Below are 69874 nucleotides of genomic sequence, written 5' to 3'. Positions count from 1 at the left end.
GTGGCTACTTTTGCTATATATCGGAGTATTGTTTAATGACCCTCAAAGTTAGCGATACAAGTCGTAGAGAAGGAAATCTTTTTTGCAACAGCATCGGGTTGTATTAACGAAATATGTAAAATTATACTATACAATACGTTCTAAAAACATTATAGAATTTTTCTATATACATATAATTGAAATTCTAAAGCCTGAAGTGGCTACTTTTGCTATATATCGGAGTATTGTTTCATGACCCTCAAAGTTAGCGACACACGTCGTAGAGAAGGAAATCTTTTTGCAACAGCATCGGGTTATATTAACGAAATATGTAAAACTATACTATACAATGCGTTCTAAAAACATTATAGAATTTTTCTATATACATATATATGAAATTCTAAAGCCTGAAGTGGCTACTTTTGCTATATATCAGGTATTGTTTAATGACCCTCAAAGTTAGCGACACAAGTTTTTTTGCAACAGCATCGGGTTATATTAACGAAATACGTAAAACTATACTATACAATACGTTCTAAAACATTATAGAATTTTTCATGACCTCAAAATATTGTTAGACCCTCAAAGTTACGACACGTCGTAGAGAAGGAAATCTTTTTGCAACAGCATCGGGTTATATTAACGAAATACGTAAAATTATACTATACAATACGTTCTAAAAACATTATAGAATTTTTCTATATACATATATATGAAATTCTAAAGCCTGAAGTGGCTACTTTTGCTATATATCGGAATATTGTTTCATGACCCTCAAAGTTAGCAACACACGTCGTAGAGAAGGAAATCTTTTTGCAACAGCATCGGGTTATATTAACGAAATACATAAAATTATACTATACAATACGTTCTAAAAACATTATAGAATTTTTCTATATACGTATATATGAAATTCTAAAGCCTGAAGTGGCTACTTTTGCTATATATCGGAATATTGTTTCATGACCCTCAAAGTTAGCGACACACGTCGTAGAGAAGGAAATCTTTTGCAACAGCATCGGGTTATATTAACGAAATACGTAAAATTATACTATACAATACGTTCTAAAAACGTTATAGAATTTTTCTATATACGTATATATGAAATTCTAAAGCCTGAAGTGGCTACTTTTGCTATATATCGGAATATTGTTTCATGACCCTCAAAGTTAGCGACACACGTCGTAGAAGGAAATCTTTTTGCAACAGCATCAGGTTATATTAACGAAATACATAAAATTATACTATACAATACGTTCTAAAAACATTATAGAATTTTTCTATATACATATATATGAAATTCTAAAGCCTGAAGTGGCTACTTTTGCTATATATCGGAGTATTGTTTAATGACCCTCAAAGTTAGCGACACAAGTCGTAGAGAAGGAAATCTTTTTGCAACAGCATCGGGTTATATAAACGAAATACGTAAAACTATACTATACAATACGTTCTAAAAACATTATAGAATTTTTCTATATACATATATATATGAAATTATAAAGCCTGAAGTGGCTACTTTTGCTATATATCGGAATATTGTTTCATGACCCTCAAAGTTAGCAACACAAGTCGTAGAGAAGGAAATCTTTTGCAACAGCACCGGGTTATATTAACGAAATACGTAAAACTATACTATACAATACGTTCTAAAAACATTATAGAATTTTTCTATATACGTATATATGAAATTCTAAAGCCTGAAGTGGCTACTTTTGCTATATATCGGAATATTGTTTCATGACCCTCAAAGTTAGCGACACACGTCGTAGAGAAGGAAATCTTTTTGCAACAGCATCGGGTTATATTAACGAAATACATAAAATTATACTATACAATACGTTCTAAAAACATCATAGAATTTTTCTATATACAAATATATGAAATTCTAAAGCATGAAGTGGCTACTTCCGCTACGTATCGGAGTACTGGCAACACTGTCCTGCGGCGGCCCAGCTGAGAAGGACGGCGACGACCAGACAACAACCGGCTGAAGTCAACAACAACAATGCTCTCCCGGCTAGCTCAGAGATCTTGTGAGTATCTTTCCGCCTCAGAAAATCGACCAATAACCCCGAGAACGTTTTAGGGACGGTGCCGCGGCCGAAATGCCCCCGGAAGTGGGCGAAAATTGGGGGGAGAACGTCCCGTTGCCGAGCCAGCAGACGACCACCTCAATGGCGAAGGTTGCCGATTGCGATGGCCGGTCTTTAGTTGTGACTTCGGCTTCAGATTTAGTCTTCTTATCGTTGAGTTCGACATCAGTTATTAAAATTAATAACTATCAAATGTTGTGTCGGGGAAGTTGTTAGAATAGCTAAAGGCCTGTTAGTCGGCTGACCTGTGTTGCTAAGCTTTTACGAATGTCGGTTAGTTTTTGATAATTTATTTTTATTACGGCAATTTCATTAAAATGAATAGATTTTTAATCAAATTGTATCGATGAGTTGTTTAAATAGCCCAGGTAAGGCCTATCCTATTACCATACCCTAGGCCTATGTTCGTTTTGCCGAGATGGCCTGAGATAGGCCTAGGTAAAATTGCTGTCGTATTTGGTTCCTTTTATGAAAGTGCAACGAATATTTGTTCGATGAAATACTCTAAGGCCATTTTAAAGCCCTTTAAATAACCTTGGAGTGTTTGAAAGCTTTTTAAGTAACCTAGGCCAAGGCCTATTGATAAAATTTTATTTCAAAGCTATTATAATAACCTAGGCCTATTGGTAAAAATTTATTTCAAAGCCTTTGAAATAACCTAGGCCTATTGGCAAAATTTTATTTCAAAGTCTTTGAAATAACCTAGGCCTATTGGCAAAATTTTATTTGAAAGCTTTTAAAATAACCTAGGCCTATTGGCAAAATTTTATTTCAAAGCCTTTGAAATAACCTAGGCCTATTGGTAGAATTTTATTTGAAAGCTTTTAAAATAACCTAGGCCTATTGGTAAAATTTTATTTGAAAGCTTTTAAAATAACCTAGGCCTATTGGCAAAATTTTATTTCAAAGCCTTTCAAATAACCTAGGCCTATTGGCAAAATTTTATTTGAAAGCCTTTAAAATAACCTAGGCCTATTGGCAAAATTTTATTTGAAAGCCTTTGAAATAACCTAGGCCTATTGGCAAAATTTTATTTGAAAGCCTTTGAAATAACCTAGGCCTATTGGTAGAATTTTATTTGAAAGCTTTTAAAATAACCTAGGCCTATTGCCTTTGAAATAACCTATTTGGTAAAATTGTATTTGAAAGCTTTTGAAATAACCTAGGCCTATAACCTGGTAGAATTTTATTTGAAAGCTTTTAAAATAACCTAAAATAACCTAGGCCTATTGGTAAAATTTTATTTGAAAGCCTTTGAAATAACCTAGGCCTATTGGCAAAATTGTATTTGAAAGCCCTTGAAATAACCTAGGCCTATTGGCAAAATTGTATTTGAAAGCTTTTAAAATAACCTAGGCCTATTGGCAAAATTTTATTTCAGAGCCTTTGAAATAACCTAGGCCTATGCTGGTATTGTCTTACCTTATAAGTCGCAATTTGATTAATTTTTTATTTATATTTGCGCTTAGCGTCTATGGGGTTCAAAATAACGAGAAGGAAAAATTCTTTTCAAAAACGTAGGTTACAACTTCATAACGTGTACTATAGGAAACTCATAAAATAATACCGGCCTATTGTTCCAGCCGACCCTAAGCCTAGTCCTGCGTCGCTAAGCTTTTGCTGTGATGGGATAGCATAGGCCTAGGCAATATTAGTGTCATTTGGTTAGTGTCTGGTTTATCTTGATGTAGGCAACCTTATTTACTAAAAAAATTTTTTTTTAGTCTCTCTGGAATGTCGTCGTAACCTACTGGAACCTACAGGTCGTTTTGATTTAGTGCAGCTTATAAGCCTAGGCTACCTGTAGGCCTGGTGATATTTTGAGGCAGTAATCGACTTGGGTTAGTTTACAGCTAACTTTGATGTGGAAAGCCCTATTTATGGAAGATTTAGGCTCTTTAGACTGTACAGGTCTTCATGACTTTGAGTGGCATAGGCCTGTAGGCCTAGTCATATTTTGGGTAAATGTAAAGGAGGAGGCTGCAGTAGGATGTTATTTAATAGTATAAATTATTTGGCTGTGAAATATAGAGAATGGTATTATATAATGCAGTGCAAGACATAATATAAGGGAGGAAGCTGTATGGTACAAAGATATCCTTTATATACATATATAACGTTAAGTATACCTTAGTTTAACCAGACCACTGAGCCGATTAACAGCTCTCCTAGGGCTGGCCCGAAGGATTAGACTTATTTTACGTGGCCAAGAACCAATTGGTTACTTAGCAACGGGACCTACAGCTTATTGTGGAGTCCGAACCACATTATAGCGAGAAATGAATTTCTGTCACCAGAAATAAATTCCTCTAATTCTTCAATGGGTGGCCGGAGACTCGAACTCGGGAACTCTACCGACTCGCCCAACGAGGAACTATATCTAGTTTTTTGGCTCGACGATATGGAAAAGGGTATGTATAATGCAGTCAGGTGAGATAATTTGAGAAAATTCCAGGGATAATAAGTCTGCCGTCTTATGCTTATCTTTTTACGTTAATCCCCGAGTGGCTGGTACTAAAAACGTACGGAAATGTCACAGGACGCGATTTTTAGTACCAGTCCCACTGGGATGAAAGTAAAAATATAAAAAAAAAATATGGTGAGTTTTTACACTTGTTTGGCTAAAAAATTGTATGAAAAATGATATATTCGTTTTGCATTTACCATATTTTGACTAAGTAGCCCAGTCACCTTTTGATTAGCTTTACATAGGGCTAGTTTGGGTAAAGTGGAAGGTAGGTAGTTTTGAGGGCTTGATCAGGCTCTTACACTACCCCCAAGCGGGAGCTTAGCCCATGTTTCTTAATTTCCGTGTTACTTCTGTTTAGGGGAGGGGGGCTGTTGCATAATTCTGAAACAGTCTAGCACATATTGATTATTTGTTTCCAAAATATGGGTGCCGCAGGTACACTTGCATTTTAGCTATGAAGTCCAATGCTGTCGTTCCTTATATATGTATCAGGTCTCCCCTTTGTGACTGTGATTGACTTATAACCATAGAAAAATAGACCAGAACTCCAAGTGACAATCTTGTTTCAGGCTTTGAGGTTGTAATTATTGTTTTTTGGCATTAAGAAGTTAATTATGTGATTATTTGACCTTATTTTATGGTTTTAACGGTACTGACAAAGAGTTTCTCATTTTCAGTGCAGGAGGCAAAGCCTGTGATTGTTGCAGTCAGGCCAACGAGTACAACTGCCGTGAACAAGAGCGCGGAACGCGACGAGGTCAACTTCCCGCGACGCGTTCGACCCATTGAGCCAGGCAAAGTCCGTCTGGGTTTCGTTCCTGAAGAATGGTTCAAGTTCTTCTATCCCAAGACTGGCGTGACTGGTAAGTTGCCTTTAAAGCTTTTCAAGTCTGTTTTTATAGGTATTGCCATACACTCGATGTTTTTATAGGTACAATAAACCCCCCCATATTTGCGGGTTAAAGTCCCAATTTTGATAGTTTAAACAAAAAAAAAAGTTATAAAAATGCTTATACCAGAGTATTTTAATAGTTTTATCATAAAAAGTGCATTTAGTCATGAAAATATGAAAATACAGTAATTAGTGAATATTTCTCGGTGAAAAATACTGCAAATGGGCGAATTTTCTGCGAATAATGGGTAGATACGTTCCACAGAGAAATCACGAATGGGGGAGTCCGCAAATAGTGAGATCGCGAATACGAGGGGTTTACTTTATTGCCAGACGCTCAGAGCGCTCATTGATACCTTTAATGTCAGTTTTCTGTGCATAATTTTTGTAACTGTGGAAGTGCTTTACCTCACTGATCCTTGTAGGGGTGGCAGTGCCATCAGTGCACGTCCCACAGTGCACTGTAGGCACTGCTGAAGGTTCTATGCAGTGTCCCTGTGGCCCCTAGCTGCAACCCCTTTCATTCCTTTTACCGTACCTCTGCACATATTCTCTCTCTCTTCCATCTTTGTACCTTCTAACAGTTTCGTAGTGCAACTGCGAAGTTTTCTTCCATTTACACATTTCAGACCTTTTTACTCTCAATATCCCTTTCAATGCTGAATGACCTCATAGGTCCCAGAGCCTTACCTTTGGGTTAGATTTCATATGCCATTCCCATTTATTAAATGAAACGAACAAAACAAAAGTTAATTAAGATATTAGATTTTGCCCAAAATACTCGAAGTAAATCATATTCCTAAATACAGAAATACCAGCATGATTTAGTATATTTAATTTTTCAGTTGTATCAAAAATTTAAAGTCATGTACTCTAGTTAGTCTTTTGACTGTATGCCGCGAACAATCTCCTATATATGAAGCTGTAGGTTCGTATATTAGAAAAAATACAAATTTTAATTTTTAATTTGTTATATGTTGAATATAAAAGGCACAATTCAGCAACTGCCTACTGCTGGAAAAAAAAGTAATTGGGTAGTTTTCTTTATTCTGAAATTATTAACTTTTAGCAGATAGCATCCTGGAAAGCTTTTACTTGTTGATTACCTGTCACAAGGTAAAAGTTTGAGATTACAGTATCTGTCAAAGAATAATGCTTTGTACAGAGAATACAGGACTGCCTTTGAGAGAGGTGACGTGCAAGTGTTTGGATAAGATTTGAATGATTTTTTTTTTATAGGTCCATACATGTTTGGAGTGGGATTAGGTACATTCCTCCTTTCCAAGGAGATTTACATCATGGAGCATGAGTTCTACACTGGCCTGTCTATCTTGCTGATGACAGTATATGCTGTCAAGAAGTTCGGCCCAGGCCTTGCTGCATATTTGGACAAGGAAATTGAGGTAAGGATTGTGTTCTTGTCCTTTCATGATAGGGTCCTTTGTTGAGTATTATACGTTAAGTATACCTTAGTTTAACCAGACCACTGAGCTGATTTACAGCTCTCCTAGTGCTGGCCCGAAGGACTAGATTTACTTTACATGGCTAAGAACCAACTGGTTACCTAGCAACAGGACCTACAGCGTATTGTAGAATCGGAACCACATTGTAGCCAGAAATGAATTTCTGTCACCAGAAATAAATTCCTCTAATTCTTCATTGGCCGGTCGGAGAATCAAACGCGGGCCCAGCAGAGTGCTAGCTGAGAACGATACCAACCCGTCCAATGAGGAACTACTTTGTTGAATATTATAGAAATCTGACGTGTGTACAGTATGAGTGCCCCAAATGGGGGCAGTGCCATCAGTGCACCTCATGCTGTGCACTGTAGACATTACTTAAGGTTCTTTTCAGCATCCTTTTGGCCCGTAGCTGCAACCCCTTTCATTCCTTTTACTGTAACTCCATTCATAATTTCATTCTTGCATCTTACTTTCCACTCTCTCCTAACGGTTGTTTCATGGTGCAACTGCAAGGTTTTCCTCCTCTTGTTAACTTTCAAACCTTTTTACTCTCAATTTCCCTTTTCAGCACTGAATAACCTTTGGCCAAAATGTTATATTTCGTTATTAAGCATGATTGTTATACATCTGGAGGGTGTAAAGCTCTGCTGATAACATCTTATACTTTTTGTAGGAGGTGGAAGGCAGCTGGGTAAATTACCGGACAAACAGCATAAAGAGCATCAAAGATGCCATTGAGGCAGAGAAGAAAGCCCAGTGGGAGGCAGAAGGACAGACTGTGCTCTTCGATGCCAAGCGCGAGAACGTGGCCCTTCAGTTGGAGGCTGCATACAGAGAAAGACTGGCCACTGTCCATGCTGAGGTAAGCTTAGAGTTTGTGTATAATATTAGTCATTGGCATTTTCTTGTTTATTTTTTCTTTTTGTGGAGAACAGGCCACTGTCCATGCTGAGGTAAGCTTAAATTTTATGCATATTAGTCATTGGCGTTTTCTTGTTTATGTTTTCTTTTTGTGGAGAACATTTTCATGCACTACTGTTCCTAAGCTGAAGATTTTAAAATTAATTTGGCATAGCTTCGTAGAATATTGAGAAAGAAGACGTATCATGACCAGAAATTTGTGGTAGAAATTAGTCTGAGTAGAGCAGTCTTAGTCAGAATGTTTATTGTGCAGAATTTACGGGGCTGTACATTAATTTGTAAGTTCTATGGCAAGAGATGAAGAATTGGCCCCCGAGCATTCATTATTTACCTTGCTAATTGGGTAGTACTTAGCATCCAGATGTTGTCCTCTGCTGCAAACTGCATTCATTACTTCAATAGAAGAAAGTTGGCTCTTATGGTACAACTTCCATGGTCATTTGATGCAGTTTCACTCCTTTGAGTATTTAATTATTTACCTTTCAGTTCTCGTTGCATTTTGATGAGCATTAATATCTGTTGTGAACAGTTTCTTTGTAGACATTCATTTTCTGTATGTGGTGCAAGTTTATGGAGGGAAATGGATGGTTTTAACATGAATATTACATTCTGTAGTCAAAATTAATTTCAGTGGGTGCCATGTCATTGATATATATATTTTTAAAATTTATTGGTGTACTCTATATTTAGGAAGAATAGGTTATTAGTCATTTTGCCTGAACAAGGGTTTTTATAGTTTTATTTAGTACTTAATTTGGGGATGAATATGAATATTTAACATAGGTGTTGGTAGAATATGATAAAGGAGGTTTTAATAATTCCTCAACAAGTCCACCCTTTAAAACTTTTTCTTGTACTTTGTTTAATTTTTTGTAGGAGTAGTTTTTCAGTGTTTGTGTAAGCATGTTTTGTGTTGTCATGTAAGAAAATCTGATTACTTGTAAAAGCACTGGTAGTCTTGTATATCTGCACGATATTTAAGTATTAAAGATTTGTTAGTCTCAGTTGTAAATTTCCTGAGAAGGGCCGGCACCTTGAAGATCGTATTAGTCGTTAATGACAAAAAAGATATTTTTTGCTTCGCAAGAAAAGGTGTCATTGCTGTCAGCTGTTGAATCCTCACAAGTCTGGCGTATTTCAGTGAAAGAGATCCTTTTGTCTCAAAAGTATGAAGCATGGTGAGGTGCCATGGTCTAGTCTTCAAACATATACTTATAAGAGCACAAGCTTTTAAGAAGCATTCAGAAGGAAGAGTATAACGTTCTTGAGCGAGAGATATCGCTCATGTCACTGAAATCAATCTTGTGGGAATTGCAGGTGAAGAAGAGGTTGGACTACCAGCTGGAGACCGCCAATGTCAAAACGCGCATTGAACAGAAGCACATGGTGGACTGGATTGTCAGCAGCGTGAAATCTTCCATCACCCCAGCCCAGGAAGCTGCCGCCCTCAAGCAGTGCTTCGCTGACCTCAAAGCTTTGGCACCCAAGGCTGCATAGAGGAAGGACCTTGTTGCAATAATGTTAAGCTGAGAGTTGAAGATTATTTTTATTCGGTTAATATTTCCCTGTAGGTGACTCAGATCTAGAAGTTTCAGGGATAAATTTTTGCTATCCCTTGTATAAAGGAACTTACGACCGGTGTCATTCCGTACCTATTACCGTAAGAGTTTCGTGTTGGGAAATATTGGTTTTCTAATGTGAAGTGGCTGTGTAGAGGTCATATGTAAATAAAAGATTTTCCAACTGAATTATTTTGGATTCGGATATCCTTTTTGATTTATGAATACAGATGATTTTTGAATGCATGACATTGCCAATTGTACTAAAAGGTGTTGGAATAGCATGAGAATTTTCATTTGCTAATGCAGGAGTATTGAACTCTTGTAGAGGGACATTTCAAGCTTAACACATTTCAAAACCCTTGTTGTTTTTCCTCTGTTGTTAAAAGGAAAATTTAACAGACTGTGCAACTAGAAAATTGCTTGGGTGAGGTAAAGAAACAGTACTTCAATGAAATGTGCTTGTCTTCACATGAGAGAGACCATAGCACCATGGGAACAGCAGAAGAAGGCAATAATGAAACTACTGGCTTGAAAGATGTCAAATGCCTAAACTTTGCACATTGCAGGAGCTCAGAATGTTTAGTGATGCACTGTGCATGTTACTTGGAATGCTGGTTTGGGACAGTCGAGCCCAGTAATGGTAAGCTTGGAAAATGACACTTCCATGTGAAATTGTAATGTAAAAAGCCATTAGGATTTTAATTTTGATGAAGTCAAGACAGCAAATTGCAACCCTAGATCAGGCCAAGGTACCTTTGTTCTGCATATTTTTTATGGTCAGTATTGACAGAAGTCAGGCCTGGACTTTTCTTATAAATTGGCAACCCTGCTGGCTGATTAACCTTTAGAAGCCTCTTGGGTTTATAGTCTGTTGACTCTGTCCATAAGGGTTTGCAGCTGAAGATTTAAAGAAAGAAGACTGTTGAGTCCTCATTCAACTAGCAACCTTTAGGCCAGTCATATGAAATTAGAAAAGTGGTACAAAGTAAAGTTTTAACTACTGTCTATTTCCAAAAATCTGTACTCTAGTTTGTTCAGTGAATTGAGTGTTTACTGTAGTGGATTCTGGATATTTAGCTCATGATTTTTAGTTCATTATGGTATTGTGGTTTTATTCACTAACATTTTTTAACATTTACAAATATTAGAGTACAAATATTTTTGTTTTGTAACTAGTAGTCCTTGGTAAAATTAGGGCACCCCAGGTAATTATAGGGTGACTCTCAGAAACACCGTACAATAATGTTCTTTTGGCTGGTATATTTGAAATATTGTTTTGATGGCTGTGTTTACACTTTTCAGTAGTTATAGCCAAAAAATGCTGATATACCTTCAGTTGTGCCTCGCTGTCGAACTTCTGTTTCAGAGGTCTCCTATTCCTCACGCTTGAACTGTGGAACAGTCTCCCTTAGGATGTCGTGCAGTTAGAACCTCTTAAAGTTCAAGCAAAGATGCAATGCAGTTCTAAAACAATTCTTGTACTTTTAATAATTTATTTACAATTTTATCTAAACATTAATCTTTGAGTTCTAATAACTGATCTGTTTTTGTTTTTCCTGGTACCTTCAGTAATTTCTTTCAGCGAACTCCATATTCTTTGGAGGCTTGAATTTCAAGCCAATGGCCTCTGCAGACCTGTTCTGTATGTGAGTAGGGTTCATTTCCCGGATAATAATTACTAATAATAGAAAGTGTGCTGGGCACAGTTCCTGATCACAGGACAACATCTGCTATTCATAGAAACTTCAGTACCAAAGCAGAGACTAGCTTGTATCTTGTGTTACCGAACAGCCTGTCTGGTCAGCTGTTAAAAGATGGAACATTCTTGTTAGTTCCACCTGTTTAAGGAGACCATATCATATTTTAGATGTTTGTCGCAGTTTAGGGCAAATTTGGTGAGGTGGTTTGCACCAGTGTGTCACGTGGTAACCAGTAAGATTTCAGTGTGCTTGTTGATTGTTTGGGATCTTAGGATGTAGTGGTCGGTGTGGGTTGGAGAACATGGCCCCCTACCGTTCCTCTCCTCCCCGGTTATTCTCCTAGTTATCCAGACCCCATAGGGAGGTAGTGTGCCGTCAGTGCACCTCATGCAGTGCACTGTAGGCATTACTTAGGTTCTTTGCAGCATCCCTTCAGCCCCTAGTTACAACTCCTTTCATTCCTTCTATTGTACCTCTATTCATATTCTCTTCCTCCCCTCTTGTTTTCCACCTTCTTATAACAAATTTTTCAAAGTGCAACTGCAAGGTGTTCCTGCTATTAAGTCTTAAAGGCCTTTTCACTGTCATTTTCCATTTCAGCAATGAACGACCTTGTAGACCCCAGTGCTTGGCCTTTGGCCCAAATTCTATATTTGAATCTATTCTAGTTATCTAGGCCTCAGCTAGTCCAGTGCCTGTACTGTGAGATACTCCATATATGAAATGCTGCAGTTTGCATACCAAGGAAAAATTCGAATCACTTCAGAAATTTTAATTATTTCCTTCATAATCTTGCTTGACAGTTCAGTGGCTTCTTAAGGCTTGTTCCAGGGCACAGTAGCCATTACTTGAGGTTCTTTGCACTGTCCTTTAGCCCCTAGCTGCAACTTCTCCTAACAGCTGTTTCGTAGTGCAGCTTTGAGGTTTTCCTCTTGTTACACCTTTAAAGCCCTTCTACTTTCAGTCTCCCCTTTCAGCGCTGAATGGCCTCATTGGTCCCAGAACTTGGTTTTTGCCCTAAATTTTATATTCCACTTGAATACTGTTTAATTTTGAGCAGTAACAGAGGGGCGCTGGCATGTTTACTGTACAAGGTATTTACTTATTTAGTTTTGCAAATGATAATTTTATTTTTTTAATAATTGAAAGTGTATTTACTTTTCTTGATGTAGTAGGTCAGTTTTAGCCATGACCCTAAAGTAGCACAGTAGTGTAATTGTAGGTCTGTTTAACCACTTTTAGTTTTTGTCAACAGAAGAATCGTACTTGTGAGTTGATCTAATTTTTGTATGTTTTTAATGTAATGGAGCACCCAGAAACATGACTACATTACTCTGAAATTAAATTTCTTGGAAGAACAACTTGCCTTGCATTAAAATGACAGGACCCTTGAGGAGTTTTTATGAGAATGCAACTGCTGAACTGCGATCTCTTTTGTTGTGTGTGGAGTCTGTTGTATTGAACTACTGAATTTTTGTATTGGTTTGATAGAAAAGTCAGCAAGAGGAATGAGTTAAAGCTTTATAGTTTCACCATGAAAGAAAATTGACCAGGAAAATGTTCTCCCTTTAAGCATACCGAGAGAGAGAGAGAGAGAGGGTTACTGATTTTGTTACACTTGTTGTACAAGTCGTGTGGTGTTTCGTCTCGTAGGAAAGTGGACGTAACATTACGTAAAAACAGTGAAGGAAGATCAATCTTTTAGTGAGGATGCCCTCTGAAATCATTGTTCCCCTTGTAGCAGGTAGTGCCGTCAGTGTACCTCACGTGGAGTATTGTAGGCATTGCTTTAGGTTCTTTGAAGCATCCCTTGGGCCTGTAGCTGCAACCTCTTTTATTCCTTTTTCTGTACCTCTGTCCATATTCTCTTTCTGCCATCTGACTTTCTACCTTCTCTAACAATTGTTTCACAGTGCAACTGTGAGGTTTTCATCCTGTTACACCTTTCAAACCTCCTTACTGTCAATATCGCTTTCAGCAGTGAGTGACCTCACAGGTCCCAGTGCTTGGCCTTTGGACTAAATTCCGTATTCCAATTCAAATTCCTCTTGGATTATTTTGTTACTTAAACATAAACAGTGAACACCCCGTATTCGCGGGGGAATGTGTACCGCACGCCCCCACGAATAGCTAAAATGCGCGAATACTTAAAACCCCTCTAAAAACACTTAGAACTGCCCATTTTGATAGTTTAAACACAAGAAAAACCATGTAAAAATGCTTATACCTGAGTAATTTAATAGTGTTATCACAAAAAGTGCATTTATTCATGAAAATTATATGAAAGTACAGTAATTAGTGAATATTTCTCGGTGAAAAATACCGCGAATGGGCAAATAAGTTCGAGAGCAGGGAACAAATATACAAAATAAGCTTTACTTCTTCCTACACGAATAGAAACCTTCGGTCTTTACATAGGACTTAGCTTGCAGAAGCGAGCTGGAACGGCAGTTAACTTTCAGAAAAGCTTTAGATTTCAGGCTTCTCTTTAAAAATTGTATTTTAAGCTTGCAGGCATTATTTAAGGGTCTTTGCAGCATCCCTTCGGCCCCCAGTTGCAACCCCTTTCGTTCCTTTTGCTGTACCTCCATTCATATTCTTTCTTCCGTCTCACTTTCCACCGTCGTCTAACAATTGTCTCATAGTGAAACTGCGAGGTTTTCCTCCTATCACACCTTTAAAACCATTTACTGTCAATTTTCCCTTCAGCGCTGAACAACCTCACAGGTCCCAGTGCTTGGCCTTTGGCCTAAATTGTATATTCAATTTAAATTTGCAGTTGACTGGGAAGGAAAGATCACCACAGATGCAAAGTCAGGGTTAATGTGGGTGAAGAGAATGCAAGTCATTAGTAACAAACGCATTTCGTGTGAATGTAGAATCTTAGGCTAGCAGTTAGGGGAAAAATTTTTCTGTCTATCCAGTTGTTAAATTGTTAACAATCTGCAATATATTAAAAGAATGTAATGTAAAAAATAATGCCTTGGGTCAGCCCTGTGAGAATTGAGAATCCTAACTCAGCATAATGTTAATAATAATAAATAATAATAACAGTACCTCATGCAAAAGTATATCTTAGTCTAACCAGACCACTGAGCTGATTAACAGCTCTCCTAGGGCTGGCCCGAAGGATTAGGTTTACTTCACGTGGCCAAGAACCAATTGGTTACCTAGCAACGGGACCTACAGCTTATTGTGGAATCCGAACCACATTATAGCAAGAAATGAATTTCTATCACCAGAAATAAATTCCTCTTATTCTTCACTGGCCGGTCGGAGATTCGAACACGGGGCCAGCAGAGTGCTAGCTGAGAACGGAACAGCGTTGAATGACCCCTTAGGTCCCAGTGCTTGGCCTTGGGCCTAGATTTTGTATTCCAGTGCCAGTAATAACAACAACAACAATAGTAATGGAACTGATAAATGAATGGTATGATAGTGGGAAGATATCTTGGACTGGGATTTATATATGTAGGGGTAGTGCTATCGGTGCACCTCGTGCGGTGCGCTGTAGGCATTACTTGAGGTTCTTTTCAGCGTCCCTTTGGCGCCTAGCTGCAACCCTGTTCATTCCTTTGTTGTACCTCTGTTCATATTCTCTTCCTTCCATCTTACTTTCCACCCTTTCATAACAATTGATTCGTGGTGCAACTGCGAGGTTTTCCTCCTGTTACACCTGCCAAACCTTTTACTCTCCGTTTTCCGTTCAGCGCCGAATGACCGTAGGTCCTTGTGCTTGGCTTCTGGCCTAAATTCTATATTCTGTTGTATATTCTACGGAATCTTCCGCATTATTTTCTTGTACCAAAAACCAGAATAAAAACGACCAACTCAAAGGCAAAAATTTCTGCAAGATTTTATGTATCATCAACTTTTATTGTGATTCTTAGTTTTCTGTAAAAGAAAACTCTTGAGATGGCTATTTGTCTGTCCATCAGCACTTTGTCTGTCCGCCCTCAGATCTTAAAAACTACTGAGGCTAGAGGGCTGCAAATTGGTATGTTGGTCATCCACCCTCCACTCATCAAACGTACCAAATTGCAACCCTCTAGCCTCAGTAGCATTTTTATTTACCGGGCTGTGGCTGAAAGTTTTGTGGGCAGCAGCTGAGGGTTTTATACAGCATTATACACTGTACAGAAAACTTGATTGCGCCGAAGAAACTACAGCGCATTTTGTACTTATTTATATTTGGCTTCTGTATTTCCTGATGTTGAATTTGAATTTGCTTTTATTGGGTCAGTGGAAGAACAACGTATGATATTGGACTAGTGTATTTAATGGAACAGAAATTAATAATAACATGGACATTGTAAAAGCAACTGAATTTTATAAAACATCTACAGTATTTGAATGCTCAACATATTACTAGCCCCATTCAACATTCAACTTAAGAAGTGTAGTAACTCAGTTTCACTAAACTATTGGTATGCAGTATGTAAATATCTGCGTGGTAACTGAATACTGTAAATATTGGTAACTGAATACTGTAAACCCCCCATATTGGTATGGTAACTAATGAATACTGTTCAACATTCAACTTAAGTAAACCCCCATATTTGCTGAATACTGTAAACATTGGTATGGTAACACTGAATACTGTAGTAAACGCCCCATATTCGCTTTCCCACGATTCCCGGACTCGCCAATTTGCAGATTGTTATATAGAACATATACACACATTATTCGTGGAAAATTCGCTTATTCGCGGTATCTTTCGCTGAGAAATGTTTACTGATCACTGTATTTTCATATCGTTTTCATGACTAAATGCACTTTTTGTGATAAAACTATTAAAACACTCGGGTGTAAGCATTTTTAGAGGGTTTTTTTGTGTTTGAACTATCGAAATAGGGACTTCTAAGTGTTTTTAGAAGGGTCTTAAGTATTCGCAGGTTTGGGCTATTTGCGCGGGGAGGGGGGATGTGTGACACGCATCCCCCGCGAACACGGGGGGGGTTTACTGTACAGTATTCTGTAGGGCGACAGAGTAGTCGCCTTATACGTGTTACTTACTCTTCCCTAAAGTGCAGCAAATGTGATAAATTTTGACTTGGAAACTCAAGTAGATGATAATGCAGCAGTTAAGTGGTAAAGGTACCTGTTCTTGGGAAGCTTGAGTTTCAAGTCAGTGGCCCTGAGAGCCTGTTCCATGTGAATTATTATCCGCTTGTGAATAATAATAATAATAATATAGTAATAATAATGATTGGTGTGGGCAGATGAAAATGGAGTTACTGAATTTCTATATTTTAAATGATTATCCTCTATATTTGAAATGGTTATCCTCTATATTTGAAATGGTTATCCTCTGTATTTTAAATGGTTATTCTCTATAGTTTGAATGGGTATCCTCTTTATTGTAAATTGTTATCCTCTTTATTGTAAATTGTTATCCTCTATATTTTAAATGGTTATCCTCTATTTTAAATGGCTATCCTCTATTTCAAATGGTTATCCTCTATTTTAAATGGCTATCTCTATATCTTCAATGGTTATCCTTGATATGGTACATGGTTATCTTTCATTGTGAATGGTTATTCCCTATATTTTAAATGGTTATCCTCTATATTTCTGAATGGTTATCCTCTGTTTCATATGGTTATACTTTATGTTTTAAATGGTTCTCAATTTTAATTATCCTTTATATTTTAAAAGGTTATTCTCGATTTTGACTGGTTATCCTCTGTTTTACTTGGTTATCCATTATATTTTAAATGGTTATCCTGAATTTAAATTGGTTATCTCTATATCTTCAATGATTATCCTTCATATTGTACACATGGTTATCCTCGACTGTAAATGGTTATCCTCTGTATTTTGAATGCTTATCCTTTATATTTTAAATTATCATCTGTTTTGAATGGTTATCCCCCTATATTTTGATTGCTTATCGTTTATATTTTAAATGATTATCTTCTATTTAAAGTGGTTATCCTCTGGTGTCAAACAGAAATCTGCAATGCATCCACATACACTCTTCCCAGCTAGCCAAATGTGCAAGCTTTGTGTACATGGTATTTTATGGTTGGTATTGCAACAAAGTCCTTTGCAACTATGCAGTGGGGTTCTGAGAAGACTGAAGGTACTGTCTGTGGTTGCCAGTGTAGTTCCTGTTAATTATACCTCCTCATACCACTTCTGGGTGCAGAGTAAGGATCACTTGCCCTAGAGTTGTCACCTGAGAAGCCTGGCCTAGTGGAACGCGTGTCGTCCCTCTCAGCCTCTGACCTGGAATAGTTCAAGTTGCTTCTTGGAATTGGGGAGACTTGAGGACGCCTGGACGTTGAGGGTCTGGTATAGAGATCTTCCACTGGTCTCGTTTCTGGACGTCTGTAGGGATCTCTGTCCGGAGGCGCGGGCCTACCAAAATTCTGCATGGGATAGACGTCGTCTCTGGGTCTGGCTGGTTCGTCGTCCATGTAACCCGGGTTGTTGTGATCGCGAAGGAATCCGTCGATGGGTACGCTTGCTTCGGATACCTGCAGATAAGGATACATGTCTTGAGTGTGCTTTTCTTTGTGAAGGCAATTTGGTTTTTGAAGTTTCTGGTTTTGAGATTAGCATGATGCGTTAGGTTAGAAAATGAAACAAAATTATTATTATTATTATTTAGAAGATGAACTCTATTCATATGGAACATACCCAAAGGGGCCATTGACTTGAAATTCAAGCTTTCCAGAAAATATGATGTTCATTTGAAAGAAGTAACAGAAGTTCAAAGGTGCGACAGAAAGAAGAGATGAGTTATTAAAAGAAAAAAGAAATAAACAAGCTGGTAGTGAAGACAGGATGTTTCATTGGAGTGCCAAGGAAAACTGTTCAATTGAAACTTCAAAACATAAGCAAAGATGCAATGCATTACTACCCTAAAGCAATTCTCTTTGTATTTTACAGTTTACTTACATTTTTATTTGTTGGTTTATTAATTTGACAGTTTATCTTATCTTTCTTAATAATTGAATTATTCTCTGTATTTCCTATTACCTTCTGTTATTCCTTCGCATGAACGTCATATTCTGTGGAAGCTTGGATTTCAAGTCAATGGCCCCTTTTGTTATAGGGTTCATTTTCTGAATGGGGATGATAATGATATTTTGAGTCCAAAAAGTACTTACAGACATAAAAATTGTAAAAATTTGGAGTCACAATGAGAAACTGGACATACACAGGAAAATTATTAAAAGTGGGAACAAGTTGAACAAGGAAATCATTCTGGGAGAGACTTTGAGGTTTTCCTCCTGTTACACTTTTCAAACCTTTTAACTCTCAATTCCCCTTTCAGCACTGAATGACCTCATAAGTCCCAGCACTTTGCCTTAGACCTGAATTTTATATCCCTATTCTTGAATCAGTGTTTTGTGTTTATTTTTGGACAATAATCAGATATTTATTCTCCATCATATGAGCAGCCACTATGAAAAATTATAAGGAATTTTAAAGTGTCATCAAATTTACAGGTAAAACTTTTGATGGAGGCTTTGCAAGCGCTTGAGAGAAGGTCTTGAAATCTTGCATTCTTTCCAGTCATGGGAAATTGGCCTAAATATCTCATGATTTTCTGGAATATGTTCCAAGTTACGACTGGTATTCTGAGAGCTACCAGTGTTCAAGTGGTTTAATTCTTGAAATGGAAGAGGAATTGGGATTGTCTGCATTTGATCAGGAACTAAAGACAAAATGGAACCTTAACTTATAATTTATATATTTGACTCTTAAACAGTTAGCAGTAAAAACTTGGTGCAATTATACATGCAATTGCAATATAAGGACAGCCTTGAGGTATTGGTTATAAATCGCACAGTTTCGGAAAATTACCCAAATATTATATACGAATATGCATTGTGGGGAGGAACATACCTGTAGCAACATTTTAATGGCTTTAAAAAATTGGAATCATACCTTGTTGTATTCCTTGTTCTTCTCCTTCTTGGTTTTGCTGCTTTTGATGGCCCTAAAGGCTATGCCAACGATGAGGACAAGGAGGATTAGCCCTCCCAGTGTGCCGAAAACTGCGGTGAATAGGACCCCATCATTGAGAGCCTTGATTTCATTCTGGACTGCATTTTGGGCGTTGTCTGCGTGCTGGAAAGAAAATGAAACATTAACTTCCTTGTTTTGAAGAGGGACTCATAACTATAGTTTCTTGGTTTCCTTAGTTCTGGAACGAAATTAAAGCATTAACTTCCTTGGATTTGGAGAGGGACCTGTAACTACAGTTTCTTGGTTTCCTTAGTTCTGGAACGAAATTGAAATATTAAACTCTCTGGTTTGGAAGAAATGTTTGAAGGAACAGGAGAACAGGATAAAGTAAAGTGAACGTGAGGTCAAAAGAAGCAAGTCCAAACTGAAGGCGGTCAGGTAGGAAGCCAAGGGCTGAGTGCAGTAGAGTTGTGTTGATTGTGTCAGGTGTGTCACAGAAACTGCTCCTCAAGTTTGATGTATTTCCTTGGGCTATGGTGTCCCAGCATTGAAAAGAAAGAGGAAGATGTCCGTGTGGTGGAAGGGTTGGCCTTAAGAGGAGGTACTTTACTATATTGTATGTCTGTTGCCTAAGGGACTGACTGAATTAGAAGGTAGTATTAAGATGGCTATAGAACAGAGGGGTTGCGACAGCCTATGGGATTTGGAAAGAAGGGCTGTTGGACAATTATTGGATAAGAGTATCGAATTGATAAACTGGCCCAAAAGCTATGACTGAGTATACCAGGTCTGGACTTCTCAGTGCAGCAGATGCAAAGGCACTTTGAAGAAAATTGAGGGGATTTGGAAGGATTACGATTGTAACACCCTAAAGTTTCTTGTTTGAGTGTCCTGAGAAGGTCATATTAAAAAGGGAGAGAGCTGCTGAGATGTAGGCTAGTGTTTAGAGGCTTAAGATCTCAAAGAGGAGATGGTTTGGACATGTGGTGAGGAGGGGAGAGCAGCAGCTATTCAAGGAGCAGTCGACGTACTAAGGTTCTCTGCAGTGTCCCTCAGCATTATGCTGTATTTATTGTGTGTGTGAAGTGATCATTTACGTACAAATTATGGAACATTTTGCATCAGTGTGAAGTTCTCTGTCAGTAGGGTAACCCAGTGATTAGCTGTCATTGTAATCAAAAGGACTGGCAGTTTCAGCCGTTATTGTTCATGGGTTAATATCTTGCACAACTCAGATAAGGCTCTCATTACTGATTACACGTGATACGTGTTAAGCTGAGCGAATCAGGACATTTGCGCAAATGAACACCATGCTTAGGTAAGTGTGTGGTGTTCAGGACTACTTAAAGCTCTGGCTACTTGATCTAACATGGTAAGGAAAGTTGGGGGAAGGAATGGATCTTGATATATTGCAGAGAGCTGCTGATACTCCTCCGTTAAAACTCTGCTGTAGATAAACCATATCATGTAATGATAAGACCTTAGAGATATGAGGCGGATGCTTCAGGGCTCCTAGTAGGAATTTCCACCACTAGAATGGCTCACGTTTAAGGCACTAAAAAGAGAGGAAGTGAAAACAGAGCAGAGAGAGAAGATGCTAAATAAAGATAAGGGAAGAAACGTCTTTGGGCCCATTTACTGGAAAAAATACCCTTGCAGACTTAAGCCACGAATTGTGTTTCTAGTGGTTAGCTGTCTGGGGTCATGTGCCACAGCCATGATAGGGAAGGGCACAGGGCTGGCAACCTCATCCCAAAACGGTGGAAGATTATATGCAAGGGAAAACAGAAGCAGGTAGAAAGCCAGTCTAAGAATTATGCCAGTCGGTTGGGCAAAGACCAGAAGTCCTTGCCACTCGCAACGGGCTCCCACCTTTGGGCAATGGCCTGTGTTGGCATAAGGCCAGCTTTATATAAACCAATCACCCCCACCTATATTTCAAAGAGGAGCGAAGAAGGCCAACATATTCTCGAAGAAAGGAATTTGTGACATTTAAACCAAATAATCTTTCCAGGACAAGCATGAAGTAGCTGAACACTCAGAATGTTGATAGAGGTGAGAGATTTAATTACGCACACACTCACATATGCATAAGCACAGTTTAGATTAATTTAGGTTAATCCAGCCCAATGTTTGTGTATCTTTGATCTACGAAACCTAGCAATCCATATAGCTAAATGTCAAGTACAATGTAACCTTGTGTGTGGGAGAGGTTGCAGGTAAGACGAAGCAGCAGATATCCGCTGACCGTGGCAGGTTAGGTTAGGATAGGAATACGAGGAAAGGACTCCAAAATAAAATGAACTGGTTTCTCTTGGAATGGAAAAAGGAGCGCTCACACACACACACACATACAGGCGGGATTTGCTTCAATGGACAAACTTGTACCAGCTGAAGTTAACCTCGTGGAAAATTAGGAGAGCGAGCACATTTGGTATAAAGAGTTGAATAAATGCAAGCAGTTCATAATTATGCATGTCAGTTTTAATGCACAACAAAGCGAGTTAAGACAGCTTACCGTGCTTATTTCATGCAGTTTGCTTCTTGTAACGGTTATGTTAAGGCTTTCTTTTATGAACTTCGGGTCAGTAGCGTAGCTCATTTGACCATTGAGGTTTGAGCTGAGCGACGTCAAGCTTTCCAAATCATCCTGACCCCAGTTGTCGACATTCTGGCTCAGAGACGTGAGTTGTGTGTCGATATCATTGAGCGTCTTCTCCAGAGCTCTGCAACTGTCATCGGCGCCTTCTGAGCAGATACTCTCCCCATCTGATATGCTCTTGAAGTGTATGAGATCGATGAGGGGTCGCGCAAGGTCCTTTCCTTGGGACCCGCTGTGTTCAGTCGTCGTCGTAGGCACTGCTGTTGTTGTAGTGGCTTCGGCTTCTGTCAGAGCATCTTGGAATATTTGGAGGTTACTGGTAATGTTTTGAAGGATAACATCCGTCTCCTCCAGGACCTCTTTCTCTGTCGGGAAAGATTTGGGTGATGTCACATTCTGACTAAGTTGAGGGGAAAACAAAGTATTTGTTGGGGCAAATGGTCTGAGTTCCTGTGCAAAGAGAGTTGAGGCAGTTGGTTATGGTTTCCCAGTGTGCATTGTCAAGATGTCGAGAGAGAGAGAGAGTCAAAATTAATGACGTACATAGGCTTCTTTTAATTTGACAGAGAGAGAGAGAGAGAGAGAGAGAGAGAGAGAGAGAGAGAGAGAGAGAGAGAGAGAGAGAGATCTTCGAACAATTTGGAAGACATCTTAGCAGATACATTACTGAACTGTGACATTCAGTTAAGCAAACCCAGGTGGCTTAAATTCTCTCTCTCTCTCTCTCTCTCTCTCTCTCTCTCTCTGTGTGTTTGAATATGATTTTAGTCATCGCTTCTTTTGTTTTTCCGATAAGCCAAATAACCATAAAACACATATATAAATATATATATATATACATATATATACATATGTATATATACAGTGTATATTATATATATTTATATATGTATATATATATATATATATATATATATATATATATATATATATATATATATATATATATATATATATATATATATATATATATATATATATATATATATATATATATATATATATATATATATATATATATATATATATATATATATATATATATATATATATATATATATATATATATATATATATATATATATATATATAATATATATATATATATATATATATATATATATATATATATATATATATATATATATATATAATATATAATGTAGGCAGCAGTTTGTTTATTGTGCAGGTTTCTTTGAACGCTAGGTGACTGCGAACTTTAAGTGTTTTGATATCGGTTCTTTCCAGTGTTCTGTAGTCACTCCTCACTTCACCCCTCACTTCACTACTCGAAGTTCGTAGAGTTATAAAAGGGAGCCACTTCTCAATAATTCCTTTTATTTTTTTGTCTCTATAGCGAGCTTCCGGACTGTACTTCGTCCATAATCATGCTAGACTAAAATATTTAAATCGTTTCATGACGAGAAATAATAATTACAAATAAGTAAACAATTGGTTAAAATATTACAATTTTCATGGAATTATTGTTAACATGTAACAAGTCAAAGAATGGGTAACTGTAAGTGGTTAAAACAAAAGAACACCTGTACAAAGAATTAGGCGTTTAACAAAGGTAATTAACAAAGGTAAATGAACATATATATATATATATATATATATATATATATATATATATATATATATATATATATATATATATATATAATAAATATATATATACATATAAAGAAAGGAAAGGAAAGAGAAACAATGGAGCACTGCAAGGCCTTGCGACTTCTAGTCCTTTACTGTGCTAAGGACCAGAAGTCGAAAGGCCTTGCAGCAATCCAATGTTTCTCTTCCGTCGTGGATTTTGTCTTTATTTCTATATTCATCACGTTCCATATTTTCGTGATTCAGTCATACATACATTATTATATATATATATATATATATATATATATATATATATATATATATATATATATATATATATATATATATATATATATACTAGGGCTGGCCCGAAGCATTAGATTTATTTTACGCGGCAAAGAACCAATTGGTTACCTAGCAACGGGACGTACAGTTTATTGTGGAATCCGAACCACATTACAACGAGAAATGAATTCCTATCACCAGGAATAAATTCCTCTAATTCTTCATTGGCTGGTCGGAGAATCGAACGCGGGCCCAGCAGAGTGCTAGCCGAGAACGATACCATCCCGTCCAATGAGGAACTAACTCCCCCTAAAGCTGGTCTGTTGCGAATGAGTAGGTTTTGGAGTTTCTTATTTTTATAGTGAATCCTGAGACAGACATTATCGCCTTCAGAAGTTGGTTCGTTGTTTTTCCTCGCCAGTTATTAACGACTCATCAAGGATGACTTTATCCAAAACCTCTTGTACAGATTCATCTATTACTTCCATGGGAAAGTTATTGTTTGTTAACATCTGTCTTATTCTGGTAGTTTCGTTGAGGAAGGAACCCCAGTGGCTGCAAACCCTATACCCTCTGTGTAACAATGTGGTGATTACTCCTATTTTGCATTTTTCGGGACAAACACCATTGAAATTAACGCAGTCTCCCAGGTTAGTTGACTTTACAGACGCCGAAGTTTTTACAGTGCTGTTGGATAAAGTGAGCAAAGCATCCAAAAACGGCAAAGAAATATGTTTCCAGTTCAAAAGTAAACTTAAGAACAGACTCCTCCTCAAGTTTAGACTTCAGCCTCAATAAGAAATTTACATTGTCGACAACAATAAAACCATCATCAACATATCGTTATGTTCCAACACCCTGTTCTCTAAATTGCACATAGAAAGTTCTGCAAAAGTAGGACCCAGAGCACTCCCCATACTAACTCCTTCAATGAAACCTGCATAATAAACTGCTGCTTACATATATATATATCACTCTCACTTTTAACCTTACACTTGAGATGGTCAAGGTCATCCTTTGTAAACACAGTCACAACAAATTAGTTCTGCGAAATGAATTAACATTTCCTCAGTGAACACTGGCCAGGTTCCATGCCTAAGCCAAGACAGTTCGTCAGGAAAAGTTCCCAAGTGGGTATATGTAATTCTACTCTCCTGAGTCAGAAAGGTCACTGGACTATGTGATCTGTAAAGGGGAAAACGTCTGTGGTTGTGATTGATTTCTTTTAATAAAGGTATTACTTTGATCATCACCTGCAGTGTTTACATTGAAAAGGTATTTATGGCGTTTCTTGAAACGTTTTTGTAAGGGGTAGTCTCGCCTTAGGTATGTTTGTCAGTAATGGGGTAAACAGAGATGAAACAATACTGAAAACTCACTTGTTTTTGGTATTGGTGTGGTGTTTGATGAAGTTGTGGTGTCTGAACTGGCTGAAGATGTGGTGTCCGAACTGGCTGAAGATGTGGTTTCTGAACTGGCTGAAGATGTGGTGTCCGAACTGGCTGAAGATGTGGTTTTTGAACTGGCTGAAGTTGTGGTGTCCGAACTGGCTGAAGATGTGGTTTTTGAACTGGCTGAAGTTGTGGTGTCTGAACTGGCTGAAGATGTGGTTTTTGAACTGGCTGAAGATGTGGTGTCCGAACCGGTTGAAGATGTGGTTTTGAACTGGCTGAAGTTGTGGTGTCTGAACTGGCTGAAGATGTGGTGTCCGAACTGGTCGAAGTTGTGGTGTCCGAACTGGTCGAAGTTGTGGTGTCTGAACTGGTTGAAGTTGTGGTGTCCGAACTGGCTGAAGGTGTGGTGTCCGAACTGGCTGAAGATGTGGTGTTCGAACTGGCTGAAGATGTGTCTGAACTGGCTGAAGATGTGGTGTCTGAACTGCCTGAAGGTATGGTGACCGAAGATGTGGTGTCCGAACTGGCTGAAGTTGTATTGTCTGTAGTGTCTGAACTGGCTAAAGATGTGGTGCTCGAATTGGTCGAATCTGTGGTGTCCGAATTGCTAAAAAATATGGTGTCAGAACTGGCTGAAGATGTGGCATGAGTTATGGCCGAAGCCCAAATGAGGACGAGCAAGAAGGCCAGTCTCAGGGAATAGGTGGCCTTCATTCTGTAATTGTCAAAAAAGGAAAATTGAAGGCTTTTGGTGACGTGGTTTGAGTGAAATGCCTAAAGTTGGTACATGTGTAGGAGATATGGATAATGTTATTGAGTGAGTACGTTCATGTTTGTATGTGTGTGTGTGTGTGTGGGCTTGCTTGTGTGTATGTTGGCATATGTCTAGGATGATATATTGCAACCTAATTCATATCCACATTCATGTGTGTGATGAATAGGATATTTACATTTGCGTGAGTCCAAAGGAGAAGAAGAGGGTAGGGAAGGGATAGGGCGGTAGCTTTGAGGGTTGGAACTATGAACGAAGGGACAATGACTGAAAACGGAAGAGTGATGGCGGATCTGATGGAGAGAAGGATAAGTATTTTGTGTGTGCAGGAGACTAGATAGAGGAGAGATAAAGCAAGAGAGCTGGGATGTGGACATAAATTGCCTTATAGTGGAACAAATAAGGAAGACAGAAATTTAGTGGGAATAATTCTATCAAGAAGCCTAAAAGACAGCATAATAAGCATGAAGAGGGCAAGTGACAGAGCAGTGGTTGTGGACTGCTCAGTGTCAATTGATTGGGCTACTGTCAACACCTGGTTTGAAAAGAAAGTATATCAGGACACCACATGCAAAAGTGGAACAAGAGAAAGTCAGATTGACTTCCTCATGTGCAAAAGATCACATTGGAGAGAGAGGTGAGAAATTGTTAAGTTGTACATGGAGAGTGTGTGACAGCACAGCACAGGGTGCTAGTAATGGACCTTGAAATAAGGAGCACAGTAAAAGGTAGGCCTGCACCTGCCCCACCAACAATCAAGTGGCGGAAGCTGACTCATCAGGAGGAAGTTTAAGGAGAGTGCTGAGGGAAATTAGATTGCTAGAGGGAGTGCAAGAATGGTGGAATCACAACAGTGAGGTGATAAAGAGAGTGGGTGGAGAGGTGTTTGGAAAGACACGTGGAAAGAAACCTCCTGAGAATAAGGAAACCTGGTGGTGGCAAGATAAAGTGAAAGAGGTGGTAAAAGCCAAAAAAAAAGATGGAAAAAAGATTCGAGAAAAGTATGGACAACAAGAGGACATGCAAGAAAAGGCAAAGACCTCAGATGGCGTGTACAAAGAGCTGGGAACACCAGAGGGAGAGAGAAAAATTCACAGAGTTGCCAAGTCTAGAGACAAGAACACCAAAGACTACTCCCATATGAAACAAGTTGAGGATGAGAATTGAGTGGTTTTATGCAATGAGGATAAGATAAAGGAGGGGTGGAAATAAGATTATGAACACCTGTTAAATGAAGCAAATCCAAGGGAAATCATAGAAGATGGAGCCCAGAACCTTGGTATTACAAGCACTACGCTATTAGCAGGAAGGGGCTAAAGAAGGTACTAAAGAAGATGAAAAATGATAAAGCAATAGGACTTGATGGAATTCCTGCAGAAGTTTTGAAGAGCCTGGGAGAAGAAGGATTAGGCAGAAGGAGATACCAAAAGAATGGAGAGAAAGCTTTATTGTGCCTATCTATAAAGAGAAGGGTGACATCCAGGGTTGTGCAAATTACAGAGGAATAAAGCTAATGTTTCACACCATGAAAATCTGGGAAAGAATAATGACTCAAAGGATTAGGGGAAGAAACATCTGTAGGTGAAGAACACTTTGGTTTCACATCAGGAAGAGGAACGACAGATGCAGTGTTTGGCCTTCGACAGGTGATGGGAAAACACGGGGAAGAGCAGAAAGGACAACACTGAATATCCATAGATCTGGAAAAGCCATATGTTAGGTTAGAGTCCCACGCCAAGAGGCGTATGCGAGCAGAGGGAACACGGGAGAAGTATGTGAGGTTGGACCAAGAATGTGTGTGACGGACCAAAAACGCAGGTTAGAAGCTGTGTTGGGTTAACTGAACGGATACCAGTAAGAGTTAGTTAACATCAGGGATCTGCTGTAAGTCTATATGTTTTTGATCTGATTGTGGATGTGTTATCTCAAGGAATGAGATATCAATCCCCCTGTTGCATTGTGTTTACTGATGGCATCGTGATATGCAGCACCAGCATACATTATATATAATATATATATATATATATATATATATATATATATATATATATATATATATATATATATATATATATATATATATATATATATATATATAATGTATGTAGTGTGTCATGTACGTACTTACATTTGTATGAATGTATTTGTTGTTTACGTATAAGCGTTAAATCAGTGCAGTCCATCTCAAATAATTCAAAATCATATCACTGAAACAATCACATACAAAAACACTTGTATCAATGCTCACTCGACGGTCTAGGCCTAAATGAGCCTTCTCGAATAGTTGAAAAAGACACCAAGATAAAAAGTTCTGCCACAGACGATTTGTCAAAATAGGTTTATCCACGATCAGCTGACCTGTTATACTAAGTGGGGCCACAGATAAGTCGACTGGAGACACTGCCTGACGACGTAAAGGGGAGGTGGTTAACCAATTGGAAAGCCCTCGTCAAATGATAAGCTGATGGCATGTGAGCGCCGATTCAAAGCGCGCTTGCGCGCACGATAAGGGGCAGTGGGTCGGCCCTATTTTTCTGACTCACGACTTCGAGGATCCGTTTGAGGGGGGTATGGGTCTAGCATTCTCATCCCTAGAAGACTTGTTGAGAACCTGAAGGTTTCACGCTCTCTGGAGCCATTCCATGGGACGTATAATGTCTCTCTCTCTCTCTCTCTCTCTCTGTCCTTTAGCAATATATGATGATATAATAATAATAATAGCCTTGTTTTCTAAAGCTTTCCCAAATGTTGCAAGAGGAGATTCAGGCAAGTCAGTCTTCAGGCAGAAACTGATAACAGTTGATAAGATAAGGAAAAAAAAAAGACAGGCGATTAGGAATGTTATTACAAGAACATCACCCTCTCCTCCTCCTTTCCAAACCCTCCCTTCCACCCCTTCTCCCTCCCCCCCCTTCCCGTCTCTGAATAGCTAGCCCCTTTATTTTGTGGTTCGTATGACCCAGGTTTGTTTATTCTAAGAATTTTGGGTGTCACTGGTAACATCAAGGAGAAACTACAGTACCAGGGGAAAGAATGATGATGATGTTCCCTTTGTTGGAGATGGCACTATCTCTCTCTCTCTCTCTCTCTCTCTCTCTCTCTCTCTCTCTCTCTCTCTCTCTCTAAGAGACTGAAAAATCTACTGTAGATTCAGTGTCCATTGTCTTTTAGGACAAGACTCTCTCTCTCTCTCTCTCTCTCTCTCTCTCTCTCTCTCTCTCTCTCTGAAAAAATCTCTCTCTCTCTCTCTCTCTCTCTGAGATTGAAGAGTATAGATTCAGTGTTCTTTGTCTTTTAGGAATAATCTCTCTCTCTCTCTCTCTCTCTCTCTCTCTCTCTCTCTCTCTCTCTCTCTCTCTCTCTCTCTCAGATTGAAGAGTATAGATTCAGTGTTCTTTGTCTTTTAGGACAATCTCTCTCTCTCTCTCTCTCTCTCTCTCTCTCTCTCTCTCTCTCTCTCTCTCTCTCTCTCTCTCTCTCTTTTAAGAGATTGAAGAATCTAGATTCAGAATCCATTGTCTTTTAGGAAGTAACTACAGAAAAACATTAACATTGAAATACATAGATTATTTGTAAAATGTACATGATGAAATATTTGTCAACCCGAATGGTACGATAAAATTATGTTTGTTTTTGGTAAAGTTAAGTCAACTTTGTTAAATTCTGATTGTAATACTATTAAAAATGTAAAATATTTTCTGTAATATTTTCTCTAACAAAAGGCACAAAAACTAATTTTTGTTAATTTAACATTTCTTTCTGCATTTCCTACTGCATTCTGTTGCTTCTTTCAAATTAACATCCTAATATTCTTCGGAAGCTTCTGGAATTTCGAGTCAGTGACCCCTTTGGTGGGCTTGTTCCTTATGAATAGGGTTCGTCTTCTGAATAATAATAATAGTAATAAAATATTAATATATCTCTTTTTTTTTATCTTCTGCACTATCATACCGTCGCACTCGTCCAATACTAAGTTTTCCTTAATGGTAACTGCTTGAGTGTTTTATCAGCGGCAAATGGGTTACACAGTGAATCATAGATGATTTTGTGTATCGTTCCATTTAGTACGAAGCCCTGTAGGCCGGTGGGGGGAGGGCAGTTAGTGCCTTCAGTGCACCTCACATGGTGCATTATAGGCACTGTTTAGGGTTCTTTGAGGTGTCCCTTCGGTCCCTAACTGCTTCAACCTCTTTCATTCCTTTTAATCTCCCCCCGTTCATATTGTCTCTCAGCTGCGAGTTTTTCGCAATGTTATATTACCTTTCAAACCTTTTCAGTCACATTTTCCCTCTCAGCGCTGAGTGACCTCATAGGTCCCAGCGCTTGGCCTTTGGTCCAAGTTCTGTATTCCATTTCATTTCATACAAACACTTGACGCAGTCTTTTAGCTCTCCAAAACTGAGCTTCGAAACTGTCAGTACCAGGGTGAATCGTTTTCACCTTCTCGCCTCGAGTGGTGCACTGTAGGCAGTAAAAGTTCTTTGCAGCGTCCCTTCGGCCCCTAGCCTGCATCCACCTATTACGCTTTTACTTCTTGCTATCCAACCTCTCTAACTGTTACTTCACAGTGCAGTTGTGAGGATTTCTCCCAGTTCTACCGTTAGAACCTTCTACTTCAACTCCTGTATTATCTGATTCTTCGTAATTTTCAAAGTATGTTTTGATCTCTGAGGCCATGGGGCTACTAGCTAGCTACCTCATCCCAAAAATCTCCACCTACAAGACCTGACAGAAGTTTTTCAGTGGCTTGGCAGAGAGATAGAGAGAGAGAGAGAGAGAAATTTTTCAGTGACTTGGCAGAGAGATAAAGAGAGAGAAGTTTTTCAGTGGCTTGGCAGAGAGATAGAGAGAGAAGTTTTTCAGTGGCTTGGCAGAGAGAGATAGAGAGAGAGAGAGAGAAGTTTTCAGAGAGAGATTTTTTCAGTGGCTTGGCAGAGAGAGAGAGAGAAGAGAGATAGAAGTTTTCAGTGGCTTGGCAGAGAAGAGAGAAGTTTTCAGTGGCTTGGCAGAGAGATAGAGAGAGCGAGAAGTTTTTCAGTGGCTTGGCAGAGAGATAGAGAGAGAGAAGTTTTTCAGTGGCTTGGCAGAGAGATAGAGAGAGAGAAGTTTTTCAGTGGCTTGGCAGAGATAGAGAGAGAGGTTTTTCAGTGGCTTGGCAGAGAGATAGAGAGATAGAAGTTTTTCAGTGGCTTGGCAGAGATAGAGAGAGAGAGAGAAGTTTTCAGTGGCTTGGCAGAGAGATAGAGAGAGAAGTTTTTCAGTGGCTTGGCAGAGATAGAGAGAGAGAAGTTTTCAGTGGCTTGGCAGAGATAGAGAGAGAGAGAGGCTTGGCAGAGAGATTTTTTTCAGTGGCTTGAGATACAGCAGTGGCTTGGCAGAGAGATAGAGAGAGGGAGAAGTATTTCAGTGGCTTGGCAGAGAGACAGAGAGAGTGAACAGAAGAACCTTTAGTAATTAATGTCTACGAGTTTGTTTGCGTGCGCTACGCTGCGCTGGAACCCGCAGCTGCCCATCATGTCTCCCCTACTCTCTACCCGTAGGGGGATAGGATAGTGCCATCAGTGCATCTCATAGGGTGCACTGTTGGCATTGCTCAAGGTTCTTTGCAGCGTCCCTTCGGTCCCTAGCTGCAACCCCTTGCATTCATTTTACTGTACCTCCATTTATATTATCTTTCGTCCATCTTGTTATCCACCCTCCCCTAACAATTTTTTCATAGTGCAGCCGCGAGGTTTTCCTCCAGTTACACCTTGCAGAGCTACTTACTCTCAGTTTCCTTTCCAGCGCTGAGTGACCTCATAGGTCCCAGTGATTGGCCTTTGGCCTAAACTCTATATTCCATTCCATTCCTACCCACTCGATCCCCTACCTACCCTGCCCCCCACCCGGGGAGGACAAACAAAGATCCGCCCGGATTTTATTGTTATAGATAATGTTAGAGACCTGGAATTTCGCTGTACACTTTTCAGTTCACTTGGGTCTGTACGCAACAGTTTGCACTCTGTAAAGAAGCCATGGAAACAAAGTATGAGGTATTGATAATGATCATAAAAAACTACAATATATTTATAAGCTCAGTCATTGGTTTTGTCTGCTTGATAAGTCACCGTTAACCAAATTCTCATGTAGTCAGGAAGCCAAAAGTGGTTTGAATTGCCCTACCAGAAAGCAAAAAAATGGTTTGAATTGACCTTCCAGAAAGCCAAAAAAGTGTTTGAATTACCAGAAAGCAAAAAGTGGGTAGAAGTAAACCACCAGAAAGCCAAAACTTGTTTAAATTGAACTTCCAGAAAGCCAAAAAACTTTTTGAATTGAACTTCCAGAAAGCCAAAAACGGTTTGAAGTGAACTACCAGAAAGCCAAAAAAGGTTTTGAAGTGAACTACCAGAAAGCAAAAAGTGGGTATAACTAAACTACCAGAAAGCCAAAAAAGGGTTTGAAGTGAACTACCAGAAAGCCAAAAAAGGGTTTGAATTAACTTCCAGAAAGTCAAAAAGGGTTTGAATTGAACTAACCAGAAAGCTAAAAAGGGTTTGAATTACCAGAAAGCAAAAGTTGGTTTGAATTAAACCACCAGAAAGCCAAAACTTGTTTAAATTGAACTTCCAGAAAGCCAAAAAAGTGGTTTGAATTGAACTACCAGAAAGCCAAAAACGGTTTGAATCAAACTACCAGAAAGTCAAAAAGGGTTTGAATTGAACTACCAGATAACAAAAAGTGGGTATAACTAAACTACCAGAAAGCCAAAACTTATTTAGATTGAACTTCCAGAAAGCCAAAAATGGTTTGAATTGAACTACCAGAAAGCCAAAAGGGTTTGAAGTGAACTACCAGAAGGCCAAAAAGTGGTTTAAAAACTAAACTACCAGATAGCAAGAAAACAGTTGGTCTGAATTGAACTACCAGGAAGCCAAAACGTTAACCACGGCATGGGTTTGAAGTCAATTGTACCAGAAAGCCAAACAAGTGGCTTAAACTAAACTACCAGATAGCAAAAATTGGTTTTTGAATCGAGGGTGGGTACCAGGAAGCCAAAAGCCTCAGGGTTTGCATTGCACTTCGAAAGCCAAACAAAGTTTGAATTGAACTGCCAGAAAACCAAAAAATCCAGGTTTTGATCATTGCACTTCCGTCAGAAAGCCAAAAATCGGGTTTGAATTGAACTACCAGAAACCCAAAAGTGGTTTGAACTGAACTCTTAGAACCAAAAGCATTTTGAATTCCATTAAAACAAGAAAAAAACCTGCGCCGAATCTGTCATTTGGAGCTCAATCGAACCGTTTTACTCTCATCGAAGTATAATCATTAGCCAAGAGCTGGTGAAACAGCTCTGTCTTTCCTGTGGTCTCATGGTATAATGTCCCCCGTATGAGCCGGGGAGGCCCATGAAACATTAACCACTGCATGATGGTGGCCACTGTGGCGTCCCTATATTGTGCCAGACCGCACGATTATGACTAACTTTAACCTTAAATCAAATAAAAACCACTGAGGCTTTGAGCTGCAATTTGGTATATTTGATGATTGGAGGGGGATGATCAACGTACCAATTTGCAGCCCTCTAGAGCCTCAGTAGTGTTTAAGATCTGAGGGTCGGAGAGAAAAAAGTGCGGACAGGAAGAACAAGACGAATTTGTTTCTGGCACAACAGTTTTCTTTACAGAAAACAAAAATCCAGGAACCTATTACTACCAAAGCGTTCTTTCTGTCCTGTGCATAAATCATGGTATGTCGTGAATGTCCCCCTGTTAATAAAGGCGGGGGTCTGGGTGGGGGTAAGATACTGTCATTGCACCTCAGACAATTATTTCATAGGCGCACTGTTTGAGGTTTTCCTCCCATCCTTTCAACCCCCTTTTTCTCAATTTCCTTCTCAGCGCTGAATGACCTCATACATCCCAGTGCTTGGCCTTTGGCCTAAATTCTATATTCTATTCTGTTCTGTCGTGAGGGCCGTGATAGCGTTTTGGGAGAATGTTTGTGAAAAGTTCAAACTGTTGAATAAGTTTGTGGACGTCCCTGATTTTGGCTGTGTGAGGTCTGTAGGCCCTCAGTTTCAAATGAACTTCCGTTCCTTTGCCGTCCCAAGTGTCAGGTCAGGTTGGGTTTAATCTCTCTCTCTCTCTCTCTCTCTCTCTCTCTCTCTCTCTCTCTCTTTGTGTGCTTTGTGAAAATGTTAACCTAGACTTGTGAAAGGGTTGTTTGTTTTGGGTAGAATATTCTCATATCTATCATGTAATATATATATATATATATATATATATATATATATATATATATATATATATATATATATATATATATATAATTATATATATGTGTGTGTGTGTGAGAGAGAGAGAGAGAGAGAGAAAAAGAAGAGAAGAGAGAGAGAGTTATCATGCACCCTCTCAAACAAGCTATGAGCAAGCCTATTCTGGGGTATGTTGACTCCTTGAAAAAAGCAGAACACCAAGATAAGGCAACGAAAATTCAGAAAATCAGTAAGAAATAATTAGATTCTTTCTTTTCAAGTTTTTCATTGACTGTAAAGTAACTGGAATATTTAATTAGATTTTGGGGGTTGCAAAGTTAGAAATCCCTAACCTGTGGTAACATCATGACCAAAAATGATGTTCATATGTTGTAGGTATGTTTATTTCTAGTGTTTTTATATGTGAATTATTATTATTATTATTATTATTATTATTATTATTATTATTATTGAGAATTAAAAGCCATTGTAGTGTTAAAAATATTTATGTACAAAGTTAAAAACTGTGGCTTTAATTCTCGATATTATAGCCTCGTTACGGGGTTGTCCTTTTATTTTATTATTATTATTATTATTATTATTATTATTATTATTATTATTATTATTATTATTATTATTATTATTATTATTATTGTACCTTCATTCATATTATCGTTCTTCCATCATACTTCCCACCCTCTCCTAATAACTGATTCACAGTGCAACTGCTTTGAGGTTTTCCTCCTGTCACACCTTTTAAACCTTTTACTGTCAATTTCCGTTTCAGCGCTAAATGACCTCATAGGTCCCAGCACTTGGCCTTTGGCCTCAATTCTATCTTCTGTTCCGTAAGGAAGGAGAATGTAAGCAGAGGTAAAGTAAAAGAAACGAAAGGGGTTCCAGCTAGGGGCTGTAGGGACATTGCAAAGAACCTAATGGAATGCCTACAATGAGCTGCGTGAAGCGCACTGATGGCATAACCCCCTTTCCCCTCCCCTACCCCCTACAGGTACGTGACTGCATTTAACAACAATCTTACTGATTACGAGGCACTGGTTACCTTTATAAAAAGAGCTGGAGATAAGTTTGCATGCATGGAAAAAATCTTATCTGGTAAGCGATTAGTTGATCCTGAGAGACTCCCCTTTCATTTCATGTTTCTCCAATATCCAGTTAAATTGATCCTGAAAGACTCTTTTCATTTCATGTTTCTCCAATACCCAGTTAAATTGATCCCGAAAGACTCTTTTCATTTCAAGTTTCTCAATATCCAGTTAAATTGATCCTGAAAGACTTTTCATTTCATGTTTCTCAATACCCAGTTAAATTGATCCTGAAAGACTTTTCATTTCATGTTTCTCCAATACCCAGTTAAATTGATCCTGAAAGACTCTTTTTCATTTCATGTTTCTCCAATATCCAGTTAAAATGATCCTGAAAGACTCTTTTCATTTCATGTTTCTCAATATCCAGTTAAATTGATCCTGAAAGACTCTCTTCATTTCATGTTTCTCCAATATCCAGTTAAATTGATCCTGAAAGACTCCTTTCATTTCATGTTTCTCCAATATCCAGTTAAATTGATCCTGAAAGACTCCTTTCATTTCATGTTTCTCAATATCCAGTTAAATTGATCCTGATAGACTATTTTCATTTCATGTTTCTCCAATACCCAGTTAAATTGATCCTGAAAGACTCTTTTAATTTCATGTTTCTCCAATATCCAGTTAAATTGATCCTGAAAAACTTTTCATTTCATGTTTCTCCAATATCCAGTTAAATTGATCCTGAAAGACTCTTTTCATTTCATGTTTCTCCAATATCCAGTTAAATTGATCCTGAAAGACTTTTCATTTCATGTTTCTCCAATATCCAGTTAAATTGATCCTGAAAGACTTTTCATTTCATGTTTCTCCAATATCCAGTTAAATTGATCCTGAAAGACTTTTCATTTCATGTTTCTCCAATATCCAGTTAAATTGATCCTGAAAGACTCTTTTCATTTCATGTTTCTCCAATATCCAGTTAAATTGATCCTGAAAGACTCCTTTCATTTCATGTTTCTCCAATATCCAGTTAAATTGATCCTGAAAGACTCCTTTCATTTCATGTTTCTCCAATATCCAGTTAAATTGATCCCGAAAGACTTTTCATTTCATGTTTCTCCAATACCCAGTTAAATTGATCCTGAAAGACTTTTCATTTCATGTTTCTCCAATATCCAGTTAAATTGATCCTGAAAGACTCTTTTCATTTCATGTTTCTCCAATATCCAGTTAAATTGATCCTGAAAGACTTTTCATTTCATGTTTCTCAATATCCAGTTAAATTGATCCCGAAAGACTTTTCATTTCATGTATCTCAATATCCAGTTAAATTGATCCCGAAAGACTTTTTATTTCATGTTTCTCCAATACCCAGTTAAATTGATCCCGAAAGACTTTTCATTTCATGTTTCTCCAATATCCAGTTAAATTGATCCTGAAAGACTTTTCATTTCATGTATCTCCAATATCCAGTTAAATTGATCCTGAAAGACTTTTCATTTCATGTTTCTCAATATCCAGTTAAATTGATCCTGAAAGACTCCTTTCATTTCATGTTTCTCATTTCATGTTTCCTATTTCATGTTTCTCCAATATCCAGTTAAATTGATCCTGAAAGACTTTTCATTTCATGCTTCTCCAATATCCAGTTAAATTAATCCAGAGAAACTCCTTTCATTTCATGTTTCTCCAATATCCAGTTAAATTGATCCTGGATCCTGAAAGACTTTTCATTTCATGTATCTCCAATATCCAGTTAAATTGATCCTGGATCCTGAAAGACTCTTTTCATTTCATGTATCTCCAATATCCAGGTAAATTGATCCTGGATCCTAGAAAGACTCTTTTCATTTCATGTTTCTCCAATATCCAGTTAAATTGATCCTGGATCCTGAAAGACTCTTTTCATTTCATGTTTCTCCAATATCCAGTTAAATTGATCCTGGATCCTGAAAGACACTTTTCATTTCAAGTTTCTCCAATATCCAGTTCATATAAGAATGGAACAGAGTAGAACTCCCGTTGGAGTGCAGTGCCGTCAGTGCACCTTGCGGGGTGCACTGTAGGCATTACTAAAGGCTCTTTGCAGAGGACCTTCTTCCTTTTACTGTACTTCCATTCATATTCTCTTTCTTCCCTCTTGCAACTGCGAGGTTTTCCTCCTGTTACACCTCTAGAACCTTTTCTATTGTCAATTTCCCTCTCAGTGTTGAATGACCTCGAACAATTGCTAGGAGAGGGTTGAGGGAAGAAAGAGAATACGAACGGAGGTGCAGTAAAAGAAATGAACGAGGCTGCAGCTAGTGGCCTAAGGAAGAGACGCTGCAAAGAACCTTCAATAACGCCTACAGTGCACCGTATGAAGTACACTGACAACGCTACCGAAACATTCTGAAACAGAGACGTGGAATCTTTTTGGCTGTGCTTTTGTGAGCCATTTAATCCTATCAGTTGTTTTCTTATCAATTTTATAATCAGCGACTCTCGATGGGACCGTCTCTTTTTTTTTAAAGATAAATTTACCAAGAATCTTAGAAGTTATCGCTGTGCTTTAGATTACACAAGTTAAACGAGTAAAAAATGCGCCGAAGTTTCTTCGGCGCAGTCGAATTTCCTGTACAGCGTATAATGCCAAGAACACCGAAAGTCTTTTGGTGGTCCCGATATTGCTGCATGAGCCGCGGCCCATGAAACTCTCAGCCACTGTCCGGTGGTGGCCTGTCCTACAGCGTTGCCAGACGCACGATCGTGGCTAACTTTAACCTTAAATAAAATAATAACTACCGAGGCTAGAGGGCTGCAATTTGGTATGCTTGGTGATTGGAGGGTGGATGATCAACATACCAATTTGCAGCCCTCTAGCCTCGGTGGTTTTTAAGATCTGAGGGCGGACAGACAAAAGCCATCTCAGCAGTGCTCATTTACAGGAAACAAAACACAGCTCAGCAAGACAGCGAAATATTCACAATTCCAGTAGTTTTACTTCCCGTCACAGATTTCTGCTCTGTACGAGAACAAACCAAGGTTTTGGCTGTGCTTTCAAACTTTGCTTGTATTTTAATCGTTTGCTTACATTTTTATCTGCTGATTTATTAAGTTGTTGGTTTATTTACTCTTTTCTTTTATCACTGATTTCTTTCTGTATTTCCTGTTACCTTCTGTTGCTTCTTTCAGATGTACCTTGCAATATTCTTTAGAAGCTTGAATTTCGAGTCAGTGGCCCCTTTGGTGGGCTTGTTCTGTATGAATAGGGATCAACTTCTGAATAATAATAATAATAATAATAATAATAATAATAATAATAATAATAATAATAATAAAAATAATAATAATAATAATAATAATAATAATAATAATAATAATAATAATAATAATAATAATAATAATATTGATAATGTTTGGAAGCTTGAATTTCAAGTCAATGTCACCTGTGGTGTGTTTATGCCATATGAATAGGTGTTTATCTTTTGAATAATAATAATAATAATAATAATAATAATAATAATAATAACGTAATAATAATAATTCTTTGGAAGCTTGGGGTGTGCTTGTTCCAGTATGAACAGGGTTCATCTTCTGAATAATAATAATAATTCTTTGGAAGCTTGTGGGGTGCTTGTTCCAATATGAATAGGTGTTTATCTTTTGAATAATAATAATAATAATAATAATAATAATAATGCAAATTCTTTGGAAGCTTGTGGTGTGCTTGTTCCAATATGAATAGGTGTTTATCTTTTGAATAATAATAATAATAATAATAATAATAATAATAATAATAATAATAATAATAATAATAATAATAATAATAATAATAATAAACAACTCAACCCAAATGAAATGTGAGATGGATTAGTAAAAGATCTGGCTTAGCAGCTGAGCAGACCCACTAATCTGTGTACATAACAAAGTGCCAAGGATAATGTCCCCCCAATGACGGGTTGATGGAATTAGTAAAGAACGTAGGAATTTAATCAGCGAGTAGGAAAACAACGATGACTGACCCTGCTATCTTATCATCTTCAGCCGCCATGACGTGGTCCCGTGTTATGCCGGGTTAGGAGAGAGAGAAAGAGAGAGAGAGTGAGATTGTATCCCGGAAGGCGAGATTTTTTTATATTTTCTGATTTGAATGAGAGAGAGGGGGAGATTGTATCTCACAAGACGTGATTTTTTATATTTTCAGATTTCAATGAGAGAGAGAGAGAGAGAGAGAGATTGTATCCCAGAAGACGAGATTTTTTATATTTTCTGATTTCAGTGAGAGAGAGAGATTGTATCCCAGAATACGAGAATTTTTATATTTTCTGATTTCAATGAGAGAGAGAGAGAGAGAGATTGTATCCCAGAAGACGAGAATTTTTATACTTTCTGATTTCAGTGAGAGTGAGAGAGATTGTATCCCAGAATACGAGAATTTTTATATTTTCTGATTTCAATGAGAGAGAGAGAGAGATTGTATCCCAGAAGACGAGAATTTTTATACTTTCTGATTTCAGTGAGAGAGAGAGAGAGAGAGAGAGAGAGAGAGAGAGAGAGAGAGAGAGAGATTGTATCCCGGAAGGCGAGATTTTTTATATTTTCTGATTTGAATGAGAGAGAGGGGGAGATTGTATCCCACAAGACGTGATTTTTTTATATTTTCAGATTTCAATGAGAGAGAGATTGTATCCCAGAAGACGAGATTTTTATATTTTCTGATTTCAGTGAGAGAGAGAGAGATTGTATCCCATAATACGAGAATTTTTATATTTTCTGATTTCAATGGGAGAGAGAGATATTGTATCCCAGAATACGAGAATTTTTATATTTTCTGATTTCAATGGGAGAGAGAGATATTGTATCCCAGAATACGAGAATTTTTATATTTTCTGATTTCAATGAGAGCGAGAGAGATTGTATCCCAGAAGACGAGAATTTTTATACTTTCTGATTTCAGAGAGAGAGAGAGAGAGAGAGAGAGAGAGAGAGAGAGAGAGATTGTATCCCAGGAAACGAGAATTTTTATATTTTCTGATCTGAATGAGAGAGAGAGAGAGATCACTTACCAGCAAATGAAAAAGACATTAACGAATTAATAGATGAATAGAAAAAAAACGAAATAAATTATATTCAGTGACAAGAAACAAATTCCTAGGAGTTAAAAACACAACTCAGTAAACCAGAGAATGTGGGTCTAAGGTTTTGGGAAATTTCCACCATTGTGTATTCATTACTTATCAATAACCACTGCCGAGAGATGTGTTAATATTCGTTTCCGTGGCTTCCAAAGATTTCTGTGTTGCCGGTGTAAAAGCGTTATTCATTATGTAGTTTCGTTGGCCAATGTGTATGTGCGTATGTTATGTACACACATTCTTGATGTACTTTATTTTCCCATTCGATCTTGGCATTTCCTGTGTCAGGGAACAATAATGCAACATGGATAAAGCGCCGAAATTGGTCTCTTTATCACTCTTTGCCTTGACGCTTATCGCTGCGAGCTTGTAACTCTTAAGGTTTCTTGAGTGGTACCTGTTGTTGATGTTCTCCACACACACACACACACACACACACGATATATATATATATATATATATATATATATATATATATATATATATATATATATTTGTATGTGTGTGTTGTGTGTGAATTTCAGTAGATATATATATATATATATATATATATATATATATATATATATATATATATATATATATATATATATATATATATATATATATATATATATAATACATATATGCACACACTATATATATTTATGTTTTTATGTATGTATATATATATATAATATATATATACATACATATATGTATAGATATCAGATACTATTACAGTGCACTTACAATTACATGCACTCATGTGTATAATGTATTTTCAGAGATATGCTTTATTTACTTAATGTTATGCACATTATCATTTATTCTGATGTTATTTAATGTATATCATTAGCTATGTTACGCATCGTGGCAACAATGTAATTACATGCGGCAACACTGCTATTGTTTCCCGCCATTTATATGATGCATAGTTAGTTACTGTCCTGTGGTCACTCTGTCGTGATGTATGGATCTTCCTCCAGCCTCACGCCGCTGTATATCTGTCAATATACGGGATTTTAAAGAACCTACAGTATTATGTCATCACCCTTCGTTCCATCCATTACATGGACGTATGTGGTAGGGCACCAACCCACAATATATATATATGACTTTTTTTTATCACATCACCATGATTCATATTCAGACGACGAACTTATTATCAACTAAAAAATTCCCCTTCGGTAACATATATGAAAATATATTATTTCTGAGGTAGAGCGAATTGGATATTAAAGGACGTTTGTAGCTTACTGATTACATATATATATATATATATATATATATATATATATATATATATATATATATATATATATATATATGAATGTCTTTTCCTGTAATACTACAGTGTAATATGAATATAAGAAGGCCCATATATGGTTTCAACGTTTAAATAGTGTTTTATGGGCCTTCTTATATTTATTCATATATATATATATATATATATATATATATATATATATATATATATATATATATATATATATATATATATATATATATACACACATATATTTATAATAAGCGTATAATGCACTGTAGAAATATATGCACTGTAGAATGTATGTATGTATATATATATATATATATATATATATATATATATATATATATATATATATATTAAATAAACTGTCACTTGCACAAGTGTTCTGTGCGTGAATACAATTAATAATAGGACCTCATTCGAACAGGATAGTATCTAGCGGATATTTTTATTTTGAAAATGGTACAAGATTTCACTGGCTTTTTAAATGAGATCCTGTTATATATATATATATATATATATATATATATATATATATATATATATATATATATATATATATATGTGTGTGTGTGTGTGTGTGTGTTCTTGTATGTGTAGAAAGAGTGACAGAAAATGGAACAGCCATTTGAACCAAAGGACGCTTGAAATATTTCACAATTTCAAAAGCTGCAAGTTTCACTTTCTTGTGCAAACTGAACCACAATTCAGGGATATTGGTCAGCATTTTTTCCGTCCTGGAGTATCAAGTGATATTTAGGTTAAACATGATTATTCATCTCCCTGGTATTGAAAGGCAAAAGGACTGAAATGAGACTGTGGTGAAGTTCCGTTGTGTATTGCAATCCCCGTAGGAAGCGACAAGCTTCTCCCATGAAATGGGATTGTTCACTTACAGTGTTGTCACTAAGAGCATGGCATGACATAGAAGATGGGGGCCTATATCATTGTTTGATTGCGCCATTGTTCGCCACACGTTTTCCTTGCTGAGCTGAGTGTATTTATCATAAGAACAACTGCACACAATTAGTTTGTTTATATCTTCGAAACAGTATCACAAAACCCAGAGGCCGAAAAGTCTGAGACGATTAAGCTACAGATGCACTCTGGGAATGATCACATCCCCCACCTCTCTGCTATCTAAGGCTTCTGGCGTGTGCACGTGCTCTTCACCGCCGCTCAGTTGGACCCTGGGGATTGGCGAAACAAATCAGAAGTCCGAGCACTCGGTCTCGGAAACGTAGGCGCTGCTGTGACGTCTCCCAACGCCTGGTGTGGTGATGCTCCTGCGGATAGAGGCGCTTCCGAATGGGACTTCGTGCTCGTCTCTCCGAAAGCCTGCGTTGTCGTAGCCATCAGGTCCCGATTCCGGGTGGTCGTTGGCGTTCTGGGAGAGAGGGGAAGATTAAGGAAGAGAGACAGGGATTAGGAACTCACTTCAGCTTGGGCTCTATAAGTTAGGAGGATTGTAACACATTATTCTCTTACGAAGAAGTGGATTACCAACACATATTCGCTTACGTTTTGGGATCAGGGAGGCACAGAGAGGATTATGTTTGTTTGGGATCAGGGATGCATGGATAGGATTATGTTTGTTTGTGATTAGGGAGGCATGGAGAGGATTATGTTTGTTTGGGATCAGGGATGCATGGAGAGGATTATGTTTGTTTGGGATCAGGGATGCATGGAGAGGATTATGTTTGTTTGGGATTAGGGAGGCACAGAGAGGATTATGTTTGTTTGGGATCAGGGATGCATGGAGAGGATTACGTTTGTTTGTGATTAGGGAGGCATGGAGAGGATGATGTTTGTTTGGGATCAGGGAGGCATGGAGAGGATGATGTTTGTTTGGGATCATGAAGGCTTAGAGAGGATTATGTTTGTTTGGGATCATGGAGGCTTAGAGAGGATTATGTTTGTGTGGGATCAGGGAGGTATGGGGAGGATTATGTTTGTTTTGGATCAGGGAGGCATGGAGAGGATTATGTTTGTTTGTGATCAGGGAGGTGTGGAGAGGATTATGTTTGTTTGGGATCAGGGAGGTATGGGGAGGATTATGTTTGTTTTGGATCAGGAAGGCATGGAGAGAATTATGTTTGTTTGTGATCAGGGAGGTGTGGAGAGGATTATGTTTGTTTGGGATCAGGGAAGTATGGGGAGGATTATGTTTGTTTAGGATCAGGAAGGCATGGAGAGGGCTATGTTTGTTTGGGCTGGATGGAAAGTTTCAGTTCACACTGTTTCTCAGGCTTGTTTCTTTCTAGTTTCTTTCCAGCCTTTCTTAAGCCTGTTTCTTTCTAGTTTCATTTTTGTTTCTAAAACCTGTTTCTTTTCACTCTGTCTCAGGTTTGTTTCAAGTCAATGGCCCCTGTTTCATATGAGCAGGGTTCGTTCTCTGAGTAATAATAATAATAATAATAATAATAATAATAATAATAATAATAATAATAATAATAATAATAATAATAATAATAATGGAAAATAAAGTTTGCAGTTAAGGCCACAAAAATCAAATTCCGTTATATATATTATCTGAAAAAACACTGAAGATTCAACTCGGAGATAGTCTGGGTACAAATTCCTTCTTTTTTACTCTTTTTTTTTATGATTTTTGCCTCAATTCTTCATATCCTTAATTCTTATCTTTGAAGTCTTAGGAGAGATTGAACGCATCATCATATATAATGTTGAGTTCATATTCAAGTGTGTCAGATGTATTTTGAGGTATTCTTGTCTTTTCATAAGGCCAGTATTGTTAGTCAGATTCTAAGGTTTGTTTCCAGAGGTCCCGTTTTCAATTGCTGGAGATGCCTCGCACCATTCAGTAATGACTATAGTCTCTGAATCAATTCCACACTGCAATCCAAAGGCACACATTATCTTGATCTCCTCTATCGTTCCTGGGCTAGCACTCTGCTGGGCCCGCGTTTGATTCTCCGGCCGGCCAATGAAGAATTAGAGGAATTTGTTTCTGGTGATAGAAATTCATTTCTCGGTATAATGTGGTTCGGATTCCACAATAAACTGTAGGTCCCGTTGCTAGGTAACCAATTGGTTCTTAGCCATGTAAAATCTAATCCTTCAGGCCAGCCCTAGGAGAGCTGTTAATCAGCTCAGTGGTCTGGTTAAACTAAGATATGCTTAACTTTTTTTCAGGGCTGAGAGTAAGAGCAAGAGCTCGTGCCATTATAAATCAACCTTAACCTAAACACAAAAAAATAACAACCTCTTCTCACCGGTGAGGTTGTAAAGAGCTCCTACCTCAGTCGATGGCTGCGCCCCGGTTCATCTCGTCCTTCTCGTTTTGGCTGCAAAAAAGACGCCTGCTATGATCAGGACAGCCAACAGGAGTCCTCCTAGGGTGCCGAAGGTAGCTTTGAAGATAATCGACCTCTCTTCCTGGGCCTCAATCTCCTGGATGACGACGTCCACAGCTCTGCTTGCGTTGTTTATCTCCTGTTAAGAAAAGGAGTCTTTGTTGGAGGCTAGTCTTCACTTGGGTCTTCCCCCAAAAAATGTCAGTTGGGCACAAAGGTGATTGTTTGGTGATATGTCTAGCTGGATTGCAGAAAAAACTAGTAAAAACTGCGCTGAAGTTTCTTCGGCGCAGTCAAGTTTTCTGTACAGCGTATAATGCCGTATGAAAGTCTCAGCCTTGGCCCATGAAACTCTCAGCTGCAGCCCATGAAACTTTCAGCCATGGCCCGGTGGTGGCCAGTGTTGTTGGCACCTACAGTATAGCGGTGCCAGGCTCACGATCATGGCTAACTTTAACCTTAAATAAAATAAAAACTACTGAGGAGGCTAGAGGGCCGCAATTTGGTATGTTTGATGATTGGAGGGTGGATGATCACCATACCAATTTGGAGCCCTCTAGCCTCAGTAGTTTTCAAGATCTTATGGCGGATGGACAGACAAATAGCCATCTCATTAGTTTTCTTTTACAGAAAACTGAAAAGCAGAATGAATGGAGACTGCTGAATGGAATGGCAAGCCTGCTGAGCATTTCTGACCTAACCTAACCAACTAAACCTTTCAATACGTACCAAATGAGGACCAGTGAAGGGTAAAATTTATGTTGTGAAATAGCAACCCTGCAGAGCACTTAACCTTACTGTAGGTGACTCGATCATAATTTAACGGATCATAATTGAACGGAAGTGTGTTTGAAAGTCCCTGGTACACTGATGAAAGAATGAAGCTTCAAAAACCATCAGATGCTGTAGTGAACCAGTGAGTGTATGAAATCATCTGGCAGTGTATAATGACTTAATGTTTAAAAGATATCTGACACAGTAATGGATGAGTCTCTGGAAGTCATCTGACATTGTAATGGATGAGTCTGAAAGTCACCTGACACTAATGGATGAGTCTCTGAAAGTCACCTGACACTAATGGATGAATCCCTGAAAGTCATGTGACACTGCAATAGATGAATCTGAAAGTCATTTGACACTAATGTATGAGTCTCTGAAAGTCTTGTGACACTGCTGTGGACGAGTCTGAAAGTCACCTGACTCTGTGATGGATGAGTCTCTGAAAGTCATTTGACACTGAGTGAATAAGTCTGAAAGTTACCTGACACTGTAATGGATGAAGCTCTGACAGTCACTTGACACTGCAGTGGATGAGTCTGAAAGTCATCTGACACTGCATTGGATGAGTCTGAGGGTCATTTGGCTGCAGTGGATGAGTCTCAAAATCATCTGACACCATAATGGATGAGTCTGGGAAAGTCATCTGTCACTGCAGTGGATGAGTCTGAGAGTCATTTGACTGCAGTGGATGAGTCTCAAAGTCATCTGACACCGTAATGGATGAGTCTGGGAAAGTCATTTGACCTCGCAACAGATGAGTTGGAAAGTTATCAGACACTGAGTGGATGAATTTCTGAGAGTCATCTGACTGACACTGCAGTGGATGAATTGGGAAGTCTACGCCACTGTAATGGATGGGTCTGAAAGTCATCTGACAATGACTGCAGTGGATGAGTCTCTGAAAGTTACCCATCACTGAAGTAAATGAATGAATGACTGAAACACATCTAACACTATAGCGAATGAGTGCCTGAAACCCTTTGGGCCCTATGGTGAATCCATAACCCGTGACTTTGGTTGCTAATGAAGTGAGAAAGTAAGTTAAAAATTAGTTATACTCACACCAATCAAGTTTCCAAAAGCCGCGTTCGTCAAATCCTTGTTAACGTGTTGGGTCATGAATGTCTCATCCTTCACAGCATCGTCTATTGTAGAGTTGAGATCCTGACTGAGCTGTATCAAGTCATTGAGCTGGGTCTCTCCCCAGCCGTCTGCATTGTCTTCCAGTTCTTTCAAAGCCTCTTGAATCTTGCTGAGTATCTCTTGCAGTTTTTGGCATTCCGCAATTGAGGTGTTGCAGGCTTGCGAATAGTCCATTTGAACCAGCTGATTCATGAGTTTTGGACTCGAGAGCAGTTCATTGCTCTGATAGGCTTTTTGTAAAACAGTGGACAAATGAGTTTCTATTTCCTTCCTGGCAAAAGGTGCTAAAACTTTTCCAGAGCGTCCAAGAATGATTGTAATGAGGCTTTGATGTCATCCAATGTTTTCTTTGTCTTTTCTAGTATCTCTTTTCCTGCAGAAAGAACAGCTGTCATTTGTTTGACCAGAATAGTAAAGCTGTTTAATTCTGTTGGAGATTGTACCCCAAAATAGTTTTAATACTGTTAATATAAAACTCATTACAGATTAATCATTATCTAAAACTCACGTGTTGTTGTGGCGGGATAGGTAGTTTCAGTGGAAGATGGTTACTACTGTGGATGGATAAGATGGTGGTTTTGTACTCATTAGGAGGTATCAGTTGGGGAGGAGGAAGAGGTGATGACTGGAGTGGATGTGGAAGTGGAGAGGAGGTTTCAGAAGTGGAAGAGGAGGTGAGGAAGTCGGGGTGGATATGGAAGTGGGGGAGAGGAGAGGTTGGTCGGGCTGAGGTGGATAAGAGGGGGGGAGGAGGTGATGGTTGGATGTAAGGAAGTTTCAGGATGGAGTGGGGAGGAGGAGGGTGATGGTTGGAGGGCAGGTTTTCAGATGTGGAGGAGAGGAGAGGTGGTTAATCAGATGTGGAAAGGAGGGAGAGGTGATGGTCGGACTGTAAGGAAGAAGAGGTTTCAGATGTGGAGGAGGGGGAGGAGGGAGAGGATGGTCATGTAAGTGGAAGTAGAGGTTTCAGATGTGGAAGTGGGGAGGAGGGAGAGGTGATGGTCGGGCTGGTGGAAGTAGAGGTTTTCAGATGTGGAAGTGGGGAGGAGAGGTGATGGTCGGGCTGTAGATGTGGAGGTTGGGGAGGAGGGAGAGGTGATGGTCGGGCTGTAAGTAGAGTGGAAGTAGAGGTTTGGTCGGATGTTTTCAGGCTGGGAGGTGGGGAGAGGGAGAGGTGATGGTCGGGCTGTAAGTGGAAGTAGAGTTTCAGATGTGGAAGGGGGAGGAGGGAGGTGATGGTCGGGCTGTAGTGGATGTGGAGGATGGAAGTGGGGGAGGAGGGAGAGGTGATGGTCGGGCTGTAAGTGGAAGTAGAGGTTTCAGATGTGGAGGTGGGGAGGAGGGAGAGGTGATGGTCGGGCTGTAAGGGAAGTAGAGGTTTCAGATGTGGAGGTTGGGGAGGAGGGAGAGGTGATGGTCGGGCTGTAAGTGGAAGTAGAGGTTTCAGATGTGGAGGTGGGGAGGAGGGAGAGGTGATGGTCGGGCTGTAAGTGGAAGTAGAGGTTTCAGATGTGGAGGAGGGGAGAAGGGAGAGGTGATGGTCGGGCTGTGGGAAGTAGAGGTTTCAGATGTGGAGGTGGGGGAGGAGGAGAGGTGATGGTCGGGCTGTAAGTGGAAGTAGAGGTTTCAGATGTGGAGGTTGGAAGTCAGATGTGGAAGTGGAGGTTTCAGATGTGGGGAGGGGGGAGGGAGGTGATGGTCGGGCTGTAAGTGGAAGTAGAGGTTTCAGATGTGGAGTGGGGGAGGAGGGAGAGGTGATGGTCGGGCTGTAAGTGGAAGTAGAGGTTTCAGATGTGGAGGTGGGGAGGAGGGAGAGGTGATGGTCGGGCTGTAAGTGGAAGGAGGTTTCAGATGAGGTGGGGAGGGAGAGGTGATGGTCGGGCTGTAAGTGGAAGTAGAGGTTTCAGATGTGGAGGTGGGGGAGGAGGGAGAGGTGATGGTCGGGCTGTAAGTGGAAGTAGAGGTTTCAGATGTGGAGGTGGGGAGGAGGGAGAGGTGATGGTCGGGCTGTAAGTGGAAGTAGAGGTTTCAGATGTGGAGGTGGGAGGAGGAGGGAGGTGAGTTTTCAGGTGGGGCTGTAAGGAGGAAGTAGAGGTTTCAGATGTGGAGGTTGGGGAGGAGGGAGAGGTGATGGTCGGGTAAGTGGAAGTAGAGTTTTCAGATGTGGAAGGAGGGAGAGGTTGGTCGGGCTGTATGGAAGTGGAGGATGGGGAGGGGGAGGAGGAGAGGTGATGGTCGGGCTGTAAGTGGAAGTAGAGGTTTTCAGATGTGGAGGTGGGGGAGGAGGGAGAGGTGATGGTCGGGCTGTAAGTGGAAGTAGAGGTTTCAGATGTGGAGTGTGGGGGAGGGTGAGGGAGAGGTGATGGTCGGGCTGGAAGTAGGAGGGAGAAGTAGAGGTTTCAGATGGAGGAAGTGGGGAGGAGGGAGAGGTGATGGTCGGGCTGTAAGTGGAAGTAGAGGTTTCAGATGTGGAGGTTGGGGAGGAGGGAGAGGTGATGGTCGGGCTGTAAGTGGAAGTAGAGGTTTTCAGATGAGGTGGTCGGGCTGGGGAGATGAGGGGGAGGAGGTGAGGTGATGGTCGGGCTGTAAGTGGAAGTAGAGTTTTCAGATGTGGAGTGGGGGGAGGAGGGAGGTCGGGATGGTCGGGCTTTCAGATGTGGAAGTGAAGGAGGGAGAGGTTTCAGATGGGAGGTTGGGGAGGAGGGAGAGGTGATGGTGGTCGGGCTGTAAGTGTTTTCAGATGTGGAAGTGGGGAGGAGGGAGAGGTGATGGTCGGGCTGTAAGTGGAAGTAGAGTTTCAGATGTGGAGGTGGGGAGGAGGGAGAGGTGATGGTCGGGCTGTGTGGAAGTGGAAGGGAGAGGATTCAGATGGGAGGATGGGGAGGAGGGGAGGAGAGAGGTGATGGTCGGGCTGTAAGTGGAAGTAGAGGTTTTCAGATGTGGAGGTGTGGGGAGGAGGAGAGGTGATGGTCGGGCTGTAAGTGGAAGTAGAGTTTTCAGATGTGGGGTGGGGGAGGAGGAGAGGTGATGGTCGGGCTGTAAGGAAGTAGAGGTTTCAGATGTGAGATGTGGGAGGGGAGAGGTGATGGGGAGGAGGGAGAGGTGATGGTCGGGGAGGAGGGAGAGGTGATGGTCGGGCTGTAAGTGGAAGTAGAGGTTTCAGATGTGGAGGTGGGGGAGGAGGGAGAGGTGATGGTCGGGCTGTAAGTGGAAGAGAGTTTCAGATGTGGAGGTGGGGAGGAGGGAGAGGTGATGGTCGGTAAGTGGAAGTAGAGGTTTCAGATGTGGAGGTGGGGAGGAGGGAGAGGTGATGGTCGGGCTGGAGGGAGGGAGAGGTGATGGTCGGGCTGTAAGGAAGTGAAGTAGAGGTTGGTCAGATGTGGAGGATGGGGAGGAGGAGAGGGGAGTGGAGATGGTGATGGTCGGGCTGTAAGTGGAAGTAGAGGTTTCAGATGTGGAGGTGGGGAGGAGGGAGAGGTGATGGTCGGCTGTAAGTGGAAGTAGAGGTTTCAGATGTGGAGATGGGAGGAGGGAGAGGTGATGGTCGGGCTGTAAGTGGAAGTAGAGGTTTCAGATGTGGAGGTGGGGAGGAGGGAGAGGTGATGGTCGGGCTGTAAGTGGAAGTAGAGGTTTCAGATGTGGAGGTGGGGAGGAGGAGAGGTGATGGTCGGGCTGTAAGTGGAAGTAGAGGTTTCAGATGTGGAGGTGGGGAGGAGGAGAGATGGTCGGGCTGTCGAGGGAAGTAGAGGTTTCAGATGTGGAAGGGGGAGGAGGGAGAGGTGATGGTCGGGCTGTAAGTGGAAGTAGAGGTTTCAGATGTGGAGGTGGGAGGAGGGAGAGGTGATGGTCGGGCTGTAAGGGAAGTAGAGGTTTCAGATGTGGAGGTGGGGAGGAGGGGAGAGGTGATGGTCGGGCTGTAAGTGGAAGTAGAGGTTTCAGATGTGGAGGTGGGGGAGGAGGGAGAGGTGATGGTCGGGCTGTAAGTGGAAGTAGAGGGATGTGGAGGTGGGGGAGGAGGGAGAGGTGATGGTCGGGCTGTAAGTGGAAGTAGAGGTTTCAGATGTGGAGGTGGGGGAGGAGGGAGAGGTGATGGTCGGGCTGTAGTGGAAGTAGAGGTTTCAGATGTGGAGGAGGGAGGGGAGGAGGGAGAGGTGATGGTCGGGCTGTAAGTGGAAGTAGAGGTTTCAGATGTGGAGGATGGGGGGAGGAGGGAGAGGTGATGGTCGGGCTGTAAGTGGAAGTAGAGTTTTCAGATGTGGAGGTGGGGAGGAGGGAGAGGTGATGGTCGGGCTGTAAGTGGAAGTAGAGGTTTCAGATGTGGAGGTGGGGGAGGAGGGAGAGGTGATGGTCGGGCTGTAAGTGGAAGTAGAGGTTTTCAGATGTGGAGGGGGGAGGGGGAGGATGGTCGGGAGGTGGAAGTGAGTCAGATGTGGAAGTGGAAGGGAGAGGTGATGGTCGGAGTTTTTTCAGATGTGGAAGTGGGGGAGGAGGGAGAGGTGATGGTCGGGCTGTAAGTGGGGAGGAGATGTGGAGGTGGGGGAGGAGGGAGAGGTGATGGTCGGGCTGTAAGTGGAAGTAGAGTTTTCAGATGTGGAGGTGGGGGAGGAGGGAGAGGTGATGGTCGGGCTGTAAGTGGAAGTAGAGGTTTCAGATGTGGAAGTGGGGGAGGAGAGGTGATGGTCGGGCTGTGGTCGAAGTAGAGGTTTCAGATGTGGAGAAGTGGGAGGAGGGAGAGGATGGTCAGGGCTGTGGGAAGTAGAGGATTCAGATGTGGAGGTGGGGAGGAGGAGAGGTGATGGTCGGGCTGTAAGTGGAAGTAGAGTTTTCAGATGTGGAGGTGGGGAGGAGGGAGAGGTGATGGTCGGGCTGTAAGAAGTAGAGTTTTCAGATGTGGAGTGTGGGGGAGGAGGGAGAGGTGATGGTCGGGCTGTAAGTGGAAGTGGAGTTTTCAGATGTGGAGGTGGGGAGGAGGGAGAGGTGATGGTCGGGCTGTAAGTGGAAGTAGAGTTTTCAGATGTGGAGGTGGGGGGAGGAGGAGAGGTGATGGTCGGGCTGTAAGTGGAAGTAGAGTTTTCAGATGTGGAAGTGGGGAGGAGGGAGAGGTGATGGTCGGGCTGTAAGTGGAAGTAGAGGTTCAGATGTGGAAGTGGGGGAGGAGGGAGAAGTGATGGTCGGGCTGTAAGTGGAGGAGGTTTTCAGAGAGGTGGGAGGAGGGAGAAGTGATGGTCGGGCTGTAAGTGGAAGTAGAGGTTTCAGATGTGGAAGTGGGGGGAGGAGGGAGAGGTGATGGTCGGGCTGTAAGTGGAAGTAGAGGTTTTCAGATGTGGAAGTGTTGGAGGAGGAGAAGTGATGGTCGGGCTGTAAGTGGAAGTAGAGTTTTCAGATGTGGAAGTGGGGAGGAGGGAGAGGTGATGGTCGGGCTGTAAGTGGAAGTAGGTTTTCAGATGTGGAGGTGGGGGAGGAGGGAGGATGGTCGGGTCTGTAAGGCGGAAGTAGAGGTTTCAGATGTGGAAGTGGGGAGGAGGGAGAGGTGATGGTCGGGCTGTAAGTGGAAGTAGAGGTTTCAGATGTGGAAGTGGGGAGGAGGAGAGGTGATGGTCGGGCTGTAAGTGGAAGTAGAGGCAGATGTGGAAGTGGGGGAGGAGGGAGAAGATGGTCGGGCTGTAAGTGGAAGTTCAGAGATGTGGAAGTGGGGAGGAGGGAGAAGTGATGGTCGGGCTGTAAGGTTTTCAGAGGAGGGAGGAGGTGATGGTCGGGCTGTAGAGTGGAAGTAGAGGTTTCAGATGTGGAAGTGTTGGAGGAGGGAGAGGTGATGGTCGGGCTGTAAGTGGAAGTAGAGGTTCAGATGTGGAGGTGGGGAGGAGGAGAGGTGATGGTCGGGCTGTAAGTGGAAGTAGAGGTTTCAGATGTGGAGGTGGGGGAGGAGGGAGAAGTGATGGTCGGGCTGGGTGGAAGTAGGTTTTCAGATGGAAGTGGGAGGAGAGGTGATGGTCAGATGGAAGTGGAGATGTGGAAGTGGGGAGAGGAGAGGTGATGGTCGGGCTGTAAGTGGAAGTAGAGTTTTCAGATGTGGAAGTGGGGGAGGAGGGAGAAGTGATGGTCGGGCTGTGGGAAGTAGAGGATGTGGAAGTGGGGGAGGAGGAGAGGTGATGGTCGGGCTGTAAGTGGAAGTAGAGTTTTCAGATGTGGAGGTGGGGGAGGAGGGAGAGGTGATGGTCGGGCTGTAAGTGGAAGTAGAGGTTTCAGATGTGGAGGGGGAGGAGGAGGAGGTCGGAGGTGGATGGAGAGTTTCAGATGTGGAAGTGGGGAGGAGGGAGGTGATGGTCGGGCTGTAGAAGTAGAGTTTTCAGATGTGGAAGTGGGGGAGGAGGGAGGTGATGGTCGGGCTGTAAGTGGAAGTAGAGGTTTCAGATGTGGAAGTGGGGGAGGAGGGAGAGGTGATGGTCGGGCTGTAAGTGGAAGTAGAGTTTTCAGATGTGGAAGTGGGGAGGAGGGAGAGGTGATGGTCGGGCTGTAAGTGGAAGTTTTCAGATGTGGAAGTGGGGAGGAGGGAGAGGTGATGGTCGGGCTGAAGATGTGGAAGTAGGGGGGGAGGAGGGAGAAGTGATGGTCGGGCTGGTAAGTGGAAGTAGAGTTTTCAGATGTGGAAGTGGGGGAGGAGGAGAAGTGATGGTCGGGCTGTAAGTGGAAGTAGAGTTTTCAGATGTGGAGGTGGGGGAGGAGGGAGAGGTGATGGTCGGGCTGTAAGTGGAAGTAGAGGTTTTCAGATGTGGAGGTTGGGGAGGAGGGAGAGGTGATGGTCGGGCTGTAAGTGGAAGTAGAGTTTTCAGATGTGGAGGTGGGGGGAGGAGGGATGGTCGGGCTGTAAGTGGAAGTGAGTTTTCAGATGTGGAAGTGGGGAGGAGGAGAGGTGATGGTCGGGCTGTAGAGTTTTCAGATGTGGAAGTGGGGGAGGAGGGAGAGGTGATGGTCGGGCTGTAAGTGGAAGTAGAGTTTTCAGATGTGGAAGTGGGGAGGAGGGAGAGGTGATGGTCGGGCTGTAAGTGGAAGTAGAGTTTTCAGATGTGGAAGGAGGGAGGAGGGGAGGAGATGGTCGAAGTGGAAGTGAGTTTTCAGGCTGTGGAAGTGGGGAAGGGAGAGGTGATGGTCGGGCTGTATGGAAGGAGAGGGATGTGGAGGAGGAGGGAGAGGTGATGGTCGGGCTGTAAGTGGAAGTAGAGGTTTCAGATGTGGAAGTGGGGAGGAGGGAGAGGTGATGGTCGGGCTGTAAGGGAAGTAGAGTTTTCAGATGTGGAAGTGGGGAGGAGGGAGAAGTGATGGTCGGGCTGTAAGTGGAAGTAGAGTTTTCAGATGTGGAAGTGGGGGAGGAGGGAGAAGTGATGGTCGGGCTGTAGTGGAAGAGAGTTTTCAGATGTGGAGGTGGGGAGGAGGGAGAGGTGATGGTCGGGCTGTAAGTGGAAGTAGAGTTTTCAGATGTGGAAGTGGGGGGAGGAGGGAGGGAGGTCGGGCCAGGGGAAGTGAGTTTTCAGATGTGGAAGTGGGGGAGGAGGGAGAGGTGATGGTCGGGCTGTAGGAAGTAGAGTTTCAGATGTGGAGGTGGGGAGGAGGGAGAGTGATGGTCGGGCTGTAAGTGGAAGTAGAGGTTTTCAGATGTGGAGGTTGGGGAGGAGGGAGAGGTGATGGTCGGGCTGTAAGTGGAAGTAGAGGGAAGTTTTCAGATGTGGAAGTGGGGAGGAGGGAGAAGTGATGGTCGGGCTGTAAGTGGAAGTAGAGTTTTCAGATGTGGAGTGGGGAGGAGGGAGAGGTGATGGTCGGGAAGAAGTGAGTTTTCAGATGTGGAAGTGGGGGAGGAGGAGAGTGATGGTCGGGCTGTAAGTGGAGAGAGTTTCAGATGTGGAAGTGGGGGAGGAGGGAGAGGTGATGGTCGGGCTGTAAGTGGAAGTAGAGTTTTCAGATGTGGAAGTGGGGGAGGAGGGAGAGGTCGGGCTGGTGGAAGTAGAGTTTTCAGATGGAAGTGGGGAGGAGGAGGTGATGGTCGGGCTGTAAGTGGAAGTAGAGTTTTCAGATGTGGAGGAGGGAGGAGGGAGAAGTGGTGGGGCTGTAAGTGGAAGTAGAGGTTTCAGATGTGGAAGTGGGGAGGAGGGAGAGGTGATGGTCGGGCTGTAAGTGGAAGTAGAGGTTTCAGATGTGGAAGTGGGGAGGAGGGAGAGGTGATGGTCGGGCTGTAAGTGGAAGATGTGGAAGAGGAGGAGAAGTGATGGTCGGCTCAGATGTGGAAGTGGGGGGAGGAGGGAGAGGTGATGGTCGGGCTGTAAGTGGGAGTAGAGGTTTCAGATGTGGAGGTGGGGAGGAGGGAGAGGTGATGGTCGGGCTGTAAGTGGAAGTAGAGGTTTCAGATGTGGAAGTGGGGAGGAGGGAGAGGTGATGGTCGGGCTGTAAGTGGAAGTAGAGGCTTCAGATGTGGAAGTGGGGGAGGAGGAGAGGTGATGGTCGGGCTGTAAGTGGAAGTAGAGGCTTCAGATGTGGAGGTTGGGGAGGAGGGAGAGGTGATGGTCGGGCTGTAAGTGGAAGTAGAGTTTTCAGATGTGGAAGTGGGGAGGAGGGAGAGGTGATGGTCGGGCTGTAAGTGGAAGTAGAGTTTTCAGATGTGGAAGTGGGGAGGAGGGAGAGGTGATGGTCGGGCTGTAAGTGGAAGTAGAGTTTTCAGAGTGGAGGAGGGAGAAGGAGATGGGGAGGGATGGTCGGGCTGTAAGTGGGGAGGAGGGAGAGGGGAGAAGTGATGGTCGGGCTGTAAGTGGAAGTAGAGTTTTCAGATGTGGAAGAAGGAGGGAGAGGTGAGGTCGGGCTGTAGGTGGAAGTAGAGTTTTCAGATGTGGAAGTGGGGGAGGAGGGAGAAGTGATGGTCGGGCTGTAGAGTTTTCAGATGAAGAGAGGTTTTCAGATGTGGAGGTGGGGAGGGGGGAGGGAGAGGTGATGGTCGGGGCTGTATGTGGAGTGGAAGGGAGAGGTGATGGTCAGATGTGGAAGTGGAGGAGGGATGGGAGGGAGAAGTGATGGTCGGGCTGTAGTGGTTTTCAGGGGGTTGGGGAGGAGAGGTGATGGTGATGGTCGGCTGTAGAGTGGATGGAGTGGGGGAGGAGAAGGGAGGCTTTCAGATGTGGAGGAAGTGGGGAGGAGGGAGAGGTGATGGTCGGGCTGTAAGTGGAAGTAGAGTTTTCAGATGTGGAAGTGGGGGAGGAGGAGAAGTGATGGTCGGGCTGTAAGGGGAAGTAGAGTTTTCAGATGTGGAAGTGGGGAGGAGGGAGAAGGTGATGGTCGGGCTGGAAGTAGAGTTTTCAGATGTGGAGTGGAAGGGAGAGGTTGGTCAGAAGTGAGTTTTCAGATGTGGAGTTGGGGAGGAGGAGAGGTGATGGTCGGGCTGTAAGTGGAAGTGGATGTGGAAGTAGGGAGGAGGGAGAAGTGATGGTCAGATGTGGAAGTGGGGAGGAGGGAGAAGTGATGGTCGGGCTGTAAGTGGAAGTAGAGTTTTCAGATGTGGAAGTGGGGGAGGAGGGAGAAGTGATGGTCGGGCTGTAAGTGGAAGTAGAGTTTTCAGATGTGGAAGTGGGGGAGGAGGGAGAAGTGATGGTCGGGCTGTAAGTGGAAGTAGAGTTTTCAGATGTGGAAGTGGGGGAGGAGGGAGAAGTGATGGTCGGTGTAAGGGAAGTAGAGTTTTCAGATGTGGAAGTGGGGAGGAGGAGAGGTGATGGTCGGGCTGTAAGTGGAAGAGAGTTTCAGATGTGGAAGTGGGGGAGGAGGGAGAGGTGATGGTCGGGCTGTAAGTGGAAGTAGAGTTTTCAGATGTGGAAGTGGGGAGGAGGAGAGGTGATGGTCGGGCTGTAAGTGGAAGTAGAGTTTTCAGATGTGGAAGTGGGGGAGGAGGGAGAAGTGATGGTCGGGCTGTAAGTGGAAGTAGAGGGAGAGGTTCAGATGTGGAGGGAAGTGGGGGAGGAGGGAGAGGTGATGGTCGGGCTGTAAGTGGAAGTAGAGTTTTCAGATGTGGAAGTGGGGAGGAGGGAGAGGTGATGGTCGGGCTGTAAGTGGAAGTAGAGTTTTCAGATGTGGAAGTGGGGAGGAGGGAGAGGTGATGGTCGGGCTGTAAGTGGAAGTAGAGTTTTCAGATGTGGAAGTGGGGGAGGAGGGAGAAGTGATGGTCGGGCTGTAAGTGGAAGTAGAGTTTTCAGATGTGGAAGTGTTGGGGGAGGGGAGAAGTGATGGTCGGGCTGTAAGTGGAAGTAGAGTTTTCAGATGTGGAAGTGGGGAGGGGAGAGGTGATGGTCGGGCTGGAAGTAGAGTTTTCAGATGTGGAAGTGGGGGAGGAGGGAGAAGTGATGGTTCAGATGTGGAAGTGGGGGAGGAGGGAGAAGTGATGGTAGTTGTGAAGAGTGGTGGTTGGGAGTACAGATGTCTTGGAAGCAGAGAGAGTTTCTGTTGTGGAGGAAGAGATGGTGGATTCAGGGTAGATGTAGGGGAAGCAGAGGAGGTTTAGTTGTGGAGGAAGAAGATGGTGGATTCAGATGATGGCAAACGAAGGGAGGTTTCAGTTGTGGAAGGAATCAGTGGTGGATTAGAGGTAGATGTGGAAACAGAGGAGGTTTCGATTAATGGAGGAAGCGGTGGTGGTTGAGTGAAATGTGGAAGCAGAGAGTTTCAGTTGTGTGAAGCGGTGGTGGTTGGGGTAGATGTGGAAGCGAAGGAGGTTTCGGTTGTGGAGAGCGGTGGTGGTTGGAGTAGATGTGGAAGCAGAGGAGGTTTCGTGAAGTTGTGGGAGAGAGAGCGGTGGTGGTTGGGGTAGATGTGGAAGCAGAAGAGGTTTCAGTTGTTAGAGGAAGCAGTGGTGGTTGGGAGGTGATGGAAGCAGAGGTTTCAGTTGTGGAGGAAGAGATGGTGATTTTGAGGTAGATGTGGAAACAGGAGGAGTTTCAGTTGTGGAGGAAGCTGTGGTGATTTGGAGTTGGATAACGACAGAGGAGGTTTCAGTTGTTGAGAAGCAAGTGGTGGTTTGGTGAGATGTGGGGAAGCAGAGGAGGTTTTTAGTTGTGGGAAAAGTGGTGGATTTGGGGTAGATGTGGAAATGAAGGAGAGTTTCCCAGTTGGCGGAGAAGCGCTGTGGTGGTTGGGTAGATGTGGAAATGAAGTTTCAGTTGTTGAGAAGCAGTGGTGGTTGGAGTAGATGTGGAAGCAGAGGAGGTTTCAGTTGGAGCGGTGGTGGTTGGGTAGATGTGTAAGCAGAGGAGGTTTCAGTTGTGGAGAGGAAGCGGTGGTGATTTGTGGGAGTGGATGTGGAGACAGAGGAGGTTTCAGTTGTGGAGGAAGAGATGGTGGATGGGGTGTTCAATGTGGAAGCAGTGGAGGTTTCAGTTGTGTGGAGGAAGATGGTAGTTGAGATTGGATGTGGGAGCAGAGGAGGTTTCAGTTGTGGAGGAAGAGATGGTGGATTTGGGGTAGATGTGGAAGCAAGAGAAGGAGTTTCAGTTGTGGAGGAAAGATGGTGGTTGGGGTGGTGAAACAGAGGAGGTTTCAGTTGTGGAGGAAGATGCATTAGTTTAGGGTGGATGTAGAGGCAGATGAGATTTCAGTTGTGGAGGAAGAGATGGTGGTTGGGGTAGATGTGGAAACAGAGGGAAATTTCAGTTATTGGAGAAGAATGGTGATTTGGGGTAGAAGTGGGAAACAGAGAGGTTTCAGTTGTGAAAGAAAGAGATGGTGGTTGGGGTAGATGTGGGGAAACAGAGGAGGTTTCAGTTGTGGAGAAGCTGTGGTGGTTGGTGATGTGAGCTTGAGGTTTCAGTTGTAGGAAGCAGTATTGGTTAGGTAGATGTGGAAGCAGAGGAGGTTCAGTTGTGGAAGAAGCCGGTGGTGGTTGGGGTAGATGTGGAAGCAGAGAGGTTTCAGTTGTGGAGGAAGCGGTGGTGGTTGATTAGAATGTGGAAGCAGGAGGTTTCAGTTGTGGAGGAAGCGGTGGTGGTTGGAGTAGATGTGTAAGCAGGAGGTTACCGTTGTGGAGAGGAAGCGGTGGTGGTTGGGGTAGATCTGGAAGGAGAAAGGAGTTTCAGTTGTGGAGAAACGAGTGGTGGTTACAGGTAGATGTGAAATCAGAAGTTTTCAGTTGTGGAGAAAGCGGTGGTGTGGCGTTGGAAATTGGGAATGTTGCAGAAGCAGAGGAGGTTTCAGTTGTGGAGGAAGAGATGAGTGGATTGGGGTGGCTGTGGAAAAACTGAGAGAGTTTGGTGTAGAGAAAAGTAATTTGGATTGGGGTAGATGTGAAACAGAGAGAGGAGGTTTCGTTGTGGAGGAAGAGATGGTGGTTGGGGTAGCTGTAGAAGCAGAGGAGGTTTCAGTTGTGGAGAGCGGTGGTGGATAGAGGTAGATCTGGAAGCAGAGGAAGGTTTCAGTTGTGAAGAAGAGGTGGTGGTTGGGAGTAGATGTGGAAGCAGAGGAGGTTTTCAGTTGTGGAGGAAGAGGTGGTGGTTCCGGTAGCTGTGGAAGCAGAGGAGGTTTCAGTTGTGGAGGAAGCGGTGGTGGTTGGGGTAGATGTGGAAGCAGAGGAGGTTTCTGTTGTGGAGGAAGAGAAGTGGTGGTTGGGGTAGATGTGAGCAGAGGAGGTTTCAGTTGTGGAGAAAGCGGTGATTAGGGTAGATGTGGAAGCAGAGGGTTTCAGTTGTGGAGGAAGAATGGTGGTTGGGGTAGATGTGGAAGCAGAGAAGACTGTTTGTGGAGGAAGAGGAAGATGGTGGTTGGTGATGGAAACAGAGGAGGTTTCAGTTGAAGGAAGAGATGGTGATTGGGTGGATCTGTAGAAAGCAGCAGCTGGATTTTAGTTGTGAAGGAGTGGTTTAGGTAGATGTTGGGGAAACAGAGGAGGTTTCAGTTGTGGAGGAAGATGGGTGGTTGGGATGGTGGAAGCAGAGGAGGTTCAAGTTGTGAAGGGTGGTGGTTCAGAGAATGATGTGGAAGCAGAGGAGGTTCAGTTGTGGAAAAGCCGGTGAGTGGTGGGAGTGATGTGGAAGCAGGAGGTTTCAGTTGTGGAGGAAGAGATGGTGGTTGGGGTAGATGTGGAAACAGAGGAGGTTTCAGTTGTGGAGGAAGAGATGGTGGTTGGGGTAGATGTGGAAACAGAGGAGGTTTCAGTTGTGGAGGAAGAGATGGTGGCAGGGGTGGTCATAGAAGCAGGATGGAACTGGATTGTGGAGGAAGAGATGGTGGTTGGGGTAGATGTGGAAACAGAGGAGGTTTCAGTTGTGGAGGAAGAGATGGTGGTGCTGGGTGATCTGGGGAAACAGAGGAGGTTTCAGTTGTGGAGAAGAGATGGTGAACAGGTAGATGTACCAGAAACAGAGGAGAGTTTCAGTTGTGGAGGAAGAGATGGTGGTTGGGGTAGAAGTGGAAACAGAGGAGGTTTCAGTTGTGGAAGATGGTGTGGGGTGGATCTGTAGAAGCAGATGGACTTTAGTTGGAGGAAGAGATGGTGGTTAGGATAGATGTGGAAAACAGAGAGGTTTCCCAGTTGTGGAGGAAGATGGTGGTTGGATGATGTGGAAACAGAGAGGGGTTTCGGTGTGAAGGAAGAGATGGTGGTTGGGGTAGATGTGGGGAAACAGAGGAGGTTTCGTTGGAGGAAGATGGTGTTTGGGGTAGAAGTGGAACAGAGGAGGTTTCAGTTGTGGAGGAAAGAATGGTAGTTGGGAGTAGAAGTGAAGCAGAGGAGGTTTCAGTGTGGAGAAGAGATGGTGATTTTGGGTGAATCTGAAACAGAGGAGTTTCAGTTGTGGAGGAAAGAGATGGTGGTTGGGGTAGAAATTGGGGAAACAGAAGAGGAGGTTTCAGTTGTGGAGAAGATGGTGGTTGGGTGAGAAGTGGAAACAGAGGAAATTTCAGTTGTGGAGGAAGAGATGGTGGTTGGGGTAGATGTGGAAACAGAGGGAGGTTTCAGTTGTGGAGAAGAGATAGTGGATTGGGGTAGATGTGCAGAAGCAGAGGAGGTTTCAGTTGTGGAGGAAAGAGATGGTGGTTAGAGTGATCATGGAAACAGAGGAGGTTTCAGTTGTGGAGGAAGAGATGGTGGTTGGGGTGAAGTGGAAACAGAGGAGAGTTCAGTTGTGGAGGAAGAGATGTGGATGGTTGGGGTGAGTGAGGGAAACAGAGGAGGTTCAGTTGTGGAGAAAGAGATGGTGGTTGGGGTAGATGTGGAAACAGAGGAGGTTTCAGTTGTGGAGAAGAGATGGTAAAGATTGGGGTAGATGTGGAAACAGAGGAGGTTTCAGTTTGTGGAGGAAAAGATGGTGGTTGGGGTGAGAAGTGAGGAAACAGAGGTTTGATTGTGGAGGAAGATGTTGGTTGGAGTAGATGTGGAAACAGAGAGGAGGTTTCAGTTGTGGAAGGAAGAGATGGTGGTTGGGGTAGATGTGTGGAAACAGAGGAGGTTTCAGTTGTGGAAGAAGATGGTGGTTGGGGTAGAAGTGGAAACAGACAGGAGTTTCAGTTGACAGAAGGAAGAGATGGTGGTTGGGGTAGATGTGGAAACAGAGGAGGTTTCAGTTGTGGAGGAAGAGATGGTGGTTGGGGTAGATGTGGAAACAGAGGAGGTTTCAGTTGTGGAGGAAGAGATGGTGGTTGGGGTAGAAGTGGAAACAGAGGAGGTTTCAGTTGTGGAGGAAGAGATGGTGGTTGGGGTAGATGTGGAAACAGAGGAGGTTTCAGTTGTGGAGGAAGAGATGGTGGTTGGGGTAGAAGTGGAAACAGAGGAGGTTTCAGTTGTGGAGAAGAGATGGGTGGTTGGGGTGAAGTGGAAACAGAGAGGAGGTTTTCAGTTGTGGAAGAAGAAGATGGTGATTGGGGTAGATGTGGAACAGAGGAGGTTTCAGTTGTGGAGAAAGAGAGATGGGTGGTTGGGGTAGAAGTGGAAACAGAGAGGAGGTTTCAGTTGTGGAGAAGAGATGGTGGATTTGGGGTAGAAGTGGAAACAGAAGGAGTTTGTTTGTGGAGAAAGAGATGGTGGTTGGGGTGAAGTGGAAATGAGGAGGTTTCAGATGTGGAGGAAGAGATGGTAGTTGGGGTAGAAGTGGAAACAGAGAGAGGAGGTTTCCAGTTGTGGAGGAAGAGATGGTGGTTGGGTAGATGTGGAAACAGGAGGTTTCAGTTGTGGAGGAAGATGGTGGATTAGGTAGATGTGAAACAGAGAGGTTTGGTGTGGAGAAGATGGTGGACTGGGGTAGAAGTAAACAGAGAGGTTTCAGTTGTGGAGGAAGAGATGGTGGATTTGGGGTAGATGTGGAAACAAGAGGAGGTTTTAGTTGTGGAGGAAGAGATGTGGTGGTTAGGGTGTATGTAGAAATGATGAGATTTCAGTTGGGGAAGAGATGCTGGTTAGGTAGATGTTATAAGAGGAGGTTTCAGTTGTGGAGGAAGATGGTGGTTGGGGGTAAGTGGAAACGAGGTTTCAGTTGTGGAGAAGAGATGGTGGTTGGGGTAAATGAAACAGGGGAGTTTCAGTTGTGGAGGAAGAGATGGTGGTTGGGGTGGATGTGAAGCAGATGAGATTTCAGTTGTGGAGGGAAGAGATGGGTGGATTGGGGGTAGATGTGGAGGAAACAAGAGAGGAGGTTTCCAGTTGTGGAGGAGGGAAGAGATGGTGGATTTAGGGTAGATGTGAAACAGAGGAGATTTCAAGTTGTGGAGGAAGAGATGGTAGTTAGAATTGAATGGAAACAGAGGTTTCAGTTATTGGAGGAAGAGATGGTTGGGGTAGATGTGCACTGAAAACAGAAGAAGACTGGTTGTGGAGGAAGAGATGGTGGTTGGGGTGGATGTAGAAGCAGATGAGATTTCAGTTGTGGAGGAAGAGATGGTGGTTGGGGTAGATGTGGAAACAGAGGAGGTTTCAGTTGTGGAGGAAAAGATGTTGGTTGGGGTGGATGTAGAAGCAGATGAGATTCAGTTGTGGCCAGGGTAATTGGATTTGGTGATTGGAAGCAAGAGAGGTTTAGTTGTGGAGGAGAGGTGGTGGATTTGGGGTGGATGTAGAAGCAGATCGAGATTTCAGTTGTGGAGGAAGAGATGGTGGTTGGGGGTGGGTGTGGAAACAAGAGGAGATTTCAGTTATTGGAGGAAGAGATGGTAGTTGGAATTAGATATGGAAACAGAGGGTTTCAGTTGTACGCGAAATGACTTGTTGGGGTAGATGTGGAAACAGAGGAGGTTCAGTTATTGGAGGAAGAGATGGTGGTTGGGGTGGATGTGAAAGCAGATGAGATTTCAGTTGTGGAGGAAGAGATGAGTGAACAGGGTAGATGTGGAAACAGAGAGTTTCCAGTTGTAGAGGAAGATGGTGGTTGGGGTAGAAGTGGAAACAGAGGAGGTTTCAGTTGTGGAGGAGAAGGATGGTGGTTGGGAGTAGATGTACCAGAGGAAGCAGAGGTTTCAGTTGTGGAGGAAGAGGTGGTGAATTGGGGTGGATGTAGAAGCAGATGAGATTTCAGTTGTGGCGGAAGAGATGGTGGTTGGGGTAGATGTGGAAGCAGAGGAGGTTTCAGTTGTGGAGGAAGAGATGGTGGTTGGGGTTGAAGTGGAAACAGAGGAGGTTTCAGTTGTGGAGGAAGAGATGGTGGTTGGGGTAGATGGGGAAACAGGGGAGGTTTCAGTTGTGGAGGAAGAGATGGTGGTTGGGGTGGATGTAGAAGCAGATGAGATTTCAGTTGTGGAGGAAGAGATGGTGGTTGGGGTAGATGTGGAAACAGAGGAGGTTTCAGTTGTGGAGGAAGAGATGGTGGTTGGGGTAGATGTGGAAACAGAGGAGATTTCAGTTGTGGAGGAAGAGATGGTAGTTGGGGTAGATATGGAAACAGAGGAGGTTTCAGTTGTGGAGGAAGAGATGGTTGTTGGGGTAGATGTGGAAACAGAGGAGGTTTCAGTTGTGGAGGAAGAGATGGTGGTTGGGGTGGATGTAGAAGCAGATGAGATTTCAGTTGTGGAGGAAGAGATGGTGGTTGGGGTAGATGTGGAAACAGAGGAGGTTTCAGTTGTGGAGGAAAAGATGGTGGTTGGGGTGGATGTAGAATCAGATGAGATTTCAGTTGTGGCGGAAGAGATGGTGGTTGGGGTAGATGTGGAAGCAGAGGAGGTTTCAGTTGTGGAGGAAGAGGTGGTGGTTGGGGTGGATGTTGAAGCAGATGAGATTTCAGTTGGCAGGAGCGGTGAGTGGTTAAGGGTAGATGTAGGAAGCAGAGGAAGTTTCAGTTGTGGAGAAGAATAATATGGTTGTTGGGGTGGATGTAAAGAAGCAGATGAGATTTCAGTTGTGGAGGAGAGAGATGGTGGTTGGGGTAAAAAAAAGATGTGGAAGCAGAGGAGAGTTTCAGTTGTGGGAGAAGGTGGTGGTTGAGATTGGATGTAGAAGCAGATGAAGGAGTTTCAGTTGTGGAGGAAGAGGTGGTGGAACAGGGTAGATGTGGAAGCAGAGGAGGTTTCAGTTGTGGAGAAGCGGTGGTGGTTGGGGTAGATGTGGAAGCAGAGGAGGTTTCAGTTGTGGAGGAAGCGGTGGTGGTTGGGGTAGATGTGGAAGCAGAGGAGGTTTCAGTTGTGGAGGAAGAGGTGGTGTTTGGGGTAGATGTGGAAGCAGAGGAGGTTTCAGTTGTGGAGGAAGAGGTGGTGGTTGGTGTAGATGTGGAAGCAGAGGAGGTTTCAGTTGTGGAGGAAGCGGTGGTGGTTGGGGTAGATGTGGAAGCAGAGGAGGTTTCAGTTGTGGAGGAAGAGGAGGTGGTTGGGGTAGCTGTGGAAGCAGAGGAGGTTTCAGTTGTAGAGGAAGCGGTGGTGGTTGGGGTAGATGTGGAAGCAGAGGAGGTTTCAGTTGTGGAGGAAGCGGTGGTGGTTGGGGTATATGTGGAAGCAGAGGAGGTTTCAGTTGTGGAGGAAGCGGTGGTGGTTGGGGTAGATGTGGATGCAGAGGAGGTTTCAGTTGTGGAGGAAGCGGTGGTGGTTGGGGTAGATGTGGAAGCAGAGGAGGTTTCAGTTGTGGAGGAAGCGGTGGTGGTTGGGGTAGATGTGGAAGCAGAGGAGGTTTCAGTTGTGGAGGAGCGGTGGTGGTTAGGGTAGATGTGCACTGGAAACCAGGAGGTTCAGCTGGAGAGGAAGCGGTGGTGGTTGTTGGGGTAGATGTGGAAGCAGAGAGGTTTCAGTTGTGGAGGAAGCAGTGGTGGTGGGGTAGATGTGGAAGCAGAGGAGGTTTCAGTTGTGGAGAGCGGAGGTGGTGGATTGGGGTAGATGTGGAAGCAGAGGAGGCTTTTCAGTTGTGGAGGGAAGCGGTGGTGGTTGGGGGTAGATGTGGGCCTTGAGAGAAGGTTTTTCAGTTGTGGAGAAGCGGTGGTGGATTAGGTAGATGTGGAAGCAGAGGAGGTTTCAGTTGTGGAGGAAGAGGTGGTGGTTGGGGTAGATGTGGAAGCAGAGGAGGTTTCAGTTGTGGAGGAAGCGGTGGTGGTTGGGGTAGATGTGGAAGCAGAGGAGGTTTCAGTTGTGGAGGAAGCGGTGGTGGTTGGGGTAGATGTGGAAGCAGAGGAGGTTTCAGTTGTGGAGGAAGCGGTGGTGGTTGGGGTAGATGTGGAAGCAGAGGAGGTTTCAGTTGTGGAGAAGCGGTGGTGGATTTGAAGGATGGATGTGTGGAAGCAGAGGAGGTTTCAGTTGTGGAGGAAGCGGTGGTGGTTGGGGTAGATGTGGAAGCAGAGGAGGTTTCAGTTGTGGAGGAAGAGGTGGTGTTTGATGTAGATGTGGAAGCAGAGGAGGTTTCAGTTGTGGAGGAAGCGGTGGTGGTTGGGGTAGATGTGGAAGCAGAGGAGGTTTCAGTTGTGGAGGAAGAGGTGGTGGTTGGGGTAGCTGTGGAAGCAGAGGAGGTTTCAGTTGTGGAGGAAGAGATGGTGGTTGGGGTAGATGTGGAAACAGACGAGGTTTCAGTTGTGGAGGAAAGAAGATGGTTGTTGGGAGTAGCTGTGGAAGCAGAGGAGGTTTCAGTTGTGGAGAGGCGGTGGTGGTGGGGTAGATGTGGGAAGCAGAGGAGGTTTTCAGTTGTGGAGGCGGTGGTGGTTGGGAGTAGATGTGGAAGCAGAGGGGTTTCAGTTGATTGTGGAGGAAGAGGTGTGGTGTTGGGGTAGATGTGGAAGCAGAGGAGGGTTTCAGTTGTGGAGAAGCGGTGGTGGTTGGGGTAGATGTGGAAGCAGAGGAGGTTTCAGTTGTGGAGGAAGAGGTGGTGGTTGGGGTAGATGTGGAAGCAGAGGAGGTTTCAGTTGTGGAGGAAGCGGTGGTGGTTGGGGTAGATGTGGAAGCAGAGGAGGTTTCAGTTGTGGAGGAAGCGGTGGTGGTTGTGGTGGATGTGGAAACAGAGGAGGTTTCAGTTGTGGAGGAAGAGATGGTGGTTGGGGTAGATGTGGAAGCAGAGGTTTCCAGTTGTGGAGAAGAGATGGTGGTTAGGGTAGATGTTGGAAACAGAGGAGGTTTCAGTTGTGGAGGAAGAGATGGTGGTTGGGGTAGATGTGGAAACAGAGGAGGTTTCAGTTGTGGAGGAAGAGATGGTGGTTGGGGTAGATGTGGAAACAGAGGAGGTTTCAGTTGTGGAGGAAGAGATGGTAGTTGAGGTGGATGTGGAAGTAGGGAAGGTTTCAGTTGTGGAGGAAGAGTTGGTGGTTGGGGTGGATATAGAAGTAGAGGAGGTTTCAGTTGTGGAAGAAGAGGTTGTGGTTTGGGTGGATGTGGTAGTAGGAGAGGTTTCAGTTGTGAAGGAAGAGGTGGTGGTTGGGGTGGGCGTTGTAGTAGGGGAGGTTTCAGTTGTGGAGGAAGAGGTGGTGGTTGGGGTGGATGTTGCAGTAGAAGAGGTTTCAGTTGTGGAGGAAGAGGTGATGGTTTGGGAGGATGTGCTAGTAGGGGAGGTTTCCATTATGGAGGAAGAGGTGGTGGTTGGGGTGGATATGGTAGGATGGGAAGTTTCAGTTGTGGAGGAAGAGATGGTGGTTGGGGTGGATGTGTAAGTAGGGAAGATTTCAGTTGTGGACAAAGAGGTGGTGGTTTGGGTGGATGTGGTAGTAGGAGAGGTTTCAGTTGTGGAAGAAGAGATGGTGGTTGGGGTGTATGTGGAAGTAGTGGAGGTTTCAGTTGTGGAGGAAGAGGTGGTGATTGGGGTGGATGTGGAAGTAGAAGAGGTTTCAATTGTGGAGGAGGAGGTGGTGTTTGGGGTGGATGTGGAAGTAGAAGAGGTTTCAGTTGTGGAGGAAGAGGTGGTGGTTGGGGTGGATTTGGTAATGGTGGAGGTTTCAGTTGTGGAGGTAGGGGTGGTGGAAGAGAGGGTGGTTGCCGTAGATATGGAAGTAGAGGATGTTTCGGTTTGGAGGTGTTGGAAGAGGAAGAAATGGCGTTATGGGCATGTGTGTCGGGTGACGAATAAGTAGTAATAGGTGGAAATGTCGTAGAGTTCTTAATTTTCCCTTTAGAGGAATAGAAATCTCTAGTAGTAGGGGAAGTTGTTGGAGAGTCGGTAGATCCACTTGTGTGTGCATTGGAGGAGGAAATGTTGGTTGCATGTTTCGATGAGTGGACGCTGGAGTAAATTCCACTATTAGATGGATTTGTGTGGGAAAACACTTTAGTAGTAACAGTGGAGTAGTTCGAAGTAGTGATTGGAGTTGATGACCCTGGGAGGGAGGTCCCAGTTGTGGATGCTGTAGGTGTGGTTTCACTGGAAAAAGCAGGGGCTGTTAGGGATGCCATAGAGGGAGAAGTGACTCCAGGAGAGAATTCTGGTGAGAAGGTCTTACTTGTGGATTCAGTGGAGGGGAGAGACCAGTTGGTGAAAGTGAGTAACATTGAGGATGGGGTCTTTGCGATGCAGGAGGAACGAGGTTTGAGTGCCAGTATTATGACCAACATCTCTACCGTACAAGTCATCCAATTTCGCCTGGAATTGTTGAAGTTGTATAAATAGTGTTACTATGTATACATGAGGTTAGATAACACAGGAACGTGTATGTTGGATGTAAAAAATGTGATGAGGTAAGATATAAATATTTGATACATCCGCTCCACATGAAAGTTAAGATTATGCATATAAAAGTGAAGATAACAAAGTATATGTTAACAATGACCAAATCCTTGATTTTACCACCTGATTTTTTCCAAACTGTGATAGAAACAACATGATTATAGTAATAATAATGATAATGATAATAATAATAATAATGGTGAGCTCTCCCAAAGTGTTCTCAATATTCCTTATCTTTATTTTTTTCTGGTATAGGAAGGCTAAGTATAACTTTACCAAGAGGCATTGATAAAATAGTTCTTCTGGGGGCCAAAAGAGACAGGAACTGGTTTGGATATATTCTCTAAGCAACAAATGAAGGTAGACAATTTACAAAGGAAGCACTTGGTATGGCTGGTGTCATTAGTCAGGGCACATTGATGGACTACTGGATCAGCCCATGATAGTTTGGCCTTATTTCAGTAAAGACACAGACAAAATCTCTTGGAACACAGGACTTTGGCAGTTCATTGGGTTCATTGTACCAAAGCGGATACCAAATATCTGTGCAAGGAGTATGAAGGAAATGGACTTCTTTGACAGTATCAGACATGGGCTTCTCCTGCAGGATATAACAGGCCCCCCAGTATCCTTTTCCACTCTGTCACATTGCGTCATTGTTCTAAGCTCTTGAATACACTGGTAATCTGCTGCCTAGTGGATCTTGCACCGTGTTGGTGCACGTGATGAATATTATTAGCCCCTTCCTGGGCATGGCATGAGAAATCAGATGCTGCCCCACGGGCAGAATCTTTCCTGCCGTAAACAGGCATCTTTCTTTTGCCAAGAGATATACTTAATTCACTCCATTGTATATATACGTTTATCATTTTGACTGATAATTTGGTAGGCTTATTCAAGTCATTAAAGGAATTTTTAATTCCCCGGGTATGTTAAGTAAGATAACACCGCTGTCTGATGTTAATCATACTAACATCCTAATTTAATCTGCATTTCTGTCAGTTTGAAAAGGCATTGGAAAGCTTTATCCTCTTATCATCTTGCTCAGGCAAACAAACCAATCTTTTGCATCTTTGGCATGACAACAAAGCATTGTACTGTATCTCACAGGAACAGGCTTTTGACAAAGGATATTTAGACTTCTGCAAGGTACGTTTTCCCCAAAGTATGCAGTCATGGAATTTCTCTATACACAATCACTCACGCATGTTGGTCCCACATAATCAGACGCGGTAGCGAATAGATTGTTGCTTGTGCAGACTCGATTGCTAAGGATGGCATGAGCGTAGCATATCCCTCTCATTTCCGCTTTAGCTTGCCTTGTGAAGTTCCAGTGGCACAACATCCTCAGGGAGACTGTTCCACAGTCCAACGGTGTGACGAACAAAGATCCTCTGGGACTGAGAAGTTCGACAGCGAGGCAAAACATTTACTGCATATTGGTGCTTCTGCTGATCAGCGAATCTGGTTGCTCTCGGCAGGAAAAGGGGACCAGGGATCAATTGTGGATATGAAAGATTTCCATCAAAATACAACTTCTGAAAAAGTGATGAACAAGAGACCGTCCTTTGATGGTCCAAGTCACAACTGCTAATGTTAGGAAAAGAAACCTGCCAACCACGAACCACTCTGTCTGAAAGAGATAGAAATCTCTGGCAGAAGCAGACATCCACACCGGAGAACAGTATTCCAGTGAAGGAAGCACAAATGACCTAAAACAGGTTGCATTGATTTTATCACTGTTGCAAATCCCTTGTTCAGAGGAAGAACGGCTGAGTAGGTGCAAAGTTGTGGAGTAAGAAAATGAGTCGTGAATGAATGTGTAGTGTTTGATATTTGCAAATGATAGAGTACTGATTTTGGATAGTTGGGAGAAACTGCAAGCTAGTGAAAGAGTAAATGTAATGGAAGATGGTAGAAGGAAAGAAGAGACAAGTCAGAATAAGTGAAGCGGGGAAAACCGCTGGGTGTGTGCAAACGTTTGGGAAGTCTTGAAGTTTCTATGGAAGCTAAGGTAAGCTGGTATAAAGGGACTGTTGAGCCAACTCTCCTTTGTGGAAATGAAGTGTGATATTGAATGCTCATAAAAGAAACAAGGTTGAATCGATTGAGATGAACACTTTCGAGATGTTTTGGTCGTGTGTGGCTGACATGGAGGACGATCGGTTGATGAAAAGGGCGTGTATCTAATTCAGAGGCGTTAGGAGAGCGGGGAAGACCTAGAGAGCGTAGGATAGATGGAGTGAAAGAGGCCTTAGAATGGAAGGGCCTTG

At 42.4% G+C, this 69874-nt stretch overlaps 5 protein-coding genes and 1 long non-coding RNA gene across 6 annotated transcripts; 4 read left to right on the top strand and 2 right to left on the bottom strand.

The window, feature by feature from the left end:
• Nucleotides 1-1863: 1863 nt before the first annotated feature.
• Nucleotides 1864-9569, top strand: ATPsynB (ATP synthase subunit b, mitochondrial). The gene is made up of 5 exons (XM_067101046.1): nt 1864-2015; nt 5223-5408; nt 6677-6840; nt 7574-7762; nt 9139-9569. Exons 1-5 carry the CDS (start codon nt 1988-1990, stop codon nt 9316-9318), a joined length of 747 nt encoding a protein of 248 aa, XP_066957147.1. The 5' UTR covers nt 1864-1987; the 3' UTR covers nt 9319-9569.
• A 5772-nt stretch (nt 9570-15341) lies between these two features.
• Nucleotides 15342-25714, bottom strand: LOC136836624 (uncharacterized). Its single transcript, XM_067101088.1, has 5 exons — nt 25709-25714; nt 24869-25490; nt 21525-21973; nt 18986-19168; nt 15342-17565 (listed from the first exon to the last, which is right to left on the bottom strand). The coding sequence occupies exons 1-5, from the start codon at nt 25712-25714 to the stop codon at nt 17200-17202; spliced, it is 1626 nt and encodes a 541-aa protein (XP_066957189.1). The 3' UTR covers nt 15342-17199.
• A 405-nt stretch (nt 25715-26119) lies between these two features.
• Nucleotides 26120-26822, top strand: LOC136836623 (uncharacterized). Its single transcript, XM_067101087.1, has 2 exons — nt 26120-26292; nt 26510-26822. Exons 1-2 carry the CDS (start codon nt 26120-26122, stop codon nt 26820-26822), a joined length of 486 nt encoding a protein of 161 aa, XP_066957188.1.
• Nucleotides 26823-42128: 15306 nt separating this feature from the next.
• On the bottom strand, nt 42129-46845 carry LOC136836709 (uncharacterized). The gene is made up of 3 exons (XR_010852453.1): nt 46466-46845; nt 44568-44762; nt 42129-42693 (listed from the first exon to the last, which is right to left on the bottom strand). It is a non-coding gene; the product is annotated as an uncharacterized lncRNA (long non-coding RNA).
• A 16232-nt stretch (nt 46846-63077) lies between these two features.
• LOC136836622 (SUMOylated effector protein AmpA-like) lies at nt 63078-65724 on the top strand. The gene is made up of 3 exons (XM_067101086.1): nt 63078-63777; nt 63978-64537; nt 65227-65724. The coding sequence occupies exons 1-3, from the start codon at nt 63078-63080 to the stop codon at nt 65722-65724; spliced, it is 1758 nt and encodes a 585-aa protein (XP_066957187.1).
• A 321-nt stretch (nt 65725-66045) lies between these two features.
• LOC136836621 (SUMOylated effector protein AmpA-like) lies at nt 66046-66594 on the top strand. The gene has a single exon (XM_067101085.1). The coding sequence runs from the start codon at nt 66046-66048 to the stop codon at nt 66592-66594; it is 549 nt and encodes a 182-aa protein (XP_066957186.1).
• The last annotated feature ends 3280 nt before the right edge of the window (nt 66595-69874 follow it).

The sequence above is a fragment of the Macrobrachium rosenbergii genome, chromosome 56, assembly GCF_040412425.1.
Source record: "Macrobrachium rosenbergii isolate ZJJX-2024 chromosome 56, ASM4041242v1, whole genome shotgun sequence".
Taxonomy (NCBI): domain Eukaryota; kingdom Metazoa; phylum Arthropoda; class Malacostraca; order Decapoda; family Palaemonidae; genus Macrobrachium; species Macrobrachium rosenbergii.
Note: the sequence above shows the minus strand (reverse complement) of the source record. Positions and strands in the feature narration are given on the sequence as shown.

Coding starts and splice junctions, on each gene's coding strand:
- ATPsynB (XM_067101046.1), top strand. CDS start 1,988: ATGCTCTCCCGGCTAGCTCAGAGATCTT. Junction 2,016..5,222: donor CCGGCTAGCTCAGAGATCTT/GTGAGTATCTTT, acceptor TCTCATTTTCAG/TGCAGGAGGCAAAGCCTGTG. Junction 7,763..9,138: donor TGGCCACTGTCCATGCTGAG/GTAAGCTTAGAG, acceptor TGGGAATTGCAG/GTGAAGAAGAGGTTGGACTA.
- LOC136836624 (XM_067101088.1), bottom strand. Junction 21,974..24,868: donor CACACCAATACCAAAAACAA/GTGAGTTTTCAG, acceptor CTTTCCCGACAG/AGAAAGAGGTCCTGGAGGAG. Junction 17,566..18,985: donor AGAACAAGGAATACAACAAG/GTATGATTCCAA, acceptor CCTTATCTGCAG/GTATCCGAAGCAAGCGTACC.
- LOC136836623 (XM_067101087.1), top strand. CDS start 26,120: ATGAAGAGGGCAAGTGACAGAGCAGTGGTTGTGGACTGCTCAGTGTCA. Junction 26,293..26,509: donor AGATCACATTGGAGAGAGAG/GTGAGAAATTGT, acceptor GAATCACAACAG/TGAGGTGATAAAGAGAGTGG.
- LOC136836622 (XM_067101086.1), top strand. CDS start 63,078: ATGGTGGTTGGGGTAGATGTGGAAGCAGAGGAGGTTTCAGTTGTGGAG. Junction 63,778..63,977: donor GATTTCAGTTGGCAGGAGCG/GTGAGTGGTTAA, acceptor GATTGGATGTAG/AAGCAGATGAAGGAGTTTCA. Junction 64,538..65,226: donor TGGATGCAGAGGAGGTTTCA/GTTGTGGAGGAA, acceptor GTGGATTTGAAG/GATGGATGTGTGGAAGCAGA.
- LOC136836621 (XM_067101085.1), top strand. CDS start 66,046: ATGTTGGAAACAGAGGAGGTTTCAGTTGTGGAGGAAGAGATGGTGGTT.